This window comes from Chiloscyllium plagiosum, unplaced genomic scaffold (assembly GCF_037043375.1).
Source record: "Chiloscyllium plagiosum isolate Xiang-an unplaced genomic scaffold, Cpla_swu_hap1 HiC_scaffold_5, whole genome shotgun sequence".
Lineage (NCBI taxonomy): Eukaryota > Metazoa > Chordata > Chondrichthyes > Orectolobiformes > Hemiscylliidae > Chiloscyllium > Chiloscyllium plagiosum.
The window spans coordinates 101742967-101815055 of record NW_028270143.1 but is presented as its reverse complement, the minus strand read 5'-3'; the positions used below and the strand labels follow the sequence as shown (position 1 = coordinate 101815055).

The window sequence follows — 72089 nt, the reverse complement described above, 5'->3', positions numbered from 1 at the left end:
TTGCAACATTTATGAGGCATTTGGATGGGTATATGAATAGGAAGGGTTTGGAGGGATGTGGACTGTGTGCTGGCAGGTGGGAGTAGATTGGGTTGGGATAACTGGTCAGGATGGATAGGTTGGACTGAATGGTCTGTTTCCATGCTGTAGATCTCTATGACTATTCCAGAAAATAAATGGGTCTAAGATGCAGAATTATTGAGAGTTGACCAAATTTCCTAAACATTAGTGTGAAAGACAACTGCAACCTCTGTGTATGACTGTTCAGTTTCTTTGTTTCAAATGGTCTTTTCTAAATTACTTGCCTATTCTAAGAAGACTATAACTCTCATTTTCACAGTATTTACAGGTGGGGGAGTTTCAATGAAATATTTATATTCATTATTTCCAGTCTACGCGTAGCTGCAGGGCTGCATGTTCCTGCTCTTGTCCTTCCTCTGGCACTGTTCCCTTTTCATCCATCATATAGAAAGGCAAGAACACCCTCAGTCGTAGATTTAATTAATACAAGAAATACAGGTTACCTTGCACCCTTCGTTGCTAACATCACTGTTATTCACTAGCGGTAAGCTCTTATCAGCACAGAATTTTTTAAAATTGATTTTCTGCTCCAGAGCATTCAAGACCTTTAACCTCGCAAGTTTAACAGTGGGGTAGGTCATTATGCTTGATGTCAGTGCAGAAGTACATTAGATTAAAGTGTTTGGGAAACATCATGGAAATGAATGTAATGTGAAAATTGCAGTAATGAAAATTAACATACATAATGGTAAGTATGAGTCTATATCTTAAATTAGAGAGTAACCTCAGAGATAGAGCTCTGTAGTATGATTGCCTGCTCACACTTGTTGTTTTTCTTGCAATAATATTACACAGCTGTTCGAAGGAGCAGCTACTATGGTGAGAGAAAAGGTTAAACTGGACTGTTTTTATTTGCCAATGTAATTGCTTGTTAGCAGACATTAATTCAAATAGGACAACAGGATTTGTACAGTTAGGCAAAAACAATGGCCATGTGATTGTCAGTACATGGTCAAAGGGTCATTTGTCTATGACTTTTGACAGAAGTAATAAAAGTGTTAGATTTATTCGCAACAAATTAATTAGCTACATATTGCACTGGGATATGGTTGATTAAGGTATATCTCGTTTGGATATCTCTCATTGCCTTCTGCATTAAATCATACTGATCAAATCAGTTCAATATTTCTAGTCACCTAATGAACTTTAATGTTTAGAATCTGTAAAAATTAATAGAATGAAGCTGTTCTAACAAACATCAACTCACAGATTAATCCAGGAGCTATAATAGGTTTAAAGCGAAAATAACTTGAAAGCGATGAAAGTCAATGATGCAGAATAAGCTCCAGAAATATGGACATAGGAAAGATAATGTAAGGTCTGGGAATGCAAAAAACCTGTCATTAACCTAGTTACCGAACATGTACTGCAGTAGATGAATTTCCATGTTCCAATGCTTTAGTGAAAGTGTTGATGCTTATAATTATTCTGGAAAACAATTTTTGCATGTCTGTCTCTCATCTAAATAGCAGTTACCACCTCTTACCGTTCATGGCCCCATGAAATGTTAATCCTTTACATTTGCTGTTTGCTTTACTGTGATTCAAAATAGAACATCCATGTCCCCTCTAAGGACTGAATCTTACTTGAATTCAGCTCGGTGTCCTTTTCGGTGAATTTCATGGAGGTTTTATTTCCATGAAGCAGAGTGCATCATCTCATGCTGTCATCCCAAACTTGCCTCATTATTTATGTGCCATGTTTTTGAAACATCCGGCTCACTGTATTCTCTCACTCATCATAGGCAGATGAACCTTGCCATTATTAGGATAACCAAGGACCCCTGATACCAGTGTCATATTTAATAGTACTTTATGTTCGTCATACAGGACTAGCAGTCTAGGTCTACTTTTTATATTTCGAGCATTTTCCCCCATCAAGATAAGGGAAAATTGGGAGCATTAGCCTGAGTCTCAGGATTGCTAGTCCAGTGACAATATCGATATGCCACTGCCAGGAATAGGTAAATAATCAAAAGTGAAGATTTCACCTAGTAGCAAGGCTGGGAAAATAAAGTTACAGTTACTGCTTCAGTTTTACCAGAACCAGCTATATCATGTAATGGAGTGGAATGGAATGGTTATATGAATCTGATTCTGTTGAATTTATGCCATCAGAACTGTCACAAACTGAGCTGCAAAGATCCGTTGTTGTGTACCTTTTATTTGATGACTATGGAACTGAGGTGGAGTAAAGTTGCTGTTAGATCTGACTCAATAACCAAATCTTATGTGAAGATAGGGGGACAAATATTGATCGTCAATTGCTTGACCTATGAACGAGATGCTTGTCAGGATCCTGTGGAAGTGCAGACTAGTGGTCCAAAATGGGAAATGGAAGTCAAGCAACATTAGTCTGAGATTGGTTGGTCATTCAGAGTTGGCTCACAGGATCTCAGGCAAACAGGGATTGTGATACATTAGGGGAGGTTGTAAGAGGGATTATTGTTGGTCACAGGCTGGGCCTGATGATCACTGCAGCCAATGCTACATTTAGTTGAATATCAACTGCACAGTATAGAATCTATAGAATCCATCTACCCAGGCCAGCTGTCAAGGAAAGGCTGCCAGCATTCTCAACGATTCATCCCACCCTGGCAATGTTTTTCTACAACCTCAACATCAGTGAGAAGGTACAGAAGCCTGAACACATGTACCAACCCATTTCGAAACAGTTTTTACCCTACTGTTGTTAGAATTCTGAATGGACTCACAAACTCTTGACATTCTGTAACTGTGTTTTTGTTTTTGCCACTGTTTATTTATTATTTACTTATCAATGCTACTTAGCTATGTGGTCTGCCTGTATTGCTCGCAAGACAAACCTTTTCACTGTGTCTTGGTACACGTGACAATAAATTCAATTCAATTCAATTCAATTCACAGTAGCTTTAGATACTGACAAAACAGTACCAAAGTGGGATTGAATGGGAGCGTTTGGCCATATGAACATACATCATAACATCCAATCCTGTGCTTATGTTCACACCCAGTTATTTGTGGAGAGAGAATATGTGACCTTCCACAACCAGTGAACAGCAAGGGGGCTGGAGTGATCTTACACAATCACTGCCCTGAAATTTGTCCAGCAGGTTCATTTGGAAGCATCAGCATTCAGAGCGCTGATCCTTCATCAGGTGGTTGCACTCCAAAAGGTAGTACTTCCAAATAAACCAGTTAGACTATAACCTGGTGTTGTGTGATTTTTAACTTTGTCCACCCCAGTCCAACACCTGCTCCTCCACATCATGGCTACCATTGAAATTTGTATGCATCCTTTCCAAAGCAACCTTAAGTTGAACATGTGGTACTGGAACAGGCCATTCAGCCCACATGCTAGAATAACAAGATGGCTTAAATCCTGTTAATGGTGCCATTCAAGCTCATGCATTCATCAAAACTGGAATCTTACTCAAACATCCAGAGACCACTCAGCCACAATAACACCCAATCACCCAACCTGACACAAACTAGTTTTTTCTCAGAATCTCCAATTAAAGAATTCTTTTGAACATAAGAACTAGGAGCAGGATTAGGCAATTGAGCCCCTTCAGGTAAAAACAATGACTGCAGACGCTGGAAACCAGATTCTGGATTAGTGGTGCTGGAAGAGCACAGCAGTTCAGGCAGCATCCGAGGAGCAGTAAAATCAACGTTTCGGGCAAAAGCCCTTCATCAGGAATAAAGGCAGAGAGCCTGAAGGGTGGAGAGATAAGCTAGAGGAGGGTGGGGGTGGGGAGAAAGTAGCATAGTGTAAATGACTTGGGAGTTGCAGTGGGAGAGGGACTCCCTGAGATTCTTGTAGAGAGAGGAGGAAAACTTCTTCAAGGCAGGCATCCTTGCAAGAGGATTCGCAGTAGGGTTAAAATCAACTAGGTAAAAACAATGACTGCAGATGCTGGAGACCAGATTCTGGATTAGTGGTGCTGGAAGAGCACAGCAGTTCAGGCAGCATCCGAGGAGCAATAAAATTGATGTTATCCCTCTCCCACTGCAACTCCCAGGTCATTTACTCTATGCTACTTTCTCCCCACCCCCACCCTCCTCTAGCTTATCTCTCCAGCCTTCAGGGTCTCTGCCTTTATTCCTGATGAAGGGCTTTTGCCCGAAACATCGATTTTACTGCTCCTCGGATGCTGCCTGAACTGCTGTGCTCTTCCAGCACCACTAATCCAGAATTGAGTCCCTTCAGTCTGCTTTGCTATTTAATATGATCATGGCTGTTCTCATCTCAGCCTCAACTCCACTTTCCTGCCCACTCTCCATAACCCTTTAACCATTACTAATTAAAAATCTGTCTATCTCTTCTTTACATTTACTCAATGTCCCAGCATTTGCTGCATACTAGGCTAATGGATTCCAAAGTTTCATAACACCTTGAGAGATATAATATTTCCTCATTCTGTTTTAAATCCACTACCTCTTATCCTAAAACTGTGACTTCTTGTTCTAGATTGCCGTGCATGGTGAACCATCTGCTCTACATATATTTTGTCAATCTCATTTACCATTTTATATACCTTAATTCGATATCCATTTATTCTTTTAAACTCCAGAGAGCTTAGGCCTAGACTGTTCAATCTCTCTTCATAAGGTAAATCCATCATCTCTGTAATCAATCTCATGAATCTCCTCTGAACTGTCTCAAATGCAACTACATCCCTCCTCAAGTAAGAGGATCAAAATTGTATGCAATACTCCAAGTATGGTCTCACTAATGCCTTGTACAGTTACTAAAACAGAAGTTTCCTACTTCTATTTTCTATCCTGATACATCAGTTCTCGTAACTCCTCAGACTTTTAACTGGACACATTCTGTACTTCTAAATTTTCTCCATCTTCTCTTAATACATTTTTAATTGAGGATAACTGCTCAATGCTTTTCCTAACAATTTAAAAAATCCAATGCTATCAGATGAGGTTAGGAAAAGTAAATCAAAATGAAAGATTCCAGTGCAAACTCTCTTTGCCTTCAATATCCACGTAAAGGACTGAATGTTAAAGTTTCAAGCCCATGTATTATCAAACAGGTTCATTGCTTAATGATGGTTCAAGTCTGTCCAGAAAGACATTGACCTTTAGTTAATGAAAGGCTGGTTAAAGCTCCAAATCTCATTTTGTGTGCAATATTTTCTTTTCTCATTTGGACTTTCTGTGAAGGAAAGCCTAATACCAGAAACACAATAATTTGATCAGTTGATGCACAGAGGATAATAATTGGCTACAGTATGGAGCGACAGCAAATCATCTCAGGCACTTCTGATGATGTAAGAACCTCAGTATTAATAGTTATTATTTTCTCAGATGCCAACACTGCTAACCTGTTGCATTTCAGTTTGGATTGTTCACTGCCACTAATCCTCCTTTCTCTTCTCTTTTAAAAGATCTTCAACAGCTCTGGTGGGGCACCAACACAAAAAAAAAATTAAAGGTCAAGAGAAATGTACAAAACTAGAAAGGAAACTTACCAAAGTTAGATCAAAATAATATTGATCAATGTTATGATACACTCCAGCCTATGAGGTGTTCATCAGTCCCTGAAGGGCTCTGTCATGCAGGTGGACACTGTTCATTCCTTCTCAATGATTGCCCTTGCTCTGTGTTGAGTCTGGTCCTGCCTCACAGCACCAGAGACCCGGGTTCAATTCCCGCCTCAGGCAACTTACTGTGTGGAGTTTGCACATTCTCCCAGTGTCTGTGTGGGTTTCCTCTGGGTGCTCCGGTTTCCTCACACAGTCCAAAAAATGTGCAGGTTAGGTAAATTGCCCATAGTGTTAGGTGAAGGGATAAATGTAGGGGAATGGGTCTAGGTGGGTTGTGCTTCGGCGGATTGGTGTGGACTTGTTGGGCCAAAGGGCCTGTTTCCAAACTGTAAGTAATCTAATCTAATCTAATAATTATCAATATGAGGGGATAGACTCCTGGTCAATCTAAACAGAACAGGCACTTGTCTTATACAGCAAGGTAGTTTATGCATGTCAGCGATAAGTTATTAGCCATGCACAGTTACTAAGGGCTTTTTAGAAATGTACAGAATATGTCTGCTCCTTTAGGTACTCACACAGAACCCAATTGTCTCTAACCGATGACTGTGTGACATGATCAGATTGAGTAGTGCTGAATGCAACATGAACATTAACTCTTTCAGAACTTTAACCTGTACATCAGAGCCAGACACTTTAAGAACAGTGGAATCCTTAGACTCCAGTCAGGTTAATTTGTGGGTGTTGCTATTTATTGACTGGTGATTATTGTTACTGTCGTCTCTAAAACTTCTGGTCATTGCCATCAATCCACAAACTTTCATTTAAAATATGGTGCCACATTACATTGAATAGTATGGCTGCAAAAAAAAAACCCACTAATTAACTCATTACAACAGGAAGCAAGCCTACAGCAGAACTAGTTTTTTTCCTTCAAAATATGTACATCATCGTTTAATTAATAAAATTACTTGTAATTTAATATTTCTGTTTCTGCAAAGTTCAAAGCCTTTCGTGTTCATTTTTTCCCTCTTTTGACCAGAGGATTAATTTGTTTCCCTTGAAATCAACATAAATTATGATGGGTTTTGTTGAGAAAGTAAGTGTTCTCACCAGCAGCATCTAATTATTTAGAAACGTATCAAAAAAGAAAAGAAAAATCAATGGGCCAATCAATGTTTATTTGATTCGTCAGACTATATAACCATATGCACTACCCTCGCCAAACATGAATAATGATAGCCATTGAGGCGGGATAATAAAACAAAAATTATATTAATTACATTGGCCAAGTACACTACAGTGATCTCACTATTTATCTTCAGCCAATATTTATCCCTTAACTTAAGGCATTAAAAGTAGTTATCTGGTCATTTATTTAATTGATATTGGTAAGGCTTTACTGAGTGCAAATTGGCTGCCAGATGTCCTACATTACAGATATGATTACATTTTGCAAATAATCTCTGGCTGGAATGGGAAAGGCACTACATGAATCCAAAGCTTCCTAGCACTGAATGTTGCTTCACTATCGATGTCATTAATTAATGAATTAACATTAAGTTTTGAAACTAATGAAGATAATGAACTAATGGAGAAAGAGGTCAGCTGAGGTATGCAGACTGAAAGTGTTGCAGGTTTACTTCCTGGTTTATGTTGCAATAAGCTAATCTGCAGGGGCTCTGTGCCTTGGAGAATGAGGAGGAAAACTATTCAAAGTTGGCATTCCTGATTGTGATCTAGGGAGGACAGGAGTCCTCCAGTTTATTTGGTGTGCTGCCATTTGAAAAGAATATGAAGCTTTAACAAACAACATGAGATTTAACAAATGGAGGGCCTAAAGATCATGAAGCAAATATTCTTTATTAGGCTAGCATCAGGTTATGACAAACAAAAAAGGAGATCAAGTTAAAAAAAGTAAATATGTTCAATATTTTCATGGAATGAGGCCTGTGGTTTACTTTGGATTGAAGAATCCATGTCTGACTTATCCTTTTCCCCAAGAGGTCTCTTTCCTCCAGCTATCATGAGTTTTCCATTTGACAGCTCCAGGTATTGTGCCAGTGCCCTCCCTCAACATTGCCACTTGTTGTTGGAGGTTCTGGTACAACTGCTCGAGCTCCCCTACTTGGTACCCTCCCACACTGCCACTTTCTGCTGCTGGAGGCTCCATTACAGCAGATCGAGTATAAGCCCTCCATTCCAAGCCTTGTGTTCCAAACGTTCCAACCCAATGGCATTTCTAACAAAGTTGCCGGTTCTGACTACAATATCACTACAAGTGATATTAACTGTTAATAACTGGGCATTTCATCTTGTGCTGAGACACAATCACACCTGGCAGAATGTAACCCTGCCACAGGGAGAAAAGCATATTCTGATGATGGACACATTACAGTACTGGCTAAACTTGCAGCACGAATCCAGCAACAAAATATAGAATAACACTCTGCAGTAATAGCTTACTTAAAAAAAGAATAGTTCCATTCATAATCTGTTTTTCTACTTTATTCCTTGTCCACCTCACATCATCCAAAGATTCCAGCTTCTACAAAATATGTTTTATCGTTTGTTATCCCACAATCATTATTTCTGAACTTTACCTATCCCTTCACCTTCACTCCCATGCACCCACCCTGTGTTAATTTTGAATCCTTCACACCAACTGCACAGCCATTCATAGTTGCAAAGTTTTGAACATCCATGCCAGTCTGTGGTTAAATTTGCACAAAGTGTCATTTGCCCATTGCTTCCTTAAACTCACTTGGCAAGGTCAAGGGAACCTGGTGAGATAACATTAGGCAAGAATAACAATATGCATATGAATAAATGAACATATAAACAAGAAGCAGGGTGAGACACAAATCTCTCCACATTGAAGAAGATCATGGCTGATATGATTGTAATCACAAATTCACATTTTGCCTATTCTCACAAAACCTCTCACCCACTTGCTCACCAAAAATCTATTCACTTATTCCTTAGAAATATTCAGAGACTCTGCTTCAAGGTGTTTTCAGAATTCTGGCACCAATTCAGAAACCAGTAAATTATTAGGCCTGAAGAAGGGTCACTGGACTCAAAATGTTAATGCTGTTTTCAGTAATACTGATTTGTTGGGGTTCTCCAACAATTGCTGTTTGCCTTAAGTTTGGGTTGAGTTCAGCATAAAAGCAAAGTAATAAAGTCTAATTCAGTTTACTGTGTATGCATACGACTGCATGGTATGTGCTAAGTAAGAGAGGTGGGTTGCAGGCATAGTTAGCAATGTGTAAATATTTTGCTGTGGCAATAGCAGAGACCTGACTCAAAGAGGGAAGGACTGGGTGTTAAATATTCCTAGGTAGGGAAGCAGTGACTGCTGCTGGTATGACACACTCAGGGCCAAAGATCATCCATAGGTGAGTCATGGAGGAAGTGGTTTCACAGGGTGGGGCACTGCGGGGGTAGGCATTGAGTGGCGTGAATCAGCAACAAATGCAAGGTAAGTGTCTCTCAGTGGACTCCCCACTTTCATCATGCCAGTAATTAGGAAAGGAGAGCCGTTGAATGACAGACCCCAACTCCCATGTGAGTCTGCAGCATGGGTCTGTTTGTCAAGCAGCCCAAATGGTAGGCTGCTCACTCACTGCTAGATTAATACTAGCAGCGCAGATGGTTGCCCTTAATTGCCCACTTAAGAGGCTCAATTGGTAGTGGGACAGGAAGGCCTTCTGCAGGCTTTCTCGTTTTGCTCCAAGTCAGGATGGTGTTGAGAAGGTGGTGGCATCGCAAATCAAGACAATTTCACCTGGTTAAATGCTGCTCCCCCACTCCCAAACCCGCACTAAAGTCACTGGGGCATTGAATCCTGACCATGCTGCTTAGGAAAAATAGGAAAGCGTTGAAAAGTAGAGAGAGATGGGAGTGGGAGTTAATGCTAATCGAGTCCTGGAAATGGCGGATGCCCCAGTTGGATCAAGAACAGACTACTTGACCAAAGGTAAAGAAAGAAAGCTGGAATTACATTGCTCAGTACATAAATCACTAACAAGATATGAAGGAACAAGTTTGCACAAAATTAGAGACTTTCAAGAATTATCGAATATAATGGAGGACCTTAATTATCAACATATCATTAGGGATAGAAGTGTGAAGAGCACTGAGACAAGAGTGCCTAGAGTGTGACAGGAGAATTTTCTACAACAGTATGATTCTAGATCAACAAAAGGTCTAAAGATAAAAAGTTAAACGTTGGTGGTGGGGAATGTTTTAGAAACATTCTTCAGGACAAAATAACAATTTTAAGCAAGTTTAACAAACTGATTAAAGTTTTTTGATGAACCAACAGAGAGAGTAGATAGGATAATGTTGATATGTACACATGGGATTGCAAAAGAAGGTTGAAAAGGGAAAAAAAACTCATGAGTATAGTCAGAGGTCAGGTAATAAAAAGGACAATAAGAACAATGGGAAAAAAATTGAGTTACAGAAAGCAGCATTTTGCTTTTAGATTGGATCAAAATGTTTTCCAGAGGTTATTGTGAGAACATATTTGCTATTTCTGATATACAAAATGATATAACATAAATCTTGATATACAGGTACAATTTCAGAATTTGTAGACAATACAATGCTTGGAGGTTTTGTAACAATGAAGAGGGTAGTGTAGAACTTTGAAAGAACATAGACAGATTGGTGGAGAGTCCAGACAAGAGGCAGTTGAAATTTAATGCAGATGAGCATAAAATGATTCATTTTTATTGGGAGAGGGACCTGAGTGTATATGCACCTCAACCACTGAAGGTGGCAAAACAAGTTGAGAAATGATTAATAAAGCACACAGCATTCTGGGCTTTAGCATTTGAAGCATAGAGTGCAAAAGTAAGGAAGTTAAGTTAAACCCTCACACAGCCTCAACCTAAGTATCAGATTTAGTTCTGGGCACCAAATTTAGAAAGAATGTGAAAGCATTAGAAAGGATACAGGAAGAATTAACAGGAATCATTTGCAGAGATGAGGATCTCCAGTTACACAGCTAGATTGCAGAAGCTGTCTGTTTTCTTTGAGAGAAATTGGAGAGAAGACTTGAAAGAGGTATTTAAAATGATGAGGGGTGTGAAAATGTTGATAGGGAGAAACTGTTTCAAATGGTGGAAGGATTGAAAAGTAGAAGGCACAGAGTTAAGCAAATTTGCAAAAGTAGTAATAGAGATGTGAGGAAAATTTCTACACAGAGCAAGTCATTAAGAAGGAATGTACTGTTTGAAAGTGTGATGGAGGCAGGATCAATCAAGGCTTCAAATAGGGAATTGGGTTATCATCTGCAAAGGAAGAACATAAAGGGTCACAGTTAAAGGGTAGAGACGTGAAGCCAAGTAAGCTGCTCCTTCAGAAAATCAGCAGAGACATGATGGAGCTAATGGCCTCCATCTCGCTATAGCCAGTCTAAGGTTCATTAGCTTGATGATAATCTGTCTGGTGTGAAGTTCAAAATGATTGCTGAAATCAGGCACAAATAATTTCCAATAATAAATTGATTTACCTCAACAAATGACGTGCTCTGTGTCATTATCATCAGGCCTATGAGATGGAGAGAGGGCAAGGGAGTGAAAGCAGAAAAAGGATAAGGTAGACGGCAGGGAAAATAGTGGGTGATAATTATATAGACTAAAAAGTAATTTCCTAAATGCTGGTGAAGATGTTTCTATGATAGATTTCCCACACAAAAATACCACTTCTTTTTATAAATCCAGAAGTCTCTGGAGTATTCCAGAAAATATTTTCCACGCTGCAGAACACATTCTTTGGAAGTGATGGCTGAATCATTTCTTTGAAAGTGCAAGACATTCATGTAGTTTAGGGTAACTCACGTCCAAGTATATATATTGGGTAGGGTTTTTTTTAAACATCAAAATAATTACTTTTGGCTTTGTCATCATTCACTCACTATGTCAGATATGTAATGATCATTATCGGTCTTGTATTGACATTTTCTTTTATTATTTGGAGTGCAGAATAATTTTAGGATAGAGTGGCAGCTGGAGGTTAAGCTTGTCTGAAAACCCACCCTTCATAGGCATTTTAAATTGTGTGAATTGCAAAAGCTGAATCAGCACTGATGTGAACCAGACTTACCTCAGGGCAAACCAGTACATTTTGGATATCATTGTGAATTGGCAGCTGACTCACAACACAAATCCAAACAAAGCTCCTCATCACAGTGGATCATTTCTGCCACTTGCCCCATTCATGCTGCTGCTACTACATTCTGCTTGTCAGCAGTAAAAATAAAAATAAACTAGTGTATGAACATCCATTTGGTACACAAACTGGGATAGATTTTCACAGCTGTGGTTGAGTGGAAGCTGGGTAGTGCAAGGTCAGCGCAATCCATTCAAGACACCACATGATCTTCATGTTCACCATACGATCTTCATGGCTGATCAATGGCCAAACTCCATATACCTACATTTGGCAAGTATCCCTTAGTCCTATACATTTAAAATGATAAGGGGTGTGAAAATGTTGATCCATCTCAGATTATGAGGGTAGATGCTGGGACTATTCTCATTGAAGAAGAGTTGGCTACGAGGGGATATGATGGAGCTATTTAGAATTATGAGTGGTCCGTACAGAGTACAGAGGAATCTCGATTATCAGAACAATACGGGTGGGGAGTATTTTGTTTGGATAATCAAATTTTTGAATAATTGAATGCTGGATAACACCGTTTAGCAAGCCAAGACCTTGCAGTCTTGTTTGGATAATTCAAAATTTGGATAATCGAATGGTGGATAATTGAGGTTCCTCTGTAAATAGGGAGGAGAAATTCCCAGTCATGAAAAGGAACTTGTAAAAGAAGCAAAAATGATGTGAGGAAAAAGATTTAAATGCAACAAGTGCCTAGGATCCTGGATGTACTGCCTCAAGAGTGCGGGTGAGGTGGGTTCAATCGAGATAATCAGGAGAGAATTCAAAGTTTATTTACAAAGGAACAATGGGCAGGATTATAGGAAGAATTCAGGATGAATGATATGAGCTGAGATGTTCATTTGGACATGGTGGACTGTAACAATCTGGTGATTTTAGAAAGCAATCCCAAACGTATGTTGTGGAGTTTGGGGAGTGCAGTGAGAGGGTTTATTTTTATGGGGATGAGAGGTCAGAACCACACAGAAATAGTTTTAACAGTTGAACGTATCTATTGTTGAGCGGCTGCCTGATGAACTGGGTCAGTTAGTTTAGTCGGCTGAATGGCTGGTTGGTGACACAATAGCATGGGTTCAATTCCTGTATTGGTTAAGGTCACTAGGAAGGTCCAGCTTTCTCAAACTTGCCCCTCACCTGCTGTGTGGTGACTCTCATGTTGAACTCACTACAAGTTGTTTCTCTCTTATGGGAGAGCACCCGATGGCAATTTTATCTTACCTGCTAAACCTTTAAGGCACCAATTAGGTGGAATGGCCTTTTTCCGCACCTTGGGCATTCTATGATTCTGTGTTGTTTAACAAATCCACTGGCTGGTGAAAAATGCACAGCATTGCACCACTCATTTTTATCAAAAATTTGCACAGGCTTATATTAATATCATTGCACCTTGATTTGCATTGGAGAAGGTTCATTCGGTGTTGCTGGGTCAAAATCCTGGAAATCCTTCTCTAATGATGTTGTGGATCTACCTACAGTAAATGGCCTGTAGCGGTTCAAGAAGGCAGCTCACCACCACCTTCCCAAGGGTAAAAACAAGGACTGCAGATGCTGGAAACCAGAGTCTAGATTAGAGTGGTGCTGGAAAAGCACAGCAGGTCAGGCAGCATCCGAGGAGCAGGAAAATCGATGATTCAGGCAAAAGCCCTTCATCAGGAATAGGCCTTCCCAAGGACAACTCGGGATGAGCAATAAATGCTGGCCAGCCAGCATGTGCACATCTCATTAGTGAATGAAATAAAACTCCTGACTCTTGTGTTATCTTCTCATGTTCCATTCCTTTCAAAATTGTTTTCTAATAACTGCGGTTGTGGGGCCCCATGATACGTGGCGTAAGGGTGTCAGAGAGGGGTGGATGAGTTGTTGGTGGGAGGCACTGAGTTCAACTGAATTTCATGTAATTTCTCTGGGCATGTCACCAAGGTGTGATGATTCATTGTTTAACTCAGAAACTCAGTGACCTAACATCTGGACTGAGGTTTGTTCAGTCTAAATATAGTTCTGTTCTTCTAACTCAACCTGTGGGACCAAAACATGGCAAGAAGGTCAGTCCTGTGAGAGGGGAAGAATGAAATTGGCAGAGAAAGGAAGGAATTAAGATGAAGGTCATTTAATGGCAATTCATTATGCTGTCATTGGACGAAAGTATGATTAATCATTATCGTGAAAATAAGCACCAAAAAATCTACAAATATTGTAGGACACCGATCTAAAGTAATTGGCAAAAGAGGCAAAAACACATGAGGAAAAGGTTTTTTATGAAGTAAAGGAATAGGATCTCGAATACAGCAGCTAAGTGTTTGGTGGAGCTGGGTTCAAATGAGGCTTTCAAAGGGAATTAGATTGATATCTGGAAATGAAGTGTAATGAGGAATAGATGGGGAGATAGCACTAAGAGAACAGCTCATTTGGAGAGCTGTGCAGGCATGATGTGCAGAATGGCTACACTCTGCACTGTAATAATTCTGTGATTCTGTGACCATCCAGTCACTACAGTCTGTTCTGCCCATCTCAGTCCACGTATTACTGTTCTGTTCTGCCTCTCCAACTTGTTCCTAGCTTTAATAAATACCATTTCCCTTTCCAATTGTCTGAAAAACAATAACAATTGTTAAATATCTTTGTAAACATTAGATATTTCATAGAAATGTATAAAGGCAGATGCATTGATTGATGTAAGATCTAAACTGTCCATATTTGGATGGTCATTGTGAATTAAAGCAGTTCAATGATACATGCCTGACTTTTTCTTGACAAATGTTTTCTTACTGAACACCCTATAAGATGTGGAAACACATGTCAGGAGTGGGTGATGGAGGAAGTCATAAATATCCAATGAATTTCTTAAAGAAGTACCATGATATTGTTGGAAATTGAGAAGGGCACACCCCTCATTGTAAGATGCCTGTGGGAATGACTAGCAAAATTCTACCTAAGAATAGTTAAAGCAATACTATAATCCTGTAAATTATATCAATATTTCCTGATATTAAAATACCCACTGTGCAAAAGTAAGAGGCACCATCTTCTATCCAATATCTCTCACTCCCTCCATCTCTGCTACCATGTCCACCTCTCATCAAGACTCATGCTCTACCATCTCACTGTTGCCTCTAACATCTTCCCTCACTCACTCTCCACTAGCCTACCCCCCCTGACACCACTAACCCTGCATGCCCTCTGTGCTGCTTACTTTATCACATGTGACACCTCACCACCTGTACAAACAGTAACACTGTACCAATCATTTTCATCTCCCTTAATGGCTGCCTCTCTCTCATTCCAGGAGGAGAATGGGCTGCCTTATATTTGTCTCATCATTCCTTACAAGGAGAGGATCCAGACTGTAACCACTCAAGGTGGCTAACTGACCTTATCCATGGTGGGGTTTGATCCAGGGTCCCAAAAATTGTACCTGGCTAAATAGCTCAACAATAACACCACTAGGCCATCACTTCCTCTGTGCAATCATGCGAGAGAGCAGATGAGACCTTGATTTCACATCTTGACTAAAAGCTGATTTCTCTAACAATTGAGCCTTCCTTCCACTTTGCCTGGAGGACTAACTTAGATTACACAATCAAGTTTTTAGAGTGGGATTTGATCGTGCAATCACTTTAATCCCAAGGTGAATGTATGACCACTGAAATATGTTTGAAGGAATACATATGAGGAATGGGTGTCTTTCCCATTTAAGGTAATTGGGGAATTCTGTTCTGATGAGAGTCAGAAAGTAGCAGAGGAAATATCTTATTTGATTTGATGATATTGATGACATTTGCAACCGTGATATTACATTTTGGACCTATCACAGAGATGATTAATCTATACTTTTTAAAATCTAGAGTATGTCAGTCTTATGCCAGATGCCTTACGTTGTTGGGTGTTGTGCCAATTGGATCAACTGGACAACATTTCCCAAAACAACAGAACTCTTTGAACCATTGTGGTCTTATCTGTTTTCAGACAATTCTAAACACTGATCCTATCTGGAACTGTAAAATGATTTAATTCTCTGGCACAGCTCCAGTTAACATGTTGCCATAAAATGATTTTATTTATATCAGAACTGTTGTAAACAATGGCTTGGTAGTTGTACCCTATAGTTTGATTAGAAGATTGAAGATGCAAGTCTATCTGAAATTTAGAAATACAATCAGCTGTTGGGAAAGATGTTACACTGAAGTCCCATCTATGCTCTCAGATGGAGGAGGAAGATTTTATGATAATATTTGAAAATGAACGGGGAAATTATTTCAGTGCCCTAACCAATGTCTGATCCTCGACCAACATAATGCAAGATAAAATTCATCTTTGGTCTTTTGTCTTTGCTGTTTGTTACACAAATGAAACAGAATATGTGCTGTGTTTAAATTGACAGCTGTGTTTCAAAAAGTATTTCGTTAGTCATCTGTCCCTTTCCCATATCTTATTGCATCTTCTTGTCCTTGGAATGTTCCATGAAAGTTTAGACTGATGATTATATAAGAATAATCTCAAAAGATAGAAAGAACTTGCACTTATATAATGTTTTAGTAACCTAAGGTTAATCCAATGAGCTTCAGAGCCAGTTAAATATTTCTGAAATATAGCCACTTGTAAAAAAAAAACAATGTGACATTGAATTTGTCAGCAAGAGACACCAACAAACAGCGTTACAATTAACAGCTTTATATTCTGCTTTTGTCATTGTTATTAAAGGTTAGACACTGATTGAGATACCAGGAGAACATGCTGAGTTTTTTTTGTATTGTGGTATGGGATATTTGACATTCATCTGAAAGACATGCCCAGGCCTCAATATAAGATATACAATAAAATGTACTTAAAGCCTATATCTTAGTGACAATCCCTAACAGAAGCAAAACTTGGCTTAGATTTTCTAGGGAAGGGTTGTAAACTTGAATTCCTGAATATAAACCTGAATTGCAAAGGAAGCAGAAGACAATTCGAAGATTGGGTTTCAAACTGCAGTCAGACCATGTAGGGACTAAAATTTCAAATAAAATAAAGCTTTTTTGTTATGAGCTACAAAAAAACCTAACTCTAACCCTAACGCCGACCACACTGTAGAGCTGGGTGATTTTCACCAGAGCCAATCATACTGGTGCTGGGGTGTTATTGTATGGGTGGATGGAAGAAACTTAGAGAAAGCTGTGCTACTAGGATTGACATGACCTAGATGTTCCACAGATTAGATTACTTAGATTAGATTAGATTACTTACAGTGAGTTCGGATGCGAACAGGACATACAGTACAGACTACAGATTCAAAAACACCAGCAATGGTTCTCCTTCAAGGTCCTCTGCTCCACACTTGCAGCAATGCGCCGGCACCTAACCTCTCTACAGTCAGCCCTGCCTTAGCTGAGGGCCACACTCTCTCAGAATTGCAAAGGAGCCCTCCTTTACTATATCTTCAGGAGAATTCATACTCTCAACAAACAGTATTTCAACACCGTCTGAAACATCAAAAACTGTAAGTACAACAAACTTTTATCTACCCACCTCCATAACCAGTGCTCTTCAAACATTCCAGAAGATTCCCCTGGCCTCTGGAACTGCTTGGACGCCATTAGCCATGCAGCTGGTGCAGCTACCATCCCCACGGTGATTGATGACATCACTTCCGCCCCCATCATGACCACTTCCACAGTCACTTCCGCCCCTCACAATTCCTCATGCACCACACGTGACATCACTTCCACCCCTCACATCATCGCTGATGTCACATGCTCAGTAAGTTCCACCCCCCACTGTCATGTTTGCAACCACTTCCGCCCCCACCAATGCCACTCTCCTGCATTCTGCTGACATGCCCCCCCCCCACACAAATCCCACTGTCACCATTCCCGCCCCCAGAACCCTGAGGGGAACACCACCCCTGCTCATGACTTCACCCCCATTCCCCCCACCACCACACCCACTCCAGTTACAGGCTCCGCGCCCCCACTCCCAGCTCCAAACTCACACCGGGTCCCAGCTCCCAGCCCTGCCGAGTTTTCACCATCCCTCCAGACCTCCCCCCTTACTGAGGATGAACAATCTGTCCTCAGCAAAGGACTCACCTTTATCCCCCTCCACCCACGCATCAATTAATTTAATACACACCATGATGTCGAACACTTCTTCCGTCGCCTCCGCCTCCGAGCTTACTTTCACAATCAGGACTCCTGCCCACCTTCCGAGGACCCCTTCGCCCGCCTCCAACACACTCCATCCACCTGGACACCCCATGCTGGCCTATTACCAGCCCTCAATCTCTTCATCTCCAACTGCCACTGGGACATTAACCTGTCTACCCCCCTCCCCCACTCCAACCTCTCAACCTCACAACGCGCAGCCCTCCACTCCCTCTGCTCCAATCCCGACCTCACCATCAAGCCAGTGGATAAAGGAGGTGCAATGGTAGTCTGGTGCACTGACCTCTACACTGCTGAAGCCAGATGCCAACTCAAAGACACCTCCTGCTACCGCCCCCTCGACCATTACCCCACCCCCCCATCACCAAACCACCATCTCCCAGACCATACATAACCTTATCACCTGAGGAGATCTCCCACCCACAGATTCCAACCTCATAGTCCAGGAACCCTGCACTGCCTGGTTCTACCTCCTTCCCAAGATCCACAAGCCTGACCACCCTGGCCGGCCCATTGTCTCAGCATGCTCCTGCCCCACTGATCTCTTCTCTACCTACCTCAACACTGTCCTATCCCCCCTAGTCCAGGAACTCTCCATATACAATCGAGACACCACCCACGCCCTCCACCTCCTCCAAGACTTCCGTTTCCCCGGCCCCCAATGCCTCATCTTCCACCATGGACATTCAATCCCTGTACACCTCCATCCGCCATGACCAGGGCCTCCAAGCCCTCCATTTCTTCCTCTCCCGACGTCCCCAACAATACCCTTCCACCAACACTCTCATTTGTTTGGCTGAACTTGTCCTCACCCTCAACAATTTCTCCTTCAAATCCTCCCACTTTCTCCAGATCAAAGAGGTAGCCATGGGCACCCGTATGGGCCCCAGCTATGCCTGTCTCTTTGTTGGCTATGTAGAACAGTCCATCTTCTGTAGTTACACCGGCAATACTCCTCACCTCTTTCTCCACTACATTGATGACTGCATTGGCATCACTTCGTGCTCCCGCGAGGAGGTTGAGCAATTCATCAACCTCACCAACACATTCCACCCTGACCTTAAATTTACTTGGACCATCTCTGACACCTCCCTCCCCTCCTCGACCTCTCCATCTCCATTAATGACGACCGACTTGACACTGATGTTTTTTACAAACCCACCAACTCCCACAACTACCTGGATTACACCTCTTCCCACCCTACCTCCTGCAAAAATGCCATCCCTTATTCCCAATTCCTCCGCCTCTGCCTTATCTGCTTCCAGGAGGACCAGTTCCACCACAGATCACACCAGATGGCCTCCTTCTTTCCCTTCCCATGTGGTTAAAGATGCCCTCCAACACATCTTGTCCACATCCCACACCTCCGCCCTCACACCCCACCCTTCCAACCGTAACAAGGACAGAACCCCCCGGTGCTCACCTTTCACCCTACCAACCTTCGCATAAACCAAATCATCTGACGACATTTCCACCACCTCCAAACAGACCCCATCACCAGTGATATATTTCCCTCCCCACCCCTTTCTACCTTCCGTAAAGACCATTCCCTCCGTGACTACCTGGTCAGGTCCATGCCCCCCCAACAACCCATCCTCCCGTCCTGGCACCTTCCCCTGTCACAGCAGGAATTGCAAAACCTGCACCCACACGTCCTCCCTCACCTCCATCCAAGGCCCCAAAGGAGACTTCCACATCCATCAAAGTTTTACCTGCACATCCACCAATATCATGTATCCATTGCTCCTGATACGTTCTCCTCTACATTGGGGAGACTGGACGCCTCCTAGCAGAGCGCTTTAGGGAACATCTCTGGGACACCCGCACCAATCAACCACACCACCCTGTTGCCCAACATTTCAACTCCCCCTCCCACTCAGCCAAGGACATGGAGGTCCTGGACATCTTTCACCGCCACACCCTCACCACCCGACGCCTGGAGGAAGAATGCTTCATCTTCTGCCTCAGAACACTTCAACCGCATGGCATCAATGTGGACTTCACCAATTCCCTCATTTCTCCTTCCCCCACCTCAGCCCAGTTCCAAACTTCCAGCTCAGCACTGCCCCCAAGACTTGTCCTACCTGCCTCTCTTCCTTTCCACCTACCCAGTCCACCCTCCTCTCTGACCTATCACCTCCATCCCCACCTCCATTCACCCATTGTACTCTTTGCTACCTTCTCCCACCCTCCTTCCTGACCTATCACCTCTATCCCCACCCTCCTCTCGTTTATCTCTCCACCCTGCAGGCACTCTGCCTCTATTCCTGATGAAGGGCTTTTGCTCCTCAGATGCTGCCTGAACTGCTGTGCTTTTCCAGCACCATTCTAATCTAGAAACAGGCCCTTTGGCCCAACATGTCCACACTGCCCCTCCGAAGAGCAATCCACCCAGACCCATTCTCCTACATTTACCCCTTCACCTAACACTACAGACACTTTAGCATGGCCAATTCATCTTTCCTGCACATTGAACTGTGGGAGGAAACCGGAGCACCCGGAGGAAACCCACGCAGGCTGTTGCCTGAGGCGGGAATTGAACCCGGGTCTCTGGCGCTGTGAGGCAGCAGTGCTCACCACTGTGCCACTGTGCTGCCCGCTGTGCATCTTGTCTGTGATAACTGTATCCACGGATCTAGGATAAAGTAAAATTATAGTTGGCTGTCCTGGTTTATATTCAGGAACTCAGGTTTACAACTCTTTCCTAGAAAATCTAAGCCAATTTTTTCTTCTGTTAGGGATTATCACTAAGATATAGGCTTTAAGTACATTTCATTGTATATCTTATATTGAGGATTAGGTCTGGTTTGACAAAGAGTTAGGTGAAAGTGAGTACTGCAGATGCCGAAGATCAGAGTCAAGATTAGAGTGGTGCTGGAAAAGCACTGCAAGGTCAGGCAGCATCCAAGGAGCAGGAAAATCGACATAGATTTCCTTGCTCCTCGGATGCTGCCTGACCTGCTGTGCTTTTCCAGCACCACTCTAATCTTGACTTTGACAGAGAGTTGTTGACCGACACTGGAGATCTGGTATTTGAGACTGCACATCGTCCCATATGTGTGTGCTAAGAGAGTTAGCTAAAAATAAAAACCATGAGATTTACCTGTTGTGTCAGCTTGGGTTGAGGTGCAATTTATAGTTTCTATTGAATGGAATTTTCCTTGGTCATATTTAATCGATATTGTTACTTGTCAGTGTTGTGACAGTAGAAGTTTTAAAAACTTCCACTCGGGAAGTTTTATCCTTTCATTTTATTGGACTCCTCAGGGATGGTAAAAGATGGTACCTTCGACAGTGCAGCATTTCCTCATAATAAAGTGTCAAACAGATTACATATGATTTCTTTGGCATCCAGTTAGGCTATTTCTCTGGGGCTTCTGCTCACATTATGAAGGAATATCCAAAGAATCCCCATGGAAATTCCCAAGCTATTCCCAGAAATAACTTGTATCACTTCCAGGTTTATATAATAGCCCCAGTAATGGAGTAGTGGAAACATTCTCAGCTACATTCCCAAGTAGCATTATGTTGGACGTGAATAGAAGAATCAAAAACATTGTCATCTGTGGATGTAAAAAAAAATCATATTTGGAGTAACACACTTGAAATAACTTTAAATTCATTTCATAAGAATACTGAATATCAAAAGCCAAGATTAAATATCCCAACATTTATTATATACAACTCTAGGCTGAGTAACATGAGTGAATAACAAAAAAGATTATTACAAAAAGCTTATTCATGCATGTTTAAAATCTATGATAGAACACTTTTTGTTCAAGCAAGTTAACATGTTTTTCACCGTGGTAAGCACAAAGGAGCAATTGGCCTCCTTTATGTTACCCATTCCATGTACTGCTCCATTTATCACGTAACCTTGTCAACATCCTTTTCACTGCTGTCACCTTTACTGTTCTTTGTCTGCAGAAATTATTCCCATTGCATTTCAAATATAGAATTAGCATCCTTCGAGAAATTCTTTTCAATACAAAATAGATACGCTCACAGCAAACTTTCAAGAGATAAATCAAAATTAATTGCAACGATAAGCTCCTTCTTTGGCACCTTTAGGCATTTCCTATACTCCTCAAGGCATGGCATAGCAAATTTTTTAAGTACTGTTTAACCTACTAGACAAGTTACCATGTGCATTACAAAAGCACACACACTTCAAGTGAATGTGGATCGTCCAAAGGAAATTGAAACCCAGAGTTCAGTGTCTGTCACCTGCCTTAAAAACACATTTTTCCAAAACGTTTGTGCCTCCACTGTGTTTTAGTTTTATGATTTATTCCTATTATTTCCTCTTGTTTGCTCCAGAATCTCCCTGTGTTGTGAAGATAGATCCAGACAAAACAATGAACTGTACATCTGTTCCCACACATCTGCCAATGCTGCTCTCTCGGAGGCCACTGGGAGGTGTGCAAGAGTTGCCTGGGGGCGACTGGGTCTCCAATGTTCCATTACTGGCTGATTGAATGTTTCCTTGAGGCAAACCAACATTGTCTGTTTCAACACAGCTTTCAAAACAAAAGAAATCGTGCCTTTTGTAAGTTCAGCCAACCTAAATATGCAGTTTTTAAATGGCATTACCCTTTAACAATGTGCTATCCTTCTTCTTCCAGTGTTTCTTGAACTTAGAACCCTGGCCCTGATGAAAGGCTAATTATTGTAAAAATCTCCATGTCGCTAATATTCAGTTAGTTAATCCGAGGCAAAATTGTTTCATTTTTTACATAATTTATGTAAAAACCCATATTTGGCAATATAATGACCAACAATACGAGGTAATGTATTTTTTTTGTGTGGGTTAGTAGATAGATTCCACATTTTGATAAAAGTGCCTACTTAAAATGCATACCTTAGATGTCTTGCCTTCGACACTTGTGAATGTGAGATTTCAACCAGTGTAGTCGAATGGGAAAATCACAAGCTGCTAATGCACAAGTGGAAATCCCAATCTGTTCTTTTCATTACTTCTAGCTGTTGGTTACCTTGTTGACTCAGTCGCTAGGTTTAATGTAATGCACATACAAACTATGCGAGTTATCACTTCAGCAATGTTTGGCCTCCTAAGAACTGAAAGAATTTCTGTTATTTTTGACAAGGGCTATCTATTTTCGGCTTAACTCACAGTGTCAGTTTTAAACTGTCATATCACAACTGTGAAGCATATGGCAGGAATGAAAAAAACATTTCCACCCACAGGAACACAGTGATGTCGACCAGATACATTAAGAAGAGCAACTTGTTTTTTTATATAGAACGTTAAATGTAGTAAAACATCCCCAGGTGCTTCACAGGCACTCTGACACAAAATTGACACTGAATTACATTTTTTTTGAATTTCTTGTGGGATGTGGACGTTGCTGGCTGTCCAGCATTTCTTGCCCATCCCTGGTTGCTCTTGAGAAGGTGGTGGTGAGCTGCCATCTTGAAGAGCCTGTTGGTAGACCCACAATGCCGTTAGGGAGGGTATTTCAGAATTTTGACCCAGCGACTGTGAAGGAATATGAGGAGATATTAGATGACCAAAACCTAAGTCAGAAAGATAGGTTTTAAGAACAATCTTAACAAGAGAGAGAAAGATAAGGAGAACGGTTGAGGGAGGGATTTCCAGTGCTATGCTGGTGAAGGCACAGCTGCCACTAGTAATGAAAATCATTGAGGTGCTAGAGGCCAGAGTTAATGGGAACACAGAGGTCTAAAATTCTTGTGGAGCTGGAGGAGATTACAGAGATCAAAATGAATGAGACCAGGATGGATTTGAAAACAAAAGTAAACATCTTAAAATATCTATGCGTTGTCAGACAGGGCACCAGTGCACATCAGTGAACTCAGAAATAATTGAGGAATAAGACCTTGTGTGAATTAGAAAATTGGAAGCAAAGTTTTGGATGAACTTAAATTTACAGGGATGCAAATTAGAAAACTAGGAGGACCTTATCCCTGCTCATATCACATTTTTCCTTACCCTGTTGTATTTGCTGCTTCTGATGAAGAGATATAGACCTGTAATATGGAATTAAATATTTTCTTTTCTCGACAGATATTGCTTGATCTGCTGAATCATTCCCTCCATTTCTGCCAACACTTGAAAACATTTTTATTCCTGAAGAGTGTTGCATAATTGGAGAATGCCTATGGTTACCAGATCCTGCACTATCTCAGAATCAGCATTCACTTTGTTATTACTGAAGCTATTTACAGGAAGTTCGTGAATAGAAAACTTGAAATATAGCCTTGCAGGCAAATGAAGTCATGTTCAGGCAGCACTGAATTAGATCATTCAGTCCATTCTGTCAGTGATAGCTCACTGAAAGAACTTTCAAATTAATCCCATCCCGCTATTTGAGATTTTCTCAGTTTCATTTCTTCTGTAAAGGATTTGCCTAAAATAAAACTCTCAACAAAACTAATTATACATTGGTGTGTTGATTTTATGAGATGACTCTCAGATGAGTTGCTCAATGGAGGAGCTGATCAAAAAGCTAGGAGCAGAGAACAATGTATCTATGACAGCTATTTGAAAATGTTTCTAACTCTTCAGTTAATAATTTCAATGACCACAAAAATTGGAAGGGGCACAATTTGTGTACACTGAACTTGGTGTTGAATTTCACAATCTATCATACTGTTGCAGAGGAGGGGAGACATAACACTTCATGTCCACTAATCTATTTGGCATCAAGAATGTTTTCTTTTATTCTAACTAATTTTAATTTACAACTTAACTTACAAAAATCAAATTCCTGTTTTATATGCAAGGCAGCTATTCAGTAAACCTTCAGTAATTGGGATTTTTATAAAATGGAAAGGAAGGTTGGCATTTATATAACACTTCTTGACCACTGAATGTCTCAAGTGCTTAGAACCCGCTGAAGTACTTTTTGAAGTGTAGTCACTGATGTAATATCAGAAACACACCCAAGATATGCATAAAACTAACTCCCAAACAGCAATGTGATAATGACCAGATGGTCCAGCTTGTGATGTTGGTTGAGAAATAAACATTGTCAGGACATCAGCTCTTCTTCGAGATAGTGGCATAGGATCTTTTACATCCACCCAAGCTGACAGATGGACCTTCATTTTACATCTCATCCACAAAAGAGAACCTTCAGCAATTAATGTTCCCACAGTGTCATGGGATTGATGTTTGAGCCTCAACCCATTACATTTGATAGAAATAGCTCGGATAAAGTCACAGAAGATATAGTTGCTAAATTACTGATAACAAAAAAAAGGTGGAAAATAAGTTGTGAAAATACATAAGGACAAAGAGATATTGTTAGATTAAGTGAGTAAGAAAAGATCTACTAAATAAAGCATATCATAGGAAAATATGAAATTGCCCTTTTTGGAAGCAAAATAGGAAGATGCATGTTATCTAAATAGTAAGGTGGGATTCTAAGTGTTGATATTGGTAAATCTAATAAAGTTGTTTCTGCTATAATAATCTTATAGATATATTATGAGGTAATTTACAGTTTTGAAAAGTCATTGTAAGAAATACATGTCATTGCAAGATCCAGTCTACAGCTATGAAAGCTGACCAAGTTCCTTCCCTGAAATTTCTCTGAGCTGGGATTTTAAGCTGACAATAAATCGGACTGGGTTAGTTTACCTTGTTAAGGTTGATAGTTTGATTGTCAGTGAGGTAGCAGGTGGAGCAAGATACATAGGACATGGAACTTATAAGTAAAAGATCAAAGTATTATACAACTGACGCGATGTATTAGATGGCTGTTAAGTATTTAATCACTTAGAATAGGGATGCAGTTCAATTGATTAATATGTAAATCCCAGAATTTCTTTCAAGTCACTGCCCCAAGATAACTTAAGGTTTTACCAGTATATAAAAAAAGGTGACATCTTAGCTCAGACAATGCATTAAACATTTGAGCTGAGAGTCTGTCTGTATCTGGGGTCAGACTGGTTTTATTTCCAAAATAGGAATTTATAAAATGCCACATTGTCTGACTGCTGAAACTGTGGGGTCTCATTCAAACTATTAACTGTGATAACCAAATCATTATTAGTGCGTTATTGTTCATTGCAAGGATAATTCAGTGTGAAAATTGACAGTCTATGCTTCCATTAACCACAGCATTATTGAGGATAAATCTGAAACATTGGTTTTAGGAAACGTGTAACGGTGTTCAAAGCAAATTAGAGAAGGTTTGCTAGACTAGCAACTGAAATGAGTGGATTTCCCATGAAGAAACACTTGACAGGCTCAGTCTATATCTGCTAGACTCTAGAAGAGTGAGACACAACTTAATTGAAACATATATGATCCGAAGGAATTTGACGAGGTGGATGTAGAAAGGATGTTTCCTCTTGTAGAATAATCCAGAAGTGGGGGTCACATAGTTCTTATTTCAGAGAAAATGGGGGAGATACTAAACAAGTATTTTGCATCAGTATTTACTGTGGAAAAGGATATGGAAGACATAGAATGTAGGGAAATAGATAGTGACACCTTGCAAAATGTCCAAATTACAGAGGAGGAAGTGCTGGATGTCTTGAAATGCATAAAGGTAGATAAATCCCCAGGACCGGATCAAGTGTATCCTAGAACTCTGTGGGAAGCTAGAGAAGTGATTGCAGGGCCTCTTACTGAGATATTTGTATCATCGATAGCCACAGGTGAAGTGCCGGAGGACTGGGGATTGGCTAACGTGGTGCCACTGTTTAAGAAGAGTGGTAAGGACAAGCCAGGGAACTATAGACCAGTGAGCCTGATGTCGGTGGTGGACAAGTTGTTGGAGGGAATCCTGAGGGACAGGATGTACATGTATTTGGAACGGCAAGGACTGATTTGGGACAGTCAACATGGCTTTGTGCATGGGAAATCGTGTCTCACAAACTTGATTGAGTTTTTTCGAAGAGGTAACAATGAGGATTGATGATGGCAGAGTGGTAGATGTGATCTATATGGATCTCAGTAAGGCATTCGACAAGGTTCCCCATGGGAGATTGATTAGCAAGATTAGATCTCACGGAAAACAGGGAGAACTAGCCATTTGGATACAGAACTGGTTCAAAGGTAGAACACAGAGGTTGATGGTGGAGGGTTGTTTTTCAGACTGGAGGCCTGTGACCAGTGGAGTGCCACAAAGATCGATGCTGGGTCCTCTAACTTTTGTCATTTACATAAATGATTTGGATGCAAGCATAAGAGGTACAGTTAGTAAGTTTGCAGATGACACCAAAATTGGAGGTGTAGTGGACAGCGAAGAGGGTTACCGCAGATTACAACAGGATCTTGACCAGATGGGCCAATGGGCAGAGAAGTGGCAGATGGAGCTTAATTCAGATAAATGTGAGGTACTGCACTTTCGGAAAGCAAATCTTAGCAGGACATATACACTTAATGGTAAGGTCCTAGGGATGTTGCTGAACAAAGAGACCTGGGAGTGCAGGTTCATAGCTCCTTGAAAGTGGAGTCGCAGGTAGATAGGATAATGAAGAAGGCGTTTGGTATGCTTTTGTTTATTGGTCAGAGTATTGAGTACAGGAGTTGGAAGGTCATGTTGCGGCTGTACAGGACAATGGTTAGGCCACTGTTGGAATATTGCATGCAATTCTGGTCTCCTTCCTATCGGAAAGGTGTTGTGAAACTTGAAAGGGTTCAGAAAAGATTTACAAGGATGTTGCCAGGGTTGGAGGATTTGAGCTATAGGGAGAGGTTGATTAGGATGGGGCTGTTTTCCCTGGAGCGTTGGAGGCTGAGGGGTGACCTTATAGAGATTTACAAAATTATGAGGGGCATGGATAGGGTAAATAGACAAAGTCTTTTCACTTGGATTGGGGAGTCCAGAACTAGAGGGCATAGGTTTAGGGTGAGAGGGGAAAGATATAAAAGAGACCTAAGGGGCAACTTTTTCACACAGAGGGTGGTACATGTACGGGATGAGCTGCCAGAGGAAGTGGTGGAGGTATAATTGCAACACTTTAGAGGCATTTGGATGGGTATATGAATAGGAAGGGCTTTGGAGGGATATGGGCTGGGTGTTGGCAGGTGGGACTAGATTGGGTTGGGATGTCTGATCGGCATGGTCGGGTTGTACCAAAGGGTCTGTTTCCATGCTGTACATCTCTATGACTTTATTACTCTAAAAGTTTACCCATTTAAAACAGAGATTTAAGGAATTTTTTTAATGCAGGTAGTAGGGAGATTCTGCCAACTCCAAATGGACACCACCACCAAGAATATCTTCTCCCCCCACCACTCTCAGCCTTCCACAAGGACCAGTCTCTCCAACAGTCCTTGGTTCACATCAACCCCGCCACCGAACTCCCAGATACCTTCCCCTGCAACCAGAAAAGATGCAAAACCTGCCAGTACACCATACCCCTCACCTCCATCTAGGGCCCCTAACAGTCCTTCCAGGGAGACAGAGGTTCACCTGCCTCTCTTCCAACCTAGTTTACTGCATCAGGTGTTCCCGACATGGTCTTCTCTACATTAGGGAGACTGAATGTAAACTTAGGGAATGGCTCACCAAGCATTGCGGTCAGGTTTGCAGGGGTCAACTGGACATCCCAGTCACTATCCATTTCAATTCCCCCAACCACTCCTTTTAGGACATGACCATCCTTAGCCTCCTCTATTGCCAAAACAAATCACAGCACCAATTGGAGGAAAAACACCGTATCTTCTGCCTGGGCACCCTACAGCCTGGAAGACTCAACATTGAGTTCTCCAATCTCAAATAACCTCGCTTCCCAACCCCTAACTCCCTTTCCAGCCCCTCCCCTCCCTGCCACTGCTCCCTGCCACCAACCGGATTCATTCCTCCCATTGACCGACCAGGCTGTACCCTCCACCTGTCTTCACCTATCCCCACTTCACCACCCTGCCCCTGCCTCCCCCTTTATCTGCAGCTCCCCCTACACCCATCCCAGTCCTGAAGAAGGGTTACATCTGAAACATCAACTTCTCTACCTGCTGATGCTGTGTGGCTTGCTGTGTTCTTCTAGCCTCCTGCCTGTCTACTTTGGATTCCAGCATCTGCAGTGTTTTTGTCTTTAACCATGGTCTCATTAAGTGGCAGAACAGGCTCAGGGCTGAGTGCCTAACTCTTGCTCTTCATTCATATATTCATATGCATCATCACAGAGAAATTCAAATTCATTTGATGAAACTCGTCTCAAATAGCAAATTGATATCAGATATAATGTTTAATTATTCTATTTTTATATTAATTCAACTTATTTTTTTAATAGAAATTAATACGTTGTCCTTACTGCTCTGGTTTGCCTGAGACTCCAGACCTTCAGCAGTGTGATTGGCTGCTGACTCTCTCTCTCTCATGATCCAGCAAGGCAAACAGGTGGATTCACTATCATCTGTAGGGAATATGGGAATGGACAAAAGTTTCTTACCTTGCCAGTGATGTTGATCTGACATGGATGAATAAGTAAAAATCCAAAGATTCATTGTTACACATAGGAAAATGGGAAATAGATTAGTTGAAAGCAGGCATATTGGAGATGTTGGGATACAGGCTCAAAGTTCCTTGGAAGGAGTCACAGGTAGACAGGGTCATGAAGAAAGTTTTTGGTCTACTTGCTTTTATTTATCACTGCATTGAGTGTATGAGTAGGGATGCCATATTGAGGCTGTACAGGACATTGCTTACGCCACTTCTGGAATACCATTCAATTCTGGTCTCCCTGCTGTAAGAACATGTTGTTAAACTTGAAAGGGTTCAGAAAAGGTTTCCAAGGATGTTGCTGAATTTGTAAGATTTGACCTATTGGTAGAGGCTGAATAGGCTGGGACTATTTTCCTTGGAGTGTCAGAGTCTGAGGGGTGACCTTATAAAGGTTCATAAAATCACAAGGGGCATGGATAGGGTAAATAGTCAAGGTCTTTTTCCCAGGATAGAAGAGTCCAAAACTAGATGACATAGGTTAAAGGTTAAAGGGGAAAGATTTAGAAGGGGCACAAAGGGCAATGTTTTCACGCAGAGGATAGCACATGCATGGAATCACCTGCCAAAGGAAATTACACATTTCAAAGGCATTTAGATGGGTATATGAATAGGAAGGTTTGAGAGGGATATGGGCCATATGCTAGCAAATGGGACTAGATTAATTTAGGATATCTGATCAGCATGAACGAGTTGGAGTGAAGGGTCTGTTTCCGTGCTGTACAACTCTGTGACTCTATGTCATAATCATTTCATATATTTGGTGATTAGAAAAGGTGGAGAGAATTGGAAAACTCAGCTTCCCAGGAAAAGAGGAGAGGGAAAACAATGGTCTGGGATTCCAACAACTTGGCCATCGACTTCCTCTGCAGAAAATGTGACGAAGACTGCCATGCCAAAGCAAGGCTCCTGAATGGTAACAGGTGATGCTTCACAGAGTTGGCCGCCACAACACAAATCATTGTACAGGAGATAAAAGACTGGTAAAACAATCGGAGACATTAATGAGGTAGTTAAGGTTTTCAATGAATTTTCAACATATCTAAAGCAATCCCAGCATCCAGATTTTGATCACACCCCCTTTCAGGTTTGGATGCAGGAAAAATGGCAATCCTGTCCCTCTCAGTTGACCAACTTAAACTCTTCCAACTAATGCTTTATGACTCTTTACTTTCATGTGGCAGCATTTGGTGCAGGTTTGTGGAGATGATATTGGGATTGACACATACAGCAGGTCTGAGTGCCCAGAACTGATGGCTCACCCCAGTTTAACACTTGGGGCATATTGCTGCGGAGCCAGTGATTTCCCTGCGATAAAGTAGTTGACATATCTGCAACTACATCGATCCGTAAGTATATCAATTTCCATTGAGGTCACTGATTAGCTCAAGGGGAGGAGTTGATCAATATCAAATGATAGGAACTCGAACTTTCACCAAACAAAATGTAATTTGACTTTTCCACAACACATCCTTTATTCACATCATTATTATTGCAGATCATTTTTGTGCTTCACAGCAAATAAATGAAAGTAAGATATAACTTTGTAATAACCAACACATTGATACAGGCACTTATTAGATGAGAGATTGTTATTTTGGAATGGGGAGTGAACACACATTGTCACAACTGTGTAGTTATGATACATATTTCATGAAGAAGGCTAATGTGTCCTTAAAGTGGACATAGAATCTTTGCTTCTGGAGCCATGACTCACTTTCTCTCTGCCTAGTATAAATACCTCCCTATTTCTCCATTTTTTTAGCTTTGACAAAGGGTCAGTTAGACTCGAAAGGTCAGCTCTTTTCTTTCCTTACAGATGCTGCCAGACCTGCTGAGATTTTCCAGCATTTTCTCTTTTGGTTTCAGATTCCAGCATCTGCAGTAATTTGCTTTTATAGAATCTTACAAGATGGCTCCCAGGCAACACATGACTGTTCTTGTTGGTTCACTGCAACTGAAAGGAGACAGACTGATTCGTTATTGATCACAAATAATCATTCAATAATTCAAGGAATTCCAGAACTGTTCATTGAAACATCAAAAGCTGTGAAGACTCAAAGGATTGAACAGGATTACCTCAAGAAATTCCAGCACAACTGAATTTGCTTTGCGGAGCAATCATACTTCGATGTTAACATCAGCAACCATTTTGTTTCACTGTGATCAGAAAAGAGACTTCAAATGTGTAGGAATCTCAGGATACTGTCTGAAGACAACTCTGACCTCTAATCCCAGCTAAAGTAGCTATGAACAGCAGATGAGAGTTGAACTGTTCTTTTTTCTCTCTGGCACCAGGTACTGCAGAGAAAGCATGCCCAGAAATATTTCTGTTTTGTTGAAAAGGATTTCAAATATGCCAACAGGATCACGAAGGAGAAGGGACCTTTGTTCACTCCCTAATGTTGCTCTACCTACTCAATCTTCGTACAAAGGAAAACAACAACTATTCAACTGTAGAAGCCATTATGGTTTCTTATTCTTACTTCAAAGTTTCAACTTCTTCGCTTTGGAGAGACATATCTTGCAGTAGCCTAGTCCTGTAAAAATCTTAAGAAAGAGTGAATTTTCTTCATGAACGCAATCTTCTCAATGGCAATGAGGGACAGGCAATAAATGCTGGCCAGCCAGCGACACCCACATCCCACAAATGGATAAATAAAATAAAAGTTTATAAATATCTATTATCCGTACCTGATTTTATTCTTTGAATGTGTACATTTTTTATGCAAAGAATTTTTTTTATAATAAGTTAATCTCCTAACTTTTTATAAACGAAGTTGTGCTGCTGGTTATTTTAAAATTGAAGAGAGTTATAAATTAAGTTTACAAATTCTAAATTATGGATCACTCTGAAGACACATCTCATGTGGTCATGATGATATATCGTGATTCACAAGGCAACTGAATTGAACTGAAAGTGCCAATGAATCTTTCTAACCTGTCTATGCTTGTATTTTCATAAAAACTCATTAAAAAATTGATAATTTTCCTTATTACAATCCCTGCTAAGCCCACTCTAAGCTGCATAGAAGCTAACAAGCAAGAGTGAACTTCCAAGTAAATATAACTGCTTCAAACTTTTCTTTAGCATTCAAAGACATTCAAGCACAGTTGCAGGATATTAACCAACCGTATACATATGCTGTTCACCAGTTATACACCAAAGGTGAGATATCCATATCTCCAAATAACGCAAGGCGCACTTGCTTGTCATTATTTATCTTATTCTAATAACCTTGTCCTTAAATGTACAAATCCAGCGATTCATTTTGAAGAAATTAGTCAAGAACACTGCTCGGAGTCAGTTTTATTTATTTACATAGTGCAGTGAAAATGTCAATGTCTAATCTCCTTTATGATTTACTGTCTTTGTACTATCCATTAGTTGTGAAATCACAAATTCATCAGTTTCTTCGTGTCCAATTTATCCCTGTCCCTCTTTGTTCTAAATAGAGAAAATGTAAGAAAAATCAAAGTCAAGAGAAGGTCAATAGATGGACAAATGGATGGACAGAAAATTACACGGTCTGTCCCCAGAATATCACCAATATGTTAGTCTGGTCTTTGAAGCTTTCTATTTGAAGTACACTCTTGGAAAGTCAATAATTGACACTCTCATAATACCATTAAACTTCATGCTATTGTCTCTAATGGGTTATCCTTATGACCTCATCTAACAGATTGCTTGTGGTATTTATCACTTCTTGAGTAAATAAGTTTAAATATCTGTTTTGAATTTACTGCTTTTAAAATATAATTCTGGTCTTCTGGTTCCACACTTCTGACTTAATTTGAATTTTTTTAACTTAATCTACTCTTACCATTCAATATTTAATGAAAAATAAAGCATGTTGCCTCACAATTTTATTTTCTCTTTTAGGATTATCCTCATGTTTTAGATTCTTAGAAATTCTTCTAAATCTAAGAAATATACAGCACCATTTAATTTGTTAGCATTCTTTACATACAATGGTGCATAAAGTTGCAAGTGGATAGGATAAATAGGCAAGTTCTTTTCTCTGGGGGTGGGACAGGGGCTGGGAGGTAGTCAAGAGCTAGAGGGCATAGATTTAGGGTGAGAGGGGAAAGATATAAAAGGGACCTGAGGGGCAACGTTTTCAAGCAGAGGGTGATGCGTGTATGGAATGAGCTGCCAGAGGAAGTGGTGGATGCTGGTACAATTGCGACATTTAAAAGGCATCTGGATGGGTATATGAATAGGAAAGGTTGAGAGGGATATGGGCCAAATGCTAGCAAATGGGACTGATTACGTTAGGATATCTGGTCTGCATGGACGAGTTGGACCGAAGGAACTGTTCCATGCTGAACATCTCTGTGGCTCTAGAACATTCTCAATGCAGTCCTACTGCCTGAGACTGGTAATCAAGTAGTCTTGAGATGCATTTCAATATTTGATTAACCTTGCTGATAAGTTAGGTAACAGAAATTCAGTACGCATTGCCTTAAACTTATCCATTCAATGGAGTCAAAATTCAACCAAGAAGGCTTGGGAAATAAAGGACTAATGCTTTATAAAACATGAAGACTTTCCTAAAGAAAATACTGTCTCTAAAAGTAGAAGGTAAACTATCAAAAGTAAAATCTCAGTAAGAGGAAACATAAAAATGTCCCACTTTATCTGGACTTGTGTATGAGCTTTTTATCACTTAAGACCTGAGAGGTGAGGGACTGGAGAAATTGGCCAAAAGATTAGAATGGTACCAGGCTATATCTATCAGGAGAGGATGAACACGATGGAATGTTTTTCTCCAGAAAAGAGAGGAGTAAAGAGTCACTTACTAGAGGTCTTAAATATTACTACAGTTATTACTAATGCAACATAGTGAAAAAGTTGTGAGTGTGAATAAAATTAATGGTTCTAAATAAAAGATAAGGACTAATAAATTTAATTAAGATTCTAATAATTTAATTAGGAATCTAATAGAGAGTGCTTAGAATGTGGAAATTGCTAATAGGAAGGTGCAGTTGAGGCAATTAATAGAAATATTTAAATCATGGACTTCCTGTGATATATCAAAATTGCAAAGCATGAACATACCCTTTTTATTTTCAGAGCTCAGGGCCCTGTATATGAATGCATGATGATGCTACTAAGCATACAGGAGCTATATTGTGGGATGGACTGATCATCTTAAATTGATGATTAGTGTAACTCTAAACTCACTCAGGAATATTCAGTATGTGTAACCCAATCACAAGATCACTTCTATTCTCTGGTAATGTCTTTGACAATCAGAATTAACTTGTCAACAAATCAATACTCCTTTTTTCCCTGTGGTATAAATTTGAAGACCACTTATTTCCATCTCTGTAAATCTGACTCTGTCCCTGCCTCAGCTCATTTGCAACTGCAACACCTATCCATTTCTTTACTATTTCTGGGCTTGTCTGTTTCAGTATATTGCTAGTCAAACTCCCTGGCTTTACCATCAATAAAGTTGAAGTCTATTGTATTACATTGATTCCAGACAAGACAGGCTTGTAGTTTTAAGACATTGCATGATCTTACAAAAAGTGATGTTCTTTTTTTTATTTGTTCAAAGGATGTAGGCTTCACTGCCTAAGCCAGTGTTTACTGCCTATCCCTACTTGCCCTGAGGAGAGTAGTGGCCATAATTCACATCAAGTCCTGTTCATCCCATGCTCATGTGCTTGCTAACTTTCATTGGCTTCCAGTTAAGCAATGCTGTGATATTATAATTGCTATTCTTGTTTACAGATTCCTCAATGGCCTCTCCCCTTCCTATCAGTGTGATCTCATCCAGTTTATTTGAGATCAAGGGGAGGTAAGAATTACGCCTTCATCTAGATGTCTTATACTCTCAGAGGAAAGTGAGGTAATCACTTCATTCATGCCAGTTTGTAAAGATGAGATCATATAAGTTCTGGGAACTTTGCATGTTGTAATCACAGAAACTTCAAACTATTCAACAGACCAGTTACTTGATACCATAAACATGTAAACTGTCAAAGGAGTTTGCACTAACTTAAACTCAAAAGTTTTGTCAGTTTTGGATAGTGATTTTGTCCATAAATTTTATAATTAGCCATCACTGAATTGCTGTAGAAATACTTAGCTGCCTTTATAACCTCTGTTATCACATCTGCAAATTTTTTGCATAGTCAATGTTTAAGTTTTAAATTCTGCCAAAATCAATGGTGATAAACCACTATTGTTAGCTCATAGTTGTTTGGCTGTTCTGTGTTAGAACATAATTGATTCATTCACTCACTACCTTATGAAGATTGAATGAGAGATTGGATAGAATGGGTTGGTGTTATAAACTAGGCAAAAGCGAGGACTGCAGATGCTGGAAATCAGAGTCTAGACTAGAGTGGTGGAGAGATACCCTGGAGGCTCCCTGCCTTCAGTCCTGATGAAGAGCTTTTGCCCGAAACTTAGATTTTCCTACTCCTCGGATGCTGCCTGATCTGCTGCGCTTTCCCAGCACCACTCTAATCTAGACTCTGGTGTTGTAAACTGATTGAATCCAATCTAGTTGGTACAAAATAAAATAGGCATCACTGTCCTCAAGGTAGCAATTCAAACCCACCTAAATGGTTTCTGAACAAGAAGTTAAGGTGAGTGACTCATTTACTGGAGCTCTTCATTAAAAAATCTTGTCAGGGCATAAATTCCAGTGCTCTTACAAGCCTCAAACTTAAATCATTTTCTTTCTCACTTTTGTTGAAAAAATACTGTTCATATTGTAACCTTGTCTTGTGTTTTTTTTTGCCAATATGAACTATAACAGAACTTGTCTGTCATCATCAGTTCCTTTACTGAATTCGTTCTAAGCACTTGAAATGCTTGTAGCATTTCTACACAGTAGCATCTACACTACAATCCTTACACATGTAGTTGTGATTATCATTGAATTGTTATCCATGTCTTTCATGTGATCTTTCTTTGGGTGAGAAGAGAATAGATTTTGGGTAGTTCAGTTCAATTTCATTTCTTAGCTTGTGGAAGGATGGAGCAGGAAGGACAGCAAAAGGCACGGAGCTAAATGAATATGAATAATATTGGGCACTGGGGGAGAGTGGGGAAGCAGTTACCTCAGTGGATTTTCCTCATGTCTTCCCTCATGTAAGTGATTGTAGGCTCCAGGATGTAATGACAATCGTCCTGAAGTTTCCCTGCACAGGGTGAGGGCTTGTGACAACTTCTCATCCCTGATTGTATGGTAATGACTTGCCTGAGTAACACGAGATCTTTGTTTGATAGAATCATAGAGTTGTATAGCATGGAAACAGACCCTTCAGTCCACCTTGTCTGCGCCAAGTAGAACAGAGAGCATAGAACATTGAACATAGAGTGTAGAACATAGAACATAAAAAATACAGCACAGAAACTGGCCCTTCAGACCATGATGTTGTACCAAGCATGACATCAAGTTAAGCTAATCCGTTTTGCCTGCCCTTGGTCCATATCCCTCCATTCCTTGCATAAAGTAGACTAGATATCCTGGATTAATCTAGGTCTATTTACCAGAATTTAGCCCATATCTTTCTAAACCCTTCCTATTCGTATACCTTTCCAGATGCCTTTTAAAAATTGCAATTACACCAGCCTCCACCACTTCCTCTGGCAGTTCATCCCATACACACACCACCCTCTGTATGAAAATGTTGCTCCTTAGGTCCTTTTAAATCTTTCCCCTCTCACCTTAAACATATGTCCTCCACTTCTGGATGACCCCACCCTGGGAAAAAGACCTTGGCTATTCACCCTACCTAGGCCCCTCATTGAGGTTTATAAAATCATAAGGTCACCCCCACCCTCTTAACTATGGAAGCTTGCAAGGCTGTAGCTCTTACCATTTTAAGAATGGTTCTGCTTGTATTAAATCTGTTACTTTCCTTGGATCATTAGTCGCGGAAATTGTGTGGAAGCCCACTCTGTATTGGAAATGACTCCTGAATCATAAATATAGCTTAAGGTTGAGGCAGATTTAAAGGGATGAACAGACCACTGTCCTGACAGGAGACTCCTAACACAGTTAATTAGAAGTTTTCTCAACCAAATACAATAGATGAGTTGGAGCATGTGGATGAGACATATTTCCACTATTTCAACAAATCACTCTGAGCAATAGTTGCAGCAATTTTCTCAGTGAATAAAAATAATTGTATTTTTGTTTATTCATTCATAGGATGTGGCTATGAATGGCTAGGTCAGCATTACCCAGAGGGCAGTTAAACACCAAACACATTGTTGCGAGTCTGGAGCCACATGTAGACCAGACCAGGTAAGGATTTGCCACGTGGAAAAGATTATCATAATCGACACTGTCTATGCCTCTCACAATTTTGAATACCCCCAATCAGATCCTCCCTCAGCCCCATCTGCTCCAAGGAAAACAAACCCAATCTATCCAGTCTCTCCTCATCACAGAGACTTTTCATTCCAGACAATAAATTAGTGAACCTCCTCTGCACCCTTTCCAGTGCAATCACATCCTTCCAATAGTGTGGCGATCAGAACTGCAAATTGTATAAACAAAATGAAAGCAGATGCTGGAAATCAGAAATAAAAAAAGCAAAAATTGATGGAAATTTTCAGCAAGTATGGCAGCATCTGTGGAGAGAAATCAGAGTTAATGCTTTGGGTAGTGACCTTTCTTCAGAATACCATTCCTTATGCCACTGCATACTGTATTCCATCTGTGGCCTAACCAATATTTCACAAAGTTTTAACAAGATTTCCTTGCTCCTATATTCTATGGCCTGGCTAATGATGGTAAGCATCCCGTATGCCTTCTTCACCATCCTGTTTACCTGTACTGACACCTTCAGGGATCAAGAGACTTGTTCCTCAGTACTCCCCAGAGACCTAATATTCATTGTGGATGTCCTTCCCTTATGAGACCATCCAAAATGCATCACCTCATACTTATCAGAGTTAAATTCCATTTGCCATTGTTCTGCCAATTTACTAGCTGACCGTTATGAAACTGTAGCCTGAGACAATCTTCCTCACTATCAACAAGACACACAATTTTTGCGTCATCGGCAAACTTATTAATTTATCACATCCAAGTTGTTAATATACATAACAGATAGCAAGGGTTTCAGCACTGATTCTTCTGGCACCTGAAATAACTCCAAAGAGGTTGGTTTCCTATCACCAAGTCACCCTTTATTTACACATGGAGAGTCCTTGATACTGATCCAGCTCCCTCAGAGCCAGCTCTCAGAGTGAGCAGGATGTCTGACACTCTGTTCTTATCTGTCAGCCAGGGGTCCCCGATTGGGCCAGATTAATAGCCTCAGTCAGGGAACTCATATTCAATGAGGTCCACCTGGCTGACCTTGTTACAATCACTGTAGTACTCTGCTGGTCTTCTTGAACAAAGGAACCACATTAATTATCCTCCTGTCATCTAGCATTTCACCTATGACCAGGAAAGTATTAAATATCTACACTCCTTTATCTCTCCAACTGTCTTTCTCTCTCTTTGGGCTCTATCCCCATCTATCAGTTATTCCTTACACCCTCCCCCCCATCCTATCTTCTGCATTTATCTGACATTTTCCTAACTACCATCATTTCTGAGGACACTGGACCAGAAATGTTAACTCTGATTTCTCTTCACAGATGCTGCCAGACATGCTGAGCTTTTCCAGCAACTTCTGTTTTTGTTTCTGATTTACAGCATTTGCAGTTTTTATTAAATATCTTTGCCACAGCCCCAGCAATTTCCTATGTTGCTCCACATAGCATCTTGGTATACATCTCATCAGAATTAGGGATTTATACACCTTTCTGCCTGCTGAAACATTTATTACCCCTTCCTGATTAATCTTGACATGTTCAAGAACCTCACTATCCTGATTGAAATCCCTGGAACAATGCTTTCGCCTCTATGAATACAGATGAGAAATATTCGTTTGGTCTCTAACGTTTCTCATGTTGCACTTGGTCATCCTTTTACTCTTAATATACTTTAAAAAATCCTTGGGCTTTTTTTTTTATCTTATCAGCCAAAGATATTCATGGCCCCTCTTTGCACTTCTAATTTCTTAAGTAACCCCTACACTGTCTATACTTTTGAAGGGTCTTCCCTCTTTTTAATGCATTATACCTGACATATGCTTCCTTCTTTTTAATCAAACTCTAGATCACCCTTTATCAATAGCTTTATGGTGGTGCAAGTATACAATCTGACTGCAAGTTCCCCATCCACTTGAATTATTATTTCCTCCAAGATTTCTCTCAAGCATATATTCGCTGTTTCTAACCTTGGGGTTAATGTTTGCCTTGCTCAGGAGGTTTCTTGACAGAGAGCCAAGAGAGTTTGTCTACCTCCCAGATTGTGACCGGATGCTGGATTTCCAATTGAGCAGTGTATGCAGATACTGGAGGCATGGCTGTACTGCCACAACAGCCCAATGTTAGTCAGTCATTCAAGGAAGAAACTGGAGGCAGTCTTTACTTGGAATAGATTGAGTCACACAGTGAAACATGAAACGCCACTGCTGTGCCAGTAAATGTCTCTTTATATCTAGCCAAGCAATCATCCAATCAATGCTGTCCACCTGTATGCACTTAATTGATACAATTAACAGACTGGCCACATATCAGAGAGATGCTTCCCTGATGACTTCACAAATTTTGTTGCTGGAGTGTGCCTGTGTAACTGCCAGGATTCTAGATATGGAACATGAAGTCTTTTATTTCCAAGGTTATATATACCCTGTAACTTTACTATCCATAATGTTATAATTGCAAGTTAAAATCAAAGTCCAGAGTCCAATTTGTCTCCAAAATGAAGTGAGATTTCCCTGCTTCTCTTTAGTTAAGCCCTAGCTGTGAAATTACAATTGCTTTGTGCCAATCTAACAGATACTGTAAATTGTCAGTGCAGTGTAAGTCCAGGCAGTCCCCATTTTCCTAACATCTGCCTTACAACCACATACGCTACAAATAAGATCCTACATTTATGTTAATTTAAGGATCCAACTTGCAAACATTTGTTTGTGATTTCAAATGGCTTCTTTGTATTGTACTGTTTTCTAACTTGTGTTCAAATCGACTTATGAATGTACTCAGAAATAGATCCTGTTCTTAACACAGGGACTGCTTGTATAGAAAATATATGTTAAACAACATAACAGCCAACATGAGACTTTTTTTGTAGTCTTCAGTCTGTGACCTGTCTGCAGTCCTCAGGCACTATGGACAAACTTGAAGCTGTGTCATATTGGCAAATGCAGGAAAAACAAGACTTGCTGTGTTATGAATGAAAATGATTAATATGGAAATTGGAGAACAATTGTTGAACTTTATAGCAATGTCCAGGCTCTCTGTCAGGAACCCTACTAGGCAAACATAAAATCCCAAGGTTAGGAACAGCGAATATATGCTTGAAAGAAATCTTGGAGGAAGTAGTAATTCAAGTGGATGAGGAAATTTCAGTCAGGTGATACAATTGCACCACCATAAAGCTATTGATAAAGGGATGTCAAAAGTTTGATTAGAAAGAAGGAGGAAGCGCATGTCAAATATAGCTCATTAAAACCAAAATAGAGGGCATGAAATGAATGGAATAATTGCAAAATGTGTTAGTTTTTAAGAGGATATTGAGGGACAATTGTTAAAACTTCATAGCAATATTGGAACAACTGAATTAAAAAAAAAGCAAATGTCTGGATTTTCCAAAGTAGACAAGCAGTGGGATGGAAGAACACAGCAAGCCAGGCAGCATCAGAAGTCAACGTTTCAGGTACAACCTTTCTTCAGGATTGGATATGAGGTTAGGAGGAGCTATAGATAAAAGAAAAAGAGGGGAAGGTGGAGTGGGGATAGTAGCAGAAGGGTGAGGTCATGACAGGTGAGCACAGGTACTGGATACCACCTGGTTGGTTGATGGGACGAATGAATTCAGTTGGTAGCTGAAAGGAAGAGTCCGTCAGAGGAATGGAAGGAGGATGGAGCTGGGAAGGGAGCCAATGGATGGGTGGGAAGGTTATTTGAAATTCGACAATTCAATGCTAAGTCCTTTGGGCTGCAGACTGCCCTGGCAGAAGATGAGGAGTTGTTCCTCCAATTTGTAGTCTGATTCACTGTGTCAATGGAGGAGGCTGAGGATGGACATGTTGGAGGGAGAGTGGGAAGGGGAATTGAAATGGGTAGTGACTGGGAGGTCAGGCTGGCCATTTCGGACTCAGCGAAGATGCAGAGCTAAATGGATACCTAGAAAATGTTGGGTCTCACCGATGTAGAGAAGACCACATTGGAGCACTAGATGCAGTAGACTAGGTTGGAGGAGAGGCAGGTGAACCTCCATCTCACGTGGAAGGATAGTTTGGGGTCCTGGATGGAGTGAGGGAAGTAGTGTAAGGGCAGGTGTTAAATCTTTTTCAGTTACAGGAGACAGTACCGTCGTGGGCGTTGGAGAGATTGGTGGGGAGTGTGGCGCAAACCAGGGAGCGGCAAAGGAAAAGGTCCTTGCAGAAGTCAGAGACATGTAGGGAGGGGAAGACATTCTGAATGATGGTTGTTTCTGAAGTATAAATAGGAGTTAAGCATTGGACCCCTGTAGAATCTGAGGCCATTTGAAACAGCCATCTATGATACCTTCACCAAGTGGCTGAGTCAGATCCCATGTGCCTTTCCTGTGCAAAGTTCCTTTGCAAAGTTGATATTATAATGACAACGTGCTGCCTGAGAAATGAATAGTCTTCAATTGGATTTCTATCCCAATATTAATTTTAGTACTATTTCATTCTCTGTGTCTACAGGGGAGGGATGTGACAGCCTTTCAACTTCTTGTCTCATTTTGTGGTTTTCAATTTTGTGTTAATTTCCTGCAGGTGCTGAATCACTCTCAGTACCACACTGTTTTGATGTGCAAAGCTTGAGAAAAAGAGAAATTATTACCGCATTCGCACAGTGCTGAGATATTTTTTGAAGGTGTGAAATAGATCAGAGACTGGTTGGATTTTTCTGTTTAGTTTCCCCTTTTCCAGGCATATCCAGAGGAGAACTGATATGTGATTTGGGGTCATTGAGGTATGTCTATGGTAACCCTAAACCAGATTTTCTGTAGGCTATGCTGATATCTGATTTTCCCATCCACTGCACTCTCATGCCATTGTTATTCCTGCTTCTGCTTAATCCAAACATTCTTCCACACATATCCCAGTGAGAACATCTTGGAAAACAAAGCCAACCACCTCCATTCTGTTCAATGATACCTTAGCCCCTCTTCATGCCAACTCTCAGTCTCCTACAAGGCTGGAGTTTCTGGAGTTCTTTGATTGCAGCAGGACCTTTGGGGTTTCCAAAGGCATTCCTTTGCCTTTTGAACCATTTTACCATGCCTGCCAGTAAAATTAGTTCACCCCCAATTTCAGAAGACATCTCTTAAAAGGTTAATATAACACTTACCCATAAATTTAAGGCCCATCCACCCTCAGACCCTAAAAGATGGGCCCTCCTACATGAGAAGGCCCACAGTCACATTTTAATTGAGAATCCTTTCGAATTAGTCTGATATTCAGCCTGCTGGCGATATGCCTCAGGTGATCTTCATTTCTATTGATTTTGTGAAGCCTCTTCTCCACCTTCTTTAAAATTATATCAATGACATAACGGCCAGTGAAATCATTATCACATTGTTGACCAAATAGGTGACACAGTAATAGTGACCCTAGCTCTGACCTGAGAGACCTGGGTTCAAATCCTACCTGCTCCAGATGTGTGTCACGACATCTCTGAACAAGTTGATTAGGAAAAACAGGTTAAATTAAAATAAAAGTGCCTAAAATATAAAAACAAATACCTAAAATAGGGGCTCTTGTGGCACAATGGTAGTGTCGCTACGATCCTGAAGACCTTGGTGCAAGTCTTACTTACTTCGGTTGATTCCCCAAAAATTTTTTAAAAATGACATGGAAATTCGCAGAAGGTTAGACAAGTGTTGTGGAGAGAGGAAACAGAATTAACATTTTGGATTAATGACCTTTCATTGGAGCTTAATTACCCACTGAATTCAGTGATTATGCTGGTCACATAGTCTACTTTATCAAAATTACATGGTTCAATTGCATGTTTGATATCCTGAAGAAGTATGTTTCATGATGATAAAATTCCAACAGCTTTTCGAACAGTTCAACAGTGCATCTGGTAATAAATATAACACACGGTGAAATTTCAACTCATTTAGTCTAAAGAATATTTTTATATCTGTACATTTCACAAACAGGCTTTTTAGTATGTGTTGGCATTTGACTCCGAAGTAATACACAAAGAAAATCTGGAATTTCTTTAAAATGTTTGTGAGCTTTGTAATTATCTTTAAGGATATTTGAAAAGAACTTTTAACAGTATGCATCAATTATAATGGGATCAATTGTAATTTCCTCTGCTAATAAGAAATACTGGTCCATGTGACCTAACAACCCTTGCCCTGGAAAGCATACCAACAGGGAAGAAGTTAATAAACAAGTCACATTGTTGCTAGACACAGGAAGAGCTGGAGGCCAAAAAGAAGTACTTGAGGCAGATGATCTGAAGGCTGGTAACACAGATATATTGACAAAAAGAGCAAGTAGAGAGTGTGGTGCTGGAAAAGCACAGCCAGTTAGGCAGTATTCGAGGAGCAGGAGAATCGACATTTTTGGCATAAGCCCTTCATCAGGAATCAGAGGACAGCATCACACTCTTGACTCTGATCTCCAGCATCTGCAGTCCTCACTTTATCCAAAAAGAGCAAATAGGTACAGACAGAAAGAGTAACAGGGGCTTCTTGTGAGGAGAAGAAGAAAATCATTCTCATGAAGAGTAAAGATTGTTTGCTTGACAAGCAAGAAGACAGGACTCTTGGAGATACTGTGTGATAGAATTGGAAAGGTCTAGTCATTGGAAAGCTATTTGAATGACTTGGAGACACTTAAGAGATGGGTGATTGTAATGAAACCATGTGAACATTTTAAAATATGAGTTCCCCGATTGGGACTGTTTGAGTCATAGAGTCCTACAGCATGGAGACAGGCCCTTCGGCCCAAACTGGTCCATGCTGACCAAACTGTCCATCCATGCTCATCCCATTTCCCTGTATTTGCATATCCTTCTATACCTTCCTTATCCATGTGCTTGTCCAAATGTCCTTTAAATGTTATTAATGTACCACTTCCACTGGCAGCTCATTCCATTTGCAGATCACCATCTGTGTAAAAACGTTGCCTCTCGGGTTCCCATTTTTTCTTTCCCCTCTAACCTTAAACTGATGCCCTCTAGTGCTCGGTTCCCCAACCCTGGGAAAATGACTGAGTGCATTCACCTTATCCATGCCTCTCATGATCTATACACTTCTATAAGATTCCCCCTTAGTCTCCTACGCTATAAAGAAAAAAGTCCTATCTTGTCCAACCTTTCTCTAGAACTCAGACCATTGAGTCCTGGCAACATCCTTGTAAATTTCATCTGCACTCTTTCCAGTTTAATAACAGCTTTCCCATAGCAAGCTGACCAAAACTGAACACAATACTCCAAGTGCAGGCTTCACCAATGTCCTGTACAACTGCAACACGATTTCCCAATTTCTATAAAAGCCTTCTTCACTGCCCTGTCTATCTGTGACTGCACTTTCAGAGAACTGTGCACGTGAATTTCAAGGTACCTATATTCCACTACACTCCTTAAAGCCCTACCATCTACCATGAACCTCCCACCTTGATTTGACTTTCCAAAATACAAGACCTCACACTTATCTATACTAAACTCCATTTGCCATTTCTTGGCCCATTTCCCAGTTGATCAAGGTCTTACTGCAATTTTTGATAACTTTCCTCACAGTCCATGATCCCTCCTATTTTAGTCATCTGCAAACTTACTAATTAGGCCTTGTACATTCTCAACCAAAATATTGATATTGATAACCAACAGCAATGGGCCCAGCATTGACTCCTGAGGCACTCCACTAGTCACAGGCCTGCAGTCCGACAAGCATCCTTCCACTATTATGTGGTTCAATCAGGGACCCCTGGCTGACAGCTATAAATCAGAGAATTAGAGATTCTGTTCATTCTGAGAGCTGACTGAGGAAATTAGACTAGCGTCAAGAACTGAAAATATGTTGCTGGAAAAGCGCAGCAGGTCAGGCAGCATCCAAGGAGCAGGAGAATCGACATTTCGGGCATAAGCCCTTCTTCAGGAATGAGGAAAGTGTGTCCAGCAGGCTAAGATAAAAGGTAGGGAGGAGAGACTTGGGGGAGGGGCGTTGGAAATGCGATAGGTGGAAGGAGGTCAAGGTGAGGGTGATAGGCCGGAGTGGGGGTGGGGGTGGAGAGGTCAGGAAGAAGATTACAGGTTAGGAAGGCGGTGCTGAGTTCGAGGGATTTGACTGAGACAAGGTGGGGGGAGGGGAAATGAGGAAACTGGAGAAATCTGAGTTCATCCCTTGTGGTTGGAGGGTTCCTAGGCGGAAGATGAGGCGCTCTTCCTTCAACCGTCATGTTGCTATGGTCTGGCGATGGAGGAGTCCAAGGACCTACATGTCCTTGGTGGAGTGGGAGGGGGAGTTGAAGTGTTGAGCCACGGGGTAGTTGGGTTGGTTGGTCCGGGTGTCCCAGAGGTGTTCTCTGAAACGTTCCGTAAGTAGGTGGCCTGTCTCCCCAATATAGAAGAGGCCACATTGGGTGCAGCGGATGCAATAAATGATGTGTGTGGAGGTGCAGGTGAATTTGTGGTGGATATGGAAGTATCCCTTGGGACCTTGGAGGGAAGTAAGGGGGGAGGTGTGGGCGCAAGTTTTGCATTTCTTGCGGTTGCAGGGGAAAATTGCCGGGTGTGGAGGTTGGGTTGGTGGGGGGGTGTGGACTTGACGAGGGAGTCATGGAGGGAGTGGTCTTTTCGGAATGCTGATAGGGGAGGGGAGGGAAATATATCCTTGGTGGTGGGGTCCGTTTGGAGGTGGCGGAAATGACGGCGGATGATACGCTGTATACGGAGGTTGGTGGGGTGGTAGGTGAGGACCAGTGGGGTTCTGTCCTACCTGTAAATAAATGGTGAATTCTTGTCTAGCCTCTGTGGAGTTAATTCAGGTGTTTTCTCAGAAGTAGCCATGTACAGGTTATTGGTTGGTCTGTTAAAAGGGAACTCTGGAAATCTACACCATTAGAACCACTGTGCCCTGAGGAAAAGATCATCTATCTAACACGTTTGCCAATTACAATTGCACCTTTGAAACTTAAGGTGAAATCTGTATCAGAAAGATGTCCTGACCTATACTGCATGAATAAGGAAAAACAAATTCATAGCTGCGCAGTGCCACATTTGTTGGAGTTGGGGAACTGAGGGAGTGTTTTAAGTGCCTGTCATTGTGTAAAAGTTATTCTTGTAACAAATGGTTAAAAATCACACAACATCACGTTATAGTCCAACAGGTTTATGAGGAAGTACTAGCTTTCAGGGCACTGCTCCTTCATCAGGTAACTAGTGGAGCATTTTTTAAAAAATCGAAATGTCATTTGCCTATTAATTCATACAAAGTAAGGGTTACAAGAAGTAGAATATTATTGATAATCTTTTCAGTTGAGAGTCATTTTAGTTATTTTGGTGTATGGCTTACTTAAAGGGATCATAACAAAAACCTTCTTTCGTAAATTAAACGACAAGAACATAAATGGTTTTGGAGTGAGAATGAAAAACTATAAATACAAATATTACATAGTTAGTTAATGGACAATTATAATCCAAGCTGCTGTATCAAACAGTAAAGGATGCATCTTGTCCAATATTTAAATTTAGATTTAATACGGAGAGATGCTTCCTCTTTGAATTGCGCCTTGATGCATGCACAGGCACTGGAGCTGTACAAAATAAAATTCTTCTGTGAAGAAAGGAATTAATTTTGCAACATCATAGTCTCAGGAAGCAGATATGATATCCTTGCTTGGAGGCGAGCCTTCGAGAAGCTTGAGACCCACAGCATCATTTTCAGCTAATATGTATGTACAATAAAGTAGGTGAGATGTGATTACTAAAGGAGAGGGAGAATCAGCAGGAGCTGATTTTGTGAACTGGCAGGCAAAGCATTTCAGAAATTGCTTCTTTTGATAACCTTGTTTATAAATCACTCTGGGTAATAGGGGAACAAATGTAAATGTGACGTTCTCTTTAGATGTTCAAGGGGATGCTGCTGCACATTAATAAGTCAGTAGCTTTATGCTTGCCTCTTGCTGAAATCATTATTTGACTCAAATATTTATTTTGCTCCATCTCATGCTTGAACACTCCAGAGGACTGCTTATTACAGCAAGTGCCTGATGGTGAGATTGCTGTAGCCTGCTTGCAAATTAATCTTGTTTGAAATCAGTGTGATGTTAATAATTTCATATTGCTTTAACACATCTTACTTATGAAATGGTATTACAAAAGTAAATATCCGTATAAACTGCTCTCCTTCAGGCCACATATTGGACCCTGGACATGAAACACATGGAGCTACCTTGATAGAATTCCCTCGAATGTACACTTCAGAAACAAGTTGTTAGGTCTAACAGGCCTACGCTGATGTTTATGCTCCATGTGAACCCTATCTCACTTTTCTTCATCTCACCTTATTAACATATCTTTCTATTCCTTTCTCCCTCATATACTTACGTAGCGTTGCCTTAAAGGCTTCAATATGATTTGTCTCAGCTACTCCCTGAAGTAGCAAGTTCCATATTCTCTGAGCAAAGATTTTTTTCTGTAATTCTTTACTAGATTCCTTGATGGCTCTGGGCAGGATTTCTCAAGTGATGGGTTTTCCAGCCCTGCCAACTGAAGAGGCAGTGGGAAATGCATCTCCATTGATCACAGCAGTCCTTATACCATTTAATACTCAGCTGGAAATGGGATTTGTGCCCATCCCCTGTGGTATAACAGAATATGCATATATTACTGATAGTGACTTAAATGATGTAAGCTACTCAGAGAACAGCGGAGCAGATAGAGAGATGTGATCAAAACTTGATGAGGAAAACAGAAACATTGTACTAAATTGTACAGAAACATTGTACATTCTATAAATGTTTGCACTGTCTAAATTAAGAGTTGGCCCTACTAGGGAGAAGGCAAACTAGGAAGGTGGTAACACTGTGGTAATGTCACTGGACTTGTAGTCCAGAACAAAAACAGGAGAAACTCAGCAGGTCTGGTAGCATTGGCAGAGAGAGGGAAAGAGCTAACCTTTTGGGCCCAGTGACCCTGCTCAGAACACACTTGACCCAAAATGTTCACTCTGCATCCTCTCTACTGATGCTGCCAGACTTGCTGAGCCACTCTGGCAATTTCTGTCTGGGTTATACTTTTCTGGCACTCGCAGTTCTTTTTTCAAAATTCCAGGCTAATGGTGTGCTGGCCAATTTGATGACTGAGAGGTCTGTAGTGTCAGTAGCAACAGTGGCCAGGATTGTGGTGACAAACAGTCCTCAGATTCCAAATTCTCAAGCCCAGAACCAGGTAAATGTTAAAAGTCTCACAGTAAGGAGGGTAAGGGAAGCCCTGGTGTGAGTGGGGAGAGAGTTATAGAGGTCTTATTGAAGAGGGTGAGGAAGATAGGAGCCAATTTTAGATGGGCATCCAATGTGGAAAGAATGCCTTTGACGGAGACTCTACTCTTGCTGTCCAAGGCCTGAGTGGGATGAACTGTCGGTCTTGCTCTGAACTCCTCACACCAGCCTCAAAATTAAGGCTGAATGGAAACGGGCCCTTAAACATGGTCAGTCAATGGCCACTTAAAGTGAAGAAGGCAGTCCACCTGAGCCCTGACATTCCCTGTAAAATGGAAGGAGTCTTCTGAGTAAGGCAAATGAGTCAATAATCTGACAAGAATTCACTAACTGCTAAAAAGTTTCTGGGTGAACCTCTGGCATATTGCATATCATAGGGTGCGACACAAGATTCAAAGAGAGCGGGACATCACAGGGAGAAGTGCAAAGCAATCTAAATACCTGAACACTGAAAAATCTAAATACCTAAAAATCTAAATGCCCTCAGCTCAGCAGGAAAATGTCTGCTGCAGATTATATCCAAACTAGAGACATGATCAGAAAGACATGTTTATGTTTTTACCCTTCCAGGAATGTACAATGTCATGGTTAAAGACCAACAACAACCCCTGTTCTGGCTATGTTATTTGACTGGGGAAATCCAGTGGATGTGGTCTACCTAGACTTCCAAAAGGTCTTTGATAAGGTGCCACATGGGAGGCTGCTTAGCAAGGTGAGGGCCCATGGTGTTCGAGGTGAGCTACTGATATGGATTGAGGATTGGCTGTCTGACAGGAGACAGAGAGTTGGGATAAAAGGTTCTTTTTTGGAATGGCAGCTGGTGACAAGCTGTGTCCCGCAGGGTTCAGTGTTGGGGCCGCAGCTGTTCACATTATATATTAATGATCTTGAGGAAGGGACTGGGGGCATTCTCGCGAAGTTTGCCGATGATACAAAGTTAGGTGGACAGGCAGGTAGTACTGAGGAAGTGGGGAGGCTGCAGAAGGATCTAGACAGTTTGGAGGAGTGGTCCAGGAAATGGTTGATGGAATTCAATGTGAGCAAATGCGAGGTCTTGCACTTTGGAAAAAAGAATAGAAGCATGGATTACTTTCTAAACGGTGAAAAAATTCATAAAGCCAAAGTACAGAGGGATCTGGGAGTGCTAGTTGAGGATTCTCTAAAGTTAAACTTGCAGGTTGAGACCGTGATTAAGAAAGCGAATGCAATGTTGTCAATTATCTCAAGAGGGTTAGAATATAAAAGCACTGCTGTGCTACTGAGACTTTATAAAGCTCTGGTTAGGCTCCATTTGGAGTACTGTGTCCAGTTTTGGTCCCCACACCTCAGGAAGGACATACTGGCACTGGTGCGTGTCCAGCGGAGATTCACACAGATGATCCCTGGAATGGTAGGTCTAACATACGAGGAACGGTTGAGGATCCTGGGATTATATTCATTGGAGTTTAGAAGATTAAGGGGAGATCTAATAGAAACTTAGAAGATAATACATGGCTTGGAAAGGGTGGATGCTAGGAAATTGTTTCTGTTAGGCGAGGAGACTAGGACCCGTGGACACAGCCTTAGAATTAGAGGGGGTAAATTCAGAACAGAAATGCGGAGACATTTCTTCAGCCAGAGAGTGGTGGGCCTGTGGAATTCATTGCCGCAGAGTGGAGTGGAGGCTGGGACGCTAAATGTCTTCAAGGCAGAAATTGATAAATTCTTGATGTCACAAGGAATTAAGGGCTACGGAGAGAATGCGGGTAAGTGGAGTTGAAATGCCCATCAGCCATAATTGAATGGCGGAGTGGACTCGATGGGCCGAATGGTCTTACTTCCGCTCCTATGTCTTATGGTCTAATGGTCTTATGGTCTTATAATGTTGGCTAGTGTGCTATGAATGTTGCAGTTTGAGGGCACCATTAAATGCCCCTACACTACAGGTAAAAAGGATTAAAAAAAAGCCTCTTTACTCTTTCATTCCAACTGTTGTAATCCAGCCACCATCAGCAGACAATAAGACAAACAATTTCAGCCAATCTGCAAAGTCATAAACCTTGAAATTGACAGCTCAGTCCCCAACATCAGTGTTTCTGTATTCACCTGAAGTAATGTCTGTGTAGTCCCATCATCTATACAGGTATGGATCTCAGAGGTAGACCCATACATTATTTCTAAGTCCTTTTTTTTAACTCAATATTTTTATTTAATTCATGCAAAAAATGGCTGGCAATACCCACATAAAAGCCAAGAGCAGGATTAAGCTTTTTGGCCTTTTGAGCCTGGTCTGCTTTTCATTCTGATGGCTGGTCATCTAACTCAATAGATTCCTGAAGAAGGGCTTATGCCCGAAACGTCGATTCTCCTGTTCCTTGGATGCTGCCTGACCTGCTGCGCTTTTCCAGCAACACATTTTCAGCATCTAACTCAATAGCCTGTTCCTGTTTATCCTCATGTCCTTTCATTCCTTTAGCCCCAAGTGCTATATCCAAGTCCTGCTTGAAATCATAACAGTATTTTGACCTTGACTGCTTTCTGTCATAGCAAGTTCCATAGGTTCTCCACTCTCTGGGTGAATGGATTTCTGTTCATCTCGTCCTAAAGTCCTTAAACCCCTAGTTCTGGACTCCTCTACCATTAGGGACATCCTTCCTGCACCTAATCTGTCTGGTGCTGTTAGAATTTTATAGCTTTCTATGAGATCCTTCTGAACTCCAACAAATATAATCCTAACCGATTTCATACATTAGTCCTGCTATGCCAGCAAGCAGTCTGGTAAACCTTCACTGCATTTCCTCTAAAGAAAGAACATCCTTCCTCAAATAAGGAGACCAGAACTGTACACAATATTTTAGATGTGGTCTCACCTGGGTAATTCAGCAAGGCATCCTTCCTCCTGTAATCAAATCATCTCGCTATGAAGATTAACATATCATTTACTGTCTTCACCACTTGTTGCAGCTGCATGCTTATTTTTCATAATTAGTGTACAAAGACACTAGGTTTCATTGCACATTTCCCTATCTCAATTCATAGCCATTTAGATGATAATTTGCTTTCTTGTTATTGCTTCCAAAACAGATAACATCATAGTTATCACATTATTAAGGATAGCAAAGATGATTCTCGGTAGGAGTGAGAGAGACAGGGTAGTTGTCATGGGGTCTTCAACTTTCCAAATATTGACTGGGAACACTATAGTATGAGTACAATAGATGGGTCAGTTTTTGTCCAGTGTGTGCAGGGGGGCTTCCTGACACAGTATGTAGACAGACCAACAAGGGGCAAAGCCACATTTGATTTAGTACTGGGTAATGAGCCCGGCCAGGTGTTAGACTTGGAAGTAGGTGAGCACTTTGGTGATAGCAATCACAATTCTGTTACTTACTTTACTTTAGTGATAGAAAGGGATAGGTTGTATACCACTGGGCAAGAGTTACAGCTGGGGGAAAGGCAATTACAGTGCGATTAGGCAAGATTTAGGATGCATAGGATGGGGAAGGAAACTGCAGGGGATAGGCACATTAGAAATGTGGAGCTTATCCAAGGAAAAGCTACTGTGTGTCCTAGATAAGTATGTTCCTGTCAGGCAGGGAGGAAGCTGTAGAGTGCAGGAGCCGTGGTTTACGAAGGAAGTGGAATCCCTGGTCAAGAGGAAGGAGAAGACTTATGTTAGGATGAGATGTGAAGGCTCAGTTAGGGCGCTTGAGGGTTACAAGGTAGCCAGGAAAGACCTAAAGAGAGAGCTCAGAAGAGCCAGGAGGAGACATGAGATGTTGTTGGTGGATAGGATCAGGGTAAACCCTAAGGCTTTCTATAGGTATTTAAGGAATAAAAGAATGACGAGAGTAAGATTAGGGCCAATCAAGGATAGTAGTGGGAAGTTGTGTGTGGAGTCAGAGGAGATAGGGGAAGCACTTAATGAATATTTTTCAACAGTATTCACTCTAGAAAACGACAATGTTGTCAAGGAGATTATTGAGATACAGGCTACCAGACTAGGTGTGATTGAGGTTCACAAGGAGGAGGTATTAGAAATCCTGCAGAGTGTGAAAATAGATAAGTCCCCTGGGCCGGATGGGATTTATCCTAGGATCCTCTGGGAAGCCAGGGAGGAGATTGCTGAGCCTTTGGCATTGATCTTTAAATCATCATTGTCTACACGAATAGTGCCAGAAGACTGGAGGATAACAAATGTGGTTCTCCTGTTCAAGAAGGAGGGTAGAGACAATCCTCGTAATTATAGACCTTACTTCAGTTGTTGGTAAAGTGTTGGAAAAGGTTATAAGAGATAGGATTTATAATCATCTTGAAAATAATAATTTGATTAGGGATAGTCAGCATGGTTTTGTGAAGGGTAGGTCGTGCCTCACAAACCTTATTGAGTTCTTTGAGAAGATGACCAAACAGGTAGATGAGAGTAAACCGGTTGACGTGGTGTATATGGATTTCAGGAAGGCATTCGATAAGGTTCCCCACAGTAGCCAATTGCACAAAATGCGGAGGAATGGGATTTTGGGAAATATAGCAGTTTGGATCAGTAATTGGCTTGCTGAAAGAAGATAGAGGGTGGTGGTTGATGGGAAATGTTCATCCTGGAGTCCAGTTACCAGTGGTGTAATGCAAGGGTCGGTGTCGGGTCCATTGCTGTTCGTCATTTTTATAAACTACCTGGATGAGGGCGTAGAAGGGTGGATTAGTAAATTAGCAGATGATACTAAGATCGGTGGAGTTGTGGATAGTGACGAAGGATGTTGTAGGTTACAGAGAGACATAGATAAGCTTCAGAGCTGGGCTGAGAGGTGGAAAATGGAGTTTAATGCTGACAAATGTGAGGTGATTCACTTTGGTCGGAGTAACTGGAATACAAAGTACTGGGCTAATGGTAAGATTCTTGGCAGTGTGGATGAGCAGAGAGATCTCGGTGTCCAGGTACACAGAAAGTTGCCACCCAGGTTGACAGGGTTGTTAAGAAGGTATACAGTGTTTTGGCTTTTATTAATAGAGGGATCGAGTTCTGCAACCATGAGGTTATGCTACAGCTGTACAAGACTCTAGTTCGGCCACACTTGGAGTATTGTGTACAGTTCTGGTCACTGCATTATAAGAAGGATGTGGAAGCTTTGGAAGGGGTGCAGAGGAGATTTATTAGGATGTTGCCTGGTATGGAGGGAAGGTCTTACGAGGAAAGGCTGAGGGACTTGAAGCTGTTTTCGTTAGAGAGAAGAAAGTTGAGAGGTGACTTAATAGAGACATATAAGATAATCAGAGGGTTAGATAGGGTGGACAGGGAGAGCCTTTTACCAAGAATGGCGACGGTAAGCACGAGGGTGCATAGCTTTAAATTGAGGGGTGGTAGATATAGGACAGATGTCAGAGGTGGTTTCTTTACTCAGAGAGTAGTAAGGGTATGGAATGCTTTGCCTGCAACGGTAGTAGATTCACCAACTTTAAGTACATTTAAGTCGTCATTCGACAAGCATATGGACGTACATGGAATAGTGTAGGTTAGATGGGCTTCAGACTGGTATGACAGGTCGGCGCAACATCGAGGGCCGAAGGGCCTGTACTGCGCTGTAATGTTCTATGTTCTATGTTCTATATTCTGCACCTGCCATGCATTTTTATCACTCATTCAGATTGTCCAGATCAAACTGCAGCATCTATGCATTCTCCTCACAGTTCACCCTTCCACATTGCTTTGTGACATCTGCAAATGTGGAGATATTGCATTTAGTCCCCTTATCTAAATTATTAGTATATACTGGGAATAGCTGGGGTTCTCACATCTTTACTCCTGTACTCAAATCCCTTACAGTTAAGGCAAATATACCATTTGCCTTCCGTATTTATTATTGCATCTTCATGCTGACTTTTAGTGAATCACGATCAAGAATGCCCAGGTCTCTTTGGATATCCACACTTCCCAACATCTCACCATTAAGAAATATTCAGTCACTTTGTTTATTTGTCTAACAAAGTGGATAACTCCACACTTGTGGATAATTTCATACTTCTACATACTTACACTATATGGGGAAGCTGAGTAACATCAGCTTATACATGCAATTTCAGTGAGTTAATGTTGATAAATGAAAAGTTACTCCAAGCTTTAGTTACCCCTGCATATTGCCCAGCAACTCCCATGTGCATCTCCCCAACCTCGGTTTCCCATCTTCCTTTCCTTGTAGGATGTTCCCCCATTTCATTGAACATATTGCATAACCACAGTCACAAAATCAAGAGCAAGACTACTCAACTGTGAGGTTGTCTCAAATTTTATGAGTTAAATGCAATAATGTTTGAGCATGCTTGCCAATATTATCACACGAGTCAAAATGTGTTGCACTGGAAAAGCACAGCAGATCAATACAGCATTTGAGGAGCAGGAGATTCGACGTTTCACATTCCCGACGAAGGGCTTATGCCCAAAATACCAAATCTTCTGCTCCTTGGATGCTGCCTGACCAGCTGCACTTTTCCAACTCCACCCTTTTCGACTCTGATTCTCCAGCATCTGCGGTCCTCATTTTCTCCCAATATTGTCACATGAGCAGCTTTTAAATGACCAAACCTCCAGGAGTATCTTCAATTGGACTGGGCATTCTTAATTCAGTCATTCCTTCAGCACCCCAAGCAACAGCTGAGTGGAGACCATTCTTGACTGTTCTTGCACTGTAAATAGGGCAGTTTTAATAGCAGTGTGGCTGGAATTTGGTCAACAGACCCACCTCCTGAAGTAAAATACTGTGGTTAGTCTCTGCATGTTGAGTTAGTCTGGGACAAGCAGTGCCTGGTGGCATTGTGCATTGTGAATGCGGTAAGTGTATTCAGAAGCCCTCAATTCATTGCATTCAACAAAATAACCTCTTGTTTGGCTCCAGAGATGGGAGGTCACAAATTTATACTGGCTCTGCATTTTATTTCACATTCTGTTGAATGCAATTGGTTAAAGTCCATTACAGAGAGCCGGTATCTAGTCAAAGCTTCTGAATTCCAACAGTACAAAAGAATCACTATACAATGCAAAGTGACATCATCATTCGATGACATGCTCTATGAAATACTGACCCGAAGCGAGGCTGTTACAAAGAAGCTTATAGAAATCAAGCTCGTCGACAAAGTATTTACCAGTAATATGACATTCCGTGCAGCCAGGGATCAACATCTCCATGTATGGTTAAGCCAGTCTTTTCTGTTTACATTGCGAAGATGATCAGAGCTGATAAACCGTGAAACAGTCATTCCCTGTAGGCTAATTCCAAAGATTATGCCTCACCTCTGTTCAGGAGCACTCTTGCAACACATTCCACTGTGCAATAAATATTGACTCAGGAATGTACAATGGTCCATGCCACATAGCAAAGACGTTTTTTTTAAAAAAAGGCCCATTCACTATTTGCTGATATAATTGTGCTGGTAAAGTGATCACTTCAAATTGGTACCTAGTAAATGGTTAACTATGCTGAGCTTTGCACTGTGCTTTCAGTAGGATTTGTTCAATGCACACTGCATGCAAGAATGGAAATTCAATAGTGGGTAATTTTGTTTGATATATTGATGTGATGGGATGGCATTGTTTATACTGCAATCTGGAATCCATCCAAATAAAGTTACTCAGTTCAAAACAACTCAATTCATAACAACTCTGCAAAAACGTATCCCCTCACGTTCCACAATTTTACAAAGGAAGTGCCCAACGAACTGTGCAATTATGATTTTACATTGCTGTTTAGACTGAACTAGCAATTAAGATGGTTCTGAATCACACAAGTTCACCAAAGGAAATTAGTGATATTTTCCATTATGCTTTTCCTCTGCCCTTTCATGTTCAGTTTACACTATCCATTTCTGTCCGGAACCGCTACCATAGGAACAAAATACAAGCTTAATTTAATTTTTTTTTGTTTTCTTCCTGTTTGTAACTCATGAGGTCATTTTTTAATAATACATGTTACTACTTGAATTGTGTTGTGTGTACGTGCAGCCTGAAGCAATGCTTTACTCATAAAGAGAAACTGTGAGATCATACGTAAGTTCAAAGTAAGAATAGGGCAAGAACATACACCTTAGATGGTCAGATTTTACATGGCTTGGGGAAGTAGAAAAACCTTGGTGTGTAGATAAACAGGCTATTAAAATGCAGCAGTGCAAACACAAGTGGTCATAAAATAAGCTGAATGGAAATCCTTGAGCTCTTATTAAGAAACATTGAAAATTAAGGCACAGTAGTATTGCTGAACTTTATTCAAAATTATCTAAGATCTTTGTAGGGTCACACTGGAGAATTATGTGTATTTTCATCACCCCAGAATATATTGAAATTGGAAATGCTATAGTTACTTTCGTTAACTATTCCGAAGTGAGGGATGACAGTTCGGAAGAGACTGAAGACGTTACACTTTTTCAATAAAAGTAACAAAGTTAAGGAGTGTCCTGATAAATGTGTTCAAAGGATCTACAGTATTCTGTTAAAATAAATTGTAATATATTGTGTCTGTTAATAAATTGATTACTTAAATAGATGGTGATTAAAGGACAAATGATTAAATAATTTTGCAAAAAATGATGAAGATAGAAAAATAATTCTTATCCATAACGAAGGAGAGGTTTTCTGCGATAAACTTGGTAAATCTGATTTTGTCGAATGTTTGGAGGGGTTCAGGAGGCAACTTGAAAAATAGGAATCATAAAACTAGGTAGAAGAATGTGATAACCTAAATGGCTTATGTGGTGAAAACACTACTCGTTTGGTGTAGTTCAAAATAGTTTGGAATAATATATAAGAAGCAACATGGGGTGGAAGGATTCACTCATTTTAAAGAAGAATACCCTTCAGTCAATGTCCACAGTGCTGGTGAAAACAGCAAATATGATTTTCAGATTTGGGCTCAAGGAATAGGACATAAGTAGCAGGAAGTAATAGTCTTACACAGTGTGCTCCAGCCCTTCCTTTAGGATTGTGTCAATTTTGGGCACAGTACCACTGGATATAGCCCTAAAGCAAGTACAAAGTGTTATTCCAGAAGGAGCACTCTAATTGTTAATGTAATAACTAACTGCGTACTTTAATTTAAAATGCCTCTGGAGTATTCTCATCACACAATAGTAACAGCAGTACAAGTGAAGCTGTGCTAACTTCCACTGACTGATCTCAAAAAAAAATCTGTTTTCAATTTACAACATACACATCCTGTATGTATCAGTTTCCTCCTTCTGAATGATACGTCACATGGATTAGCAAACAGGCCAAAATAATTGGCATTGCCATTTGATTTTGATGGTTTGAACTTGATTCCACATTAATATTCAAACAATTAATTATTGCCCCATTTTTGATCAAATCTAAACTGAATATACATTAACTTATGAGTGATCTGTTTTAGTTTAAAAAATGATTGCAAGAGTTACATGTTTGGTCCATAAATGTTTCCGCAGGAGGCAAACCACAAGATACTGGTGAGAAATTATGTTGCTTCAAACCACCCGAGATGCATCAATTGATAAAACCAATAGCCAGTTAGATCATAATGTTTCAACAAAGCTGCACTTGATTGTAGAATTTTGTAGACTGATGTTAGGCTACTTGTTCACAAAAAGCAGGACAATTCTAACGAACAATTACCACCCCATTAGTCTACTCTCAACCATCACTAAATGTTGCAAGCTGCATTCAACAATGTTATCAAGAACACTTGCTTAGCAATTAGCGGCTCACTGAAACTCAGTTTGTGTTCTACCAGGGCCACCCAGCACCTACACTCACTACAACCTTTGTCCAAATATACACAAAAGAGCTGAATTCCAGAGGAGAGGCGAGAGTAATTATCCTTAACAGCATTGACTGTGGCACCAAGGAGCCCAAGCAAAATTAGGGTGAATAGGAAAGCTCTGCTGGTTGGAGTCATACCCAGCACAATGAAGGATGGTTGTGGATCCTGGACTGCAGTCATCTGAGCTCCTGGACAGCTCTGCTGTAGTTCCTTTGACTACTGTACTAGGACCAAACATCTTCAGCTGTTTCATCAATGAATTTTCCTTCATCATAAGGTCAGAAATGAGAATGCTCACTGATGACTACACAATTTTCAGCACCAATCATAATTCCTCAGACACTGAAGCAGGCAATGTCCATTTGCTGCAAAATCTGTTCAATATTCAGGTTTACATTTACAAAGTGGTAAGTACCACACGAGTAGCGCACAATGACCAACTACAATAAGAGTGAATCTAACCATCAGGTCTTGGCATTGAATGATGTTACCATCATTGATTGACTCCCTAAAGTCTAAGGCATAAAACAAGAGTGTAATGGAACACTCCCATTTGTCTGAATGACTACAGCTCCAAGAAAATTCAAGAAGCCTGAAAAAATGTCCTGGATGGTGCCAAGCTTTTTGAATGTTGTTGATGCTGTGCTCATCCAGGCAAGTAGGGAATATTCCATTGCTCTCCATTCACCAGAGTAATTTCTAGGATTGTTTTATGAGGAAAGATTGAAGAATTTGGGCCTGTGCTATCTACTGTTTTGAAGAATGAGAATTGCTCTCATCAAAATTTATAAAATTCTTACAGGGCATGACAAGGTGGATGTAAATTGAATATTCACTCTGGCTGTTGACTCTTACCCCTTGTCAAGCCATCTGGGTCAAATCAATCCAGTCGATTGAGACCACATCCACAATCATTCATTCTCTTCCTGAAGAAGGGCCTGTGCCCGAAACGTCGAATCTCCTGTTCCCTGGATGCTGCCTGACCTGCTGTGCTGTTCCAGCAATAAAGTTTCAACTTCATTCTCTTCGGAAGGCAAATGCAATGCTAGCATTCTTTTCGAGAAGAAAAGAATACAAGAGCAACGATGAACGGCTGAAGCTGTATAAAGCCCTGATCAGATTTCACATGGAATATTGTGAGTAATTTTGGGCCCTGTATCTAAGATGTGCTGGCCTTGGAGGAGGTCCAGAGGAGGTTTACAAGAAAGATTCTGTGAATGAAGGACTCGTCATATGAGGAGCAGTTGATGACTCTAGGACATGAAGGTGCTACTGAGAAGGAATTTCCAAGATTTTGACTCTGTAACTTTAAGGGAAAGATGATATAGTTCTTAGTAAGGATATCCATCTTGACAAGTGGAGAGCATTCTGTCACATTCCGGAATTGTAGTTGTTGGAAAGAGGAAACAGAGAGTGAATTATTCTGTGACGAATTCCTAGCCTCTGACCTGCTTTTACAGGCATAGAATGCATATGAGGAGCACCATTCTAATCTAGACTCTGGTTTCCAGCATCTGCAATCATTGTTTTTAGATAGTATGCATATGGCTAGTCCAGTTAATGGTAACTCCCAAGATGTTAATAATGCAGAATTCAACAACAATAATGCCATTGAATGCCAACATAAGTGATTAAGTTATTTCTTGTTTGAGATGGCCATTGCCTGATGTTGGTGTGATATAAACATTATATATTGGCCAGACTGGAGAAGGATGGCAGACTTCGTTTGCTCAAGGATATTAGGTGAACGAAATGGGTCTTTACGACAAACAATGTATATTTCAGGTACCATTGAGACTAACTTTACATTCAGATTTGTGATTAATTGCATTTAAGTTTCATGGCGGGATTTGAACCAACGTCCCCCGAGCATTAGGCTGGACCGACAGATTGGATTACTTGTCCAGTGACATTACCAATAGGTCACACCTGCAGTATAAAATTACTCCTTCCAAAGTGAATTACCTCACATTTTTCCGGATTAAACTCCATTTGCCACCTCTCAGTCCAGCTCTGCAGCTTATCTATGTCTCTCTGTAACCTACAGCATGCTTCGTCACTATCCACAACTCCACCGACCTTGGTGTCATCCGCAAATTTACTAACCCATCTTCTATGCCCTCATGACAAACAGCAGTGGATCAAAAACAAATCCTTGTGGTACCCCACTAGTAACTGAACTTCAGGATGAATATTTCCCATCAACCACCACCCTCTGTCTTCTTTCAGCCAGCCAATTTCTGATCCAAACCACTAAACGACCCTCAATCCCATGCCTCCGTATTTTGTGCAATAACCTACCATGAGGAACTTTATCAACACCTTACTAAAATCCATATACACCACATCAACCACTTTTCCCTCATCCACCTGTTTGGTCACCTTCTCAAATAACTCAATCAGGTTTGTGAGGCACGACCTACCCTTCATAAAATCACGTTGAGTATCCCTAATCAACTTATTACTTTCGAAATGATTATAAATCCTATCTCTTTAACCCTTTTCAATACTTTACCCACAATCAAACTAAGGCTCACAGGTCTATAATTTCCAGGGTTGTCTCTATTCCCCTTCTTGAACAAGGGGACAACATTTATTATTGTCCAATCTTCTGGCACTATTCCTGTAGACAATGATGACATTAAAATCAAAGCCAAAAGCTCTGCAATCTCCTCCCTGGCTTCCCAGAGAATCCTGGGATAAATCCCATCCGACACAGGGGACTTTTCTATTTTTACAGACTACTTCAATAGATTGAATCCTTGCAAGAAGATGCTGTGTAGATCCCATCAAAAGATTAATAGTAAGAAACATTACTGCAAGAACTTGAGATGATGGGCAGGATCTCTGGAAAGAAACAAAAGTATCATTTGTTTGCTGACTTCCATCATCTTCAGCATTTCATCCAGCAACTCTTCCCCACTCTGAGGTTCCACAATGTAAGCAATTCAGAATCCAGCTCAACAGCTCAGAATCTTGGTCTCTTGAACTGCAAACATTTATTGTAATGTGGTTTTCTAAATTTGTAATGTTTTATGTATTATTCCATTTGTTACAGTTATACCATTTGCTCCACCATGTCATAATACCCTTATTTATTTATTTTATCAGCTGTTTTGTTGATTTATTTAATTGATTTGACTATTTTTTTAAAAAATTGGTTTACTGAGTTTGCGACACCAATTTAGCAGAGGGATTACATTTTATTGTTCCCCAGCACAGAAAAACCCGCACAAACAACCGAAGGGTAAAACAAAAGCACTCCCTTAGTGCCAAATTCAGCATCCTGTTAATGAAGCAATCCATAACAATCACTCTGTGCTCCTTGCTTTCAACTCAAGGACCATATCTACAGATTTTTGAGTGATGATTTCCAGGTATTGGTTCACTTGAACCTCAGGCTATGAAAGTAATCAAGGCCCATCAAAGAGGGACCTTCATAGTAACCACAAATTAGGACAATTCTATTTGCCTGACCTTTATATTTAATGTAGAAGTTTATTTTCCGAAGCACTAGTTTCATCAGTAAAAATCACGTTTTTTCTTGGTCGTACATTCTGATAACCCAACAGTTAGGTAGTAGATTGGCAGCAAAAACCAATGTAGGACAACCTGTGAAAAATGAATTTCTATTTGCTGACTGTACGGCTTTTGCATGCATTGTGTTTAAGATCAGCAGTCAGTTATACATTCCTTCTCAACTGCTGCAGAGGAATTTTAGGTTATGATCAGCCCACAGAATACAATGGCAATGACTCAAGGTGCTCATTCCAAACCAGCAGTTCATTTCAACAACACTGAACCGAACAATGTAAGCACATTCTGCGACATGGGGCCAAGACATTTAGTGGAATAAAGCTTACTGAGGAGTTGTCAGCTCATATTGTGAGCTGTGATATTTCATAAGCTTCAGGCAAGCACTTACTAAAACCTCAAACTCCGAATTGCCATATGCCCAAGAATCTTATAATCTTGAACAAAAAAACAAAACTAAAACTCCGGATACTGGAAGTCTGAAACAAAACTAGAGGTTACTGGAAAAACTCAGCAGGTCTGGCAGCATCTGTGGAGAAAAAGCAGAGTCAACATTTGGATCCAGTGACATTTCTTCAGTTCTCTGCTTTCTTTCCACAGCTCATGCCAAACCTATTGAGTTCCTCCAGCAATTTTTGCTTTTGAATCTATAATGACATCAAGGCTGCATTGGACTAAGTGTGGCATCAAGGAGCCCTAGCAAAACTGGAATCAACATGTACGGGGGGGGAGGTAAAACTATTTGCTACTTAGAGCCATACCTGGTACAGAGGAAGATTGTTATGATTGTTGAAGGTCAGTTATCTCTACTCCAGGGTATGCAGGAGTTGTTCAGGGTAGTGTCCTAGGCCCAACCATCTTCTGCTGTTTCATCAATGATCTTCCCTGCATCATAAGGTCAGAAGTGGCGATGTTCGCCGATGATTGCACAATTTTCAGTACCATTTGCAACTCCTCAGATATTGAAGCAGTCCACATTCAAATGCAACAAGATCAGGACTGTATTCAAGCTTGGGCAGATAAATGGCAATAACATTTGCGCCACACAAATGCCAGGTTATGACCATCACCAATAAGAAACAATCGAATTACCATCCCTTGACATTCAATAGTGTTACCATCACTGAATCCTCTGCGTCCATCATCCTTGGGGTTATCATTGACCAGAAGCTTAACTGGTCACACCACAGAAACACAGTCGCTACAAGAGCAAATCAGAGGATTGGAATACCATGGCAAGAAACTCACCTCCTGACTCCCCAAGCCTGTCCATCATCGACAAGACCTGCATCCATATTTACTGTGGAAAAGGATATGGAAGATATAGACTGTAGGGACGTAGATGGTGATTTCTTGAAAAATGTCCATATTGCAGAGGAGGAAGTGCTGGATGTCTTGAAACGCATAAAAGCGGTTAAATCCCCAGCACCTGATCAGGTGTACCTTAGAACTCTGTGGGAAGCTAGAGAAGTGATTGCAGGGCCTCTTGCTGAGATATTTGTATCAATAGTCACAGGTGAGGTGCTAGAAGACTGGAGGTTCGCTAACGTGGTGCCACTGTTTAAGAAAGGTGGTAAGGACAAGCCAGGGAACTACAGACCAGTGAGCCTGACATCGGTGGTGGGCAAGTTGTTGGAGGGAATCCTGAGGGACAGGATGTACATGTATTTGGAAAGGCAAGGACTGATTAGGGATAGTCAACATGGTTTTGTGCGTGGGAAACCATGTTTCACAAACAAGTTTTTTGAAGAAATAACAAAGAGGATTGATATGGGCAGAGCAGTAGATGTGATATATAGGGACTTCAGTAAGGCGTTCGACAAGGTTCCCCATGGGAGACTGGTGAGCAAGGTTAGATCTCACGGAATAAAGGGAGAACTAGGCATTTGGATACAGAACTGGATCAAAAGTAGAAGACAGAGGGTGGTGGGTGGAGGATTGTTTTTCAGACTGGAGGTCTGTGACCAGTGGAGAGCCACAAGGATCAATTTAGGGTCCTCTACTTTTTGATATTTACATAAATGATTTGTATGTGAGCATAAGAGGTACAGTTAGTAAGTTTGCAGATGACACTAAAATTGGAGGTATAGTAGACAGCGAAGTGGATTACCTCAGATTACAACAGGATCTGGACCAGATGGGCCAATGGGCTGAGAAGTGGCAGATGGAGTTTAATTCAGATAAATGCGAGGTGCTGCATTTTGGGAAAGCAAATCTTAGCAGGACTTATACACTTAATGATAAGGTCCTAGGGAGTGTTGCTGAACAAAGGAACCTTGGAGTTCAGGTTCATAGCTCCTTGAAAGTGGAGTCGCAGGTAGATAGGATAGTGAAGAAGGCATTTAGTATGCTTTTTTTTATTGGTCAGAGTATTGAGTACAGGAGTTGGGAGGTCATGTTGCGACTGTACAGGACATTGGTTAGGCCACTGTTGGAATATTGCATGCAATTCTGGTCTCCTTCCTATCGGAAAGAGTTTGTGAAACTTGAAAGGGTTCAGAAAAAATTTACAAGGATGTTGCCAGGGTTGCAGGATTTGAGCTATAGGGAGAGGTTGATTAGGATGGGGCTGTTTTCCCTGGAGAGTCACAGGCTGAGGGGTGACCTTATAGAGGTTTACAAAATCATGAGGGGCATGGATAGGGTAAATAGACAAAGTCTTTTCCCTGGTTGTTGTGGTTCTGTTTGCCGAGCTGGAAGTTTTTGTTGCAAACGTTTCGTCCCCTGGCTAGGCGACATCATCAGTGCTTGGGAGCCTCCTGCGAAGCGCTTCTTTGATGTTTCCTCCGGTGTTTATAGTGGTCTGTCCCTGCCGCTTCCGGTTGTCAGTTTCAGCTGTCCGCTGTAGTGGTTAGGGAGTCCAGAACTAGAGGGCATAGGTTTAGGATGAGAGGGGAAAGATATAAAAGAGACCTAAGGGGCAACTTTTTCACACAGAGGGTGGTACGTGTATGAAATGAGCTGCCAGAGGATGTAGTGGAGGCTGGTACAATTGCAACATTTAAAAGGCATTTGAATGGGTATATGAATAGGAAGGGTTTGGAGAGATATAGGCAAGTGCTGGCAGGTGGGACTAGATTGGGTTGGGATATCTGGTCGACATGGAGGGGTTGGACCGAAGGGTCTGTTTCCATGCTGTACATCTCTATGACTCTATGACTCAAAGGTCAGGAGTGTGATGAAATACTCCATATTTGCCTGCATCGGAACAGTCCATTAACACTCAAGATGCTTGACACCATCCAGGGCAAAGGAGTCCTCTACCATCGATGCTTAGTTGCAGCAGTGTGTACTGTAAACAAGATGCACTGCAGCCATTCACCAAACGTCCTTAGACAGCACCTTCCAACCCTACAATCACTTCCAATGGACTTCCAGAAGGACAAGGGCAGCCAATACATGGGAACACTACTACCTCTTAATCACTCATTGTCCTGACTTGGAAATATATCACCAGTCCTTCACTATTGCCAGGTCAAAATCCTGGAATTCCCTCTCGAACAGCATTGTGAGTCAACCCCCAGTGGGTTGATTGCAGTGGTTCAAGAAGACAGCTCACCACCACCTTCTTCTGGGTAATAAAATCTGGCTGAGTCAGCAATGCCCATAGGCCACAAATCAATTAGAAAAATGCCTACATGCTCAGTAGATTGCCACATGGTGCTGCGATTTGGACTACAGATCAGAAGCAAGAATGCAGAGTGAACTCGATTCAGATGTGCTGCTTGAGAAAGATCTTTGGCATCCATTGTAAGCATTAAGCACTTTACACTGAAATCCTGCAACTTTCCAATTCAGAAAGTATCCTCCCTTATTTTAGTGAATTCCATCCTCTCTTATCCTGTGACTATTGGTTCTTCAACAAAATAAAATTCCTTGAAATCCATTGGTACATTGCCTGAGAGATCACTGTTTTGGAGCTAGATAGTAGATAGATTTAATGGTAAGAGAGGAAAGAAGCATTTGATTGTGGCAAACATGGTAATTGAATGCGACAATGTCCTCTGTTGATGACCTGCATATCTCCAATAATGGTCATTAGATAGTGAATCTTGGCTGATATTCCCTTTCCTTAACCATTGATATTTCATCTGATTAGACAAGAATGAACACTGCCCCCACTGCTGAAATCATAATATAAAATTTGCCTCCCAATTGAGCCCAGATTCTGTAGCCAGGATTCTATTCCACTGGTTAAAAGTATGACCAGACCAAAAAATTACATTTTCTTTTCTTTATTCTTTCATGGAAGTTGAGTATCTCTGACAAGATTTTTGTCCATTCCTAAATGCCTTTGGGACTGAATAGTTGCTAAGTTATTTCAGGAAAGAATTCAGAACCATCTACATTTCTGTGGGTTTGGAATTACATATGGAGACCAGGCGAGTATGGCCAATTTTCTTCTCTGAACAACACTGGTAGGTCTTCTTGGTAATTGATAATAATTTCATGGTGACCACTTGCCGAATTTAAATGCTATCAGTTGTTGTGGTAGGTCTTGAACCCATGTGCGCAGAGTATTGTTCTGTGCCTCTGAATTATCACAATGTCTCAACTTGCCCATATTTACTTAAGACCTCAGCGAAGAATGCAGTTTGCAACAGGTAAGTGATTGTGCCAAATTGGAGTGAAAGTAGACCTCAGCCTGGGCTTTCATCAGAAGATTTTAGGGGCTTCCTGCTGTTGCTCAGAGACCATAATATGCCTCGCTTGGTGATCAAAGGGGGGATGAGTAAGAGAGAGGGAAGAGATAAAACATGAAAATCGGAATCTTGCTTTTTTGTAAGCATCAACATTTGCATGGAGTAGGTCGGCAATTATTGGCCAGTAGTAACCATGGGAGAACTGGTGAGGGGGAAAATTAGAATTGGGGGATGGATGAGATGGTACACTTTATCCACGTAGGTGATCGTTATATAGAAGAACTGCCAATCATTGATTGGCCAGCACCTCACTGAGATGTCACTTTCTGTTCCTGAGGCGAGGAACTCCAGAATCCAGTCAATGGGCCAGGAAAAGACATGGTTTGGATGTTCTTCTGCTAGATGGATTTCCCATTTTTTTTTCGCCAGTGGAGCTGAGGCCTATATAAAATCAAATTCTATTCCAGCTTTTAGTTTTGGAGTAGGATATATAGACAAGAAGATGTTATAAGTTGTTTTGCTTCTTTATACATGATGACTAACCCCCCGTGTATTTCCAGAATTTCTCTTTTTACTACTCAGTACGATATCATATCTATTGAAACATTTTCATAAATGGTCCCTTGATGGGTTTAGCAGAAACTTCAAAGAAACAACGTTATAGAATATTTTAAGAATCTTTTGATATTAACTATGGTAGAAGTATTTGCAAAAATAGATAAACACAAGACTCCAATTAGTGCCATTTGTCTCTAAGCTTTGATAACATCATTGATGATATATTAATTATGTATGTGTTTGCAATCAACTCTTTATATTGCATCTCCAGTAAAACCCCTAATTCTATTATTATAGAATCCCTACAGAGTGGAACAGGCCATTTGGCCCAGCAAGTCCACACTGACTCTCCGAAGAGTAACCCACCCAGATCCATTCCCCAACCTTATTACTCTACATTTACCCCGACTAATGCAACTAACCTAAAAATCCCTGAAGAAGGGTTTCTGATGAAGGGCTTTGCCCGAAATGTCGATTTTGAAGCTCCTTGGATGCTGCCTGAACTGCTGTGCTCTTCCAGCACCACTGATGCAGAATCTGGTTTCCAGCATCTGCAGTCATTGTTTTTACCTCTACAAATCCCTAAACACTATGGGCAATTTAGCATGGCCAATTCACCTAACCTGCACATCTTTGGATTGTGGGAGGAAACCCATGCATATACGGGGAGAATGGGCAAACTCACCCAAGGCTGGAATCAAACCCGGTTCCCTGGTGGTGTGAGGCAGCAGTGCTAAACAATGAGCCACCATGCCACCCAATTCTACATGTCAAATGTTACTTGTATGATTTCACTACTCCACTGTCTCATCAAATCTCTTCCACAATCTGTGATTCAGTAGGATAGACATTGTAGTAGTTTAATTGCTCTCCCTGAACCTTTTTTCCATCTCTTTGGAAGAGACACAGAATTCCTGACTTCATGCAGAGGGTCTTGCAAAACCCCAGTAAACTGATCAGGTTGTTCTCTTGATTATTGGGTAACTAGCTCATTTCATTAAAACCTATTGCTGATGGATATGAATTTCTCCTCTGAAAGCCATATTCAGTTTTCGCAAGGTAAGATCGTGAATGTATCTAAACTTCATATTTCTGGTTGCAAACTCATGCTATTTCCTATCATGGATAACCATAATGGTGACAATTATTGCTCATGGTCAGTGTAATGGCTGAGGGTCTCCTTTTGCTTTCACCCTCTCAATCTTGATGCCATGTGGCACAGTCAGTTGGTATGTGCAAGAGAGTAATAATCAACCACAACAAAGAACATTGAAGACAAAAAGATCCATTCCAGGGCACTTCTCAAGTTTAGACAGAAATGAGGATGGAAACACCCAGTGGCTCTTCATGGTCTTGCTTATGGCTAGAACAGGTGAAGCAATAGAAAATCATGTCATTAATGGCTGCCAGACCAAATTGCAGGTTCTGGCCTGGCACTTTCATAGAATCCCTACAGCGTGGAAACAGGCCTTTCAATCTATCAAGTTCACATGAACCCTCCAAATTGCATGCCACCGGATCTAGATCCCCCCACCTCCCCACCACCCCCTATCCCTGTAGCCCTACATTTGCCATGGCTAATACATGTAACCTACACATCTGTGGACATTATTGGCAATTTAGCATATCCAATCTACCTAATCTGCATGTCATTGGATTGTGGGCAGAAACCAGAGCATCTGGAAGAAGCCCACACAGACATAGAGAGAATGTGCAAACTCCACACTGATACCTGAGGGTGGAATTAAACCCACGTCCCTGGCACTGTGAGGCAGCAGTACTTACCACTAATCTATCATATAGCCCATTGCTGATGCCTCGCTCGCCCTGGTATAATTGTCCCGAAACATTGATTTTCCCGCTCCTCGGATGCTGCCTGACGTTCTGTGCTTTTCCAGCAACGCTCTAATCTAGACACTGGTATAATTGTTGAAGAATGTCAACTCTGAGGACTCTAGATATAACTGGTCTAGAATTCTGTTCATGTCTCTTGAACAAAATATTGTTTGACAATGAAAGGATCATGCCTTATTACCATACCAGTGCAAATTCTGTATTCACTTTCTAAGTTGTTTTCATCTGATTGTGTTTTTTCTCATAGGAATTTTGTTACCAGAAAAGTACAGGATTCCACACTTATTGGCTTATAGATGCTTACAACACAGAAGAAGGCCATTCAGCCTATTGTGCCCATACCAGTCCATATTCTCGGCAGAACTGATGGTCTCTTATGGGGGCATCTCAATGGGAAAAAACAGGACAATACATCAGCTATGGTTTATTGCTGACATGGAAGTATTTGGCTGTGGTACCAAATCGTACGACTCATAGCTGAAATCTCTGTATCCTGAATACCATCTTTGTCAATTCTTTAATATTGAATAAGATCACCAATGGTTATGGTCTTTTCAGATGGCAAACCTGAGACATAAAATGCAAAGTCAATTTTGGTTTAAAAAAAAAGTATTACCTAAATGGAGAACAACAGTGAGTTAGCATTCATGTATGGTACAAAATCAACAAGGCTAATGGCATCCTATCCTTTATTAAGAGAGGAATTTATGATAAAAGTAAGGATAAAGTAAAATGCTGGAAAAATTCAGCATGTATGGCAAGATCTCCAGAGAGACGTAAAAAGAGATAATATTTTGAGTCTGATATGACTCTTTTTCAGAACTGAAGAATTCCTTGAGTTTATCCAGCATTTTCTGATTTTATAAAAGTAAGGATGTTATTCAGGGCATTAGCTAGACCATGTCTCAAATATTGCAGGCGGTTTTCATCTCCTTGCTTCAGTAAATGCCTCAGAGATGGTTCAGAGAATGTTTACTAGACTGATACCTGGAATGAGAGACAAACCAAACACACGTGGTAATCTCAACAAGAAACACTGGCTCATTTTGATCCACACCTGCCTACAATTTGGGGCGGCACAGTGGATCAGTGGTTAGCATTGTTGCCTCACAGTGCTAGGCATCTGCTTTTGATTTCACCCTCCAGCAACAGTCTGTATGGAGTTTGCACGATCTCCCCGTGTCTACATGGATTTCCTCCATCGGTTTCTTCCCATAGTCCAAAGGTGTGCAGGTTTGGTGGATTGGCTAGGGATGTGTACGTTGGGTAAATTAGCCATGGAAAATGCAGGGTTAGGACGTGGGTCAGGGTAGGGTGGGCTGAGTGGCCTGTTTCCACACTGTGGGGATTCTATGGCATGATTCTACAAGAGCTCATGCATCAGCTTATGGCTTTGGCATCATATATTCACAATGGGTGGAGGGCTGAAAGTGGGACTAGTGTAGGACTAATGTATTTTGACAGTACAGACCTGATGGGCTAAAAAACCTTTTCTGTACTGTATGATTCAATGATCAAAACCAGAGAAGCAATACTTGTAAATCAGTATACTATGCTTCCTGAGCATTGACAGATACAGAACAACAAAATGCAGTCTTGGAAAATATGCCTGAGCCAGGGATTGTGAAAAATTTCCAGATTACAAACAAATAAACCTATGAAAGAAGAGTAGAGATGTATCACTTTTCACCTCAAGCCTGCTATTAAATACGATCATTGCTGGTCTGTTTGTACTTCTAACTCCACATGTATATCTCCCATGATAAGCTTTGAGTCCTCAGCCTAACAAGAATCTATGTAACTCTGCCTTAAAAATATTGAATGACTGGCTCAATTGTCTTCAGGAGTCGAGAGTTACAACATCACACAACTCTGAGAGAGAAAAATAATCTTCTCATGTCGGTCTTAAATGAGCCCTAATTTTAAAACTAAGCCTCAGTTCTGGACTGATACATAAAAGGAACCATGCTTTCCATGTCCAGCTTTAAATAACTATTCACGATCTTTTGCACCTCACGCAACCCTCACTCTTCTAAACTATTGTGGAAGCCACCCAGCCTGGGCATCCTATCCTCTATTACCTAGACAACCTGCTCATTTTCACTCGAGTGATCTTATATCCCTGATGATATATATTTGATTTTTTAAGTATTTGTTATATACTCTTCATACTACATGGTCTACGACTGAGTAACTTTGCATGAGGTTTTGTTTTTAGCTTTGCATTGACTCAGAAACATTGTACGAGAAAGTGGGTAGAGATTAGGGTCACACAATTCCATTTCCACTTGAACCATCAAGATGAGAGATAAGACAGTCAAAGGTTTAATTCTACAGCTGGTCCACATGGTAACAATGCACTGGCTGCAGCTGTCAAGGACTTCCTTGAACACAATACAGTGCTTACAGAAAGCTTTTGAAAACAATTCCTGAACACTTCCTTCTGGTAGACCCTGTGTAAAGTAAATGGATTGGCAATTGCCCTGTGAACTTACCATGTCTCAAAAATTAATTAAATCATGATGGGCCCCAAAATAAAGGAAAATGCATAGAATAGACAGGCTTAGAGCACACGCCTTCATCAACTTGCACCACTTTTAGGGCTACTTGGTAGTGTAGTGATCATAACACTAGACTGAGAATCCTTAAGCACATATTTATGGCCTGAGGGTAAAGGTTCAAATCCCATGATAGCATCTAAAAGCATTTAAATACTATTGTTGTCATGCCTACAATCCAGGTGTATAAAACTGTAGTTTGCCCACATTTGGAATATTGTGTACAGTTCTAGTTGCCACGCTACTGGAAGAATGTTGAGACTTTGGAAAGGTAATAAAAGCAGTTTGCCAGGGTGTTGCCTAGTTTGGAGGGTATAA

General features: G+C 40.9%; 1 long non-coding RNA gene across 1 annotated transcript; it reads right to left on the bottom strand.

The window, feature by feature from the left end:
* Nucleotides 1-22437: 22437 nt before the first annotated feature.
* Nucleotides 22438-56331, bottom strand: LOC148149997 (uncharacterized). The gene is made up of 4 exons (XR_015757133.1): nt 55983-56331; nt 32662-32787; nt 31419-31499; nt 22438-22974 (listed from the first exon to the last, which is right to left on the bottom strand). It is a non-coding gene; the product is annotated as an uncharacterized LOC148149997 (long non-coding RNA).
* Nucleotides 56332-72089: the final 15758 nt, after the last annotated feature.